The sequence below is a fragment of the Bubalus bubalis genome, chromosome X (genome assembly GCF_019923935.1).
Source record: "Bubalus bubalis isolate 160015118507 breed Murrah chromosome X, NDDB_SH_1, whole genome shotgun sequence".
Classification (NCBI taxonomy): Eukaryota; Metazoa; Chordata; class Mammalia; order Artiodactyla; family Bovidae; genus Bubalus; species Bubalus bubalis.
Window position 1 is genome coordinate 34,162,446 of NC_059181.1, and position 72,089 is coordinate 34,234,534.

Below are 72,089 nucleotides of genomic sequence, written 5' to 3' on the forward strand. Positions count from 1 at the left end.
TTTATGGTTAAAAGTTATTCAAGTTCACCGAAGCACATCTTTTGATTCCACAGTCAATGTTAGCTTTTAAATACTTGTACATAAACCATATAACTACTATTATTCCTGCAAATTGAAGTTACTGCTTTTGGGGGGCAGGGGAAGATTTTTTAATTTATTTTAATCAGGGAGAATAAACCATTCAGGTTATTGAATAATGCTGCCTAAGATACCTTGTAATCTGCAGTGTTGAATAAAAATCAGAGAAAAATCCTTGAACTATGTTAGTGATTTGGGTAAAATGAATTCAGACTTTTAAGTTACTTGGAGAGGGAATTTTCTGGTGGTCCAGTGGTTAGGACTTGGCGCTTTCACGGCTATCACCTGGATTCAATTTCTGGACAGAGAACTAAGATCTCACAAGCCATGTGGCATAGCCAAAATAATAAAAATAATAATAATAAAACTACTTGTAGCATTAGCCCACACCTCTACATTTAACATCTCTTGAAGAAGATATGATCATTTGCAAATGTGCTATTTCTGGAGGAAACACCAAATATTAACAACTATTTGCAGTACTTAGAGACAGCTGATCAGAGGATTCTGACACAAATTATATGACTAGGCATGACATCAGTAATTCAGCATGGCAAGTTGCTGAAAACGTAAAGGAGATACTCTGTTTTTGTCCTGATTAGAATGCCATCATTTATCTGTTCTAGCTAATTTCAACAAGGAAAGGTATGGGGGAATTTAGATGTCTGCAGCTTTCAGAAATTGGTTCATCTGTTTCCAAGCTAAGTGAATTATTTATCAGTGACTCAGCACATCACTGGTGTTTGAAGGCATACTGCACAAATTTAAAAGTAGATTTTATTTATTTCTGCAGCCAGGAAACAAATCTAATTAAAATAAACAGTTTTTGAAAGATTTTTATTTCTGAAAGTTAAAAATAATTTCTTCAGTATAAAAATTCAGTGTCTTAATTTTATGAACCACTTTGTACTTAGACTCCAATGTATTTTCAGTACTCATCTCTTCAGGTGCTAAATGACATGAACTACTATTAAATGCCCATGTGGTGTAGATAAAAATCTCCAAGATATTATTATTATTTTAAATTTTGGGCACACCACGCAGCTTTCAGGATCTTGCCAACCAGGGATTGAACTTAGGCCATGGCAGAGAAAGTGCTGAGGCATAACCACCTAACCACTCAGGACCACCAGGGAACGCCCTTGAAAATAATAGAAAATAGAATGGAAAGCAGTTGAAGCCACACTTTCTCTTTCCTAACAGAACCTCAATTTTGTTTAGGCATCTACTTTATTTCTAGCTCCAGAAGGAGTTCCTATTTGGCAATGGAATAAGAGCAAAGAATTTCTCTTGCTCCATATAGTGGCGCAATGGTAAAAAATCCACCTGCCAATGCAGGAGACACAGGAGAGGCAGATTCAAACCCTGGGTCAGGAAGATCCCCTGGAGAAGGAAATGGGAACCCACTCCAGTATTCTTGCCTGGAAAACGCCATGGACAAAGGGGTCTGGTGGGCTACAGTCCATGGAGTCAGACATGACTGAGAGATTGAGCGCATACACATACACATATAGCCATGTGACCTATGTTGGACTTATCAGAATAAATTTTATTCCATGTTTCATGGAAAAATTACTTTCTTTTATTTTAGTAAACAAGAAAGTAATCACCCTTAGTTGCCATTGGCATTCTCTTGAAAAGAGGTTGTTGTTAAGGATAGCAAACCAGTGAGAGATATTTTACTGAATCATTAAATCACTGATGTTTCAGTACTTGACTCTGTACTACCTCTAGTCTTCCTGGTATGCAAGGAAATGCGTTTCCTTGTTGTTTAGGAAAGTTTAGTTTTTCTTACCTCCCTCCCCCCAAAAAAATTCTTCTAAGCAACTTGGAAGCATCATCTCATTATCTGTACTTAGGCCTTGACTCATAGTAAAATACTTTGTCATTCCACTGAGTTTCAGGCTAAAATAAGATATGCATAGTTCATGCTTATTGTCTACATACAAGCAACAGAAAATAAGTGAATATGTTTTGTTTTATATGCTGTAATCCAACTCTGAAGTAGTTTATCAAACCATCTCCAAGAATATCAGAAAATAGCATTTTTGGTAGCTGAAAGACTCTAAAATCCTCTAAATTATGGAAAACTTCAGGACTTTAAAAAAGCCTCAAATATTAAAATCTCTCACAAGATCCACAGAAGCAAACAACTATGGATTGAATCCAAGAGGATTGGACTGAAGGATAACAATTTTAGAATGTTGAGATTCAAGGAGAAGTAATTCCTATTATATCTACCATGTGGTTTTTGAATGGTCATAGAAAACAATGGCTTTATTGAAGTTTTCTGTGCTGTTAGGAAATTGTGATTAAATTCCATTGTGGAGCATGAGATAGTGATGAAAAAAATAATGGATATTATTTTTCTCAAATGTGAGAAGTAGGAAAAATATGACCTGTGCTTAAAATATCATCAATACAGAGATAATTTTACAATGCGAACTTAACCCTCCAAGTTAGGAAGATGAAAATCAGTCATTGCTAAATAGAAAGGGATTTAGACTACTACAAGATGAACAGAAGAAAAGAAAATGGGAAAGAAACAAAATCCTGAAGGAAAAAAAAGAATCTTTATGATCCATGTAGTAAATATCAAGATTATTAAAACCATTAAAAGGGTTCCAGTACAAGATGGAGACATAGGAGTCTCCTGAACTCCCCTCCTCCCATGGATATTGGACATACTCATCTATAGCTACACACCAAGGAATTCTCTCTGCAAGAGATCTTGAAACTAGCTGAGCAACGCCTGCTGCTGCTGCTGCTGCTGCTAAGTCGCTTCAGTCATGTCCGACCCTATGCGACCCCATAGACGGCAGTCCACCAGGCTCCCCAGTCCCTGGGATTCTTTAGGTAAGAACACTGGAGTGGGTTGCCATTTCCTTCTCACACACTGGTAAATGATAAAATACCCATATCACCCACACTGAAATGTACAGGAAAGGCTGAGACACTCTTGCACAATAAACCCCACCCTCTAGCACAAAGCCACATAATCTGGAAGGAACTTTCAGCTCCCAGCATCTCCCTGGGGAGTGAAGAGTGTGGCTCCCACATCTAGTGCCCCAACTTCTGAGACTCCCAACTGTGCAACAGGCCCCCGAAACATCTAACCCTGAACCTGTAGGGCTTGCACCCACAAGACCCAAGAGACTATAGCCAAAAAGAAACATTTCTTGACAGGCTTTTGTAAACTTGCCATTGCTTTTTCCCAAGGTTCAGCACAGAGGGAGCAGGCAATTAAAAAAAAAAATCAATTTCCCAATCTTTCCCTGAGAGAAACCTATTTGTATACTTTAATAACTGCCCCCTGAGGATCAGGCTTATAATTTAACACACATCTAGAGGCTGACTACAGTCCTCCCTGTTGATCAGGAAGGCCAGAGACATCACCTTTGCCTTCTCACTTGAGTTGATACCCCCTGGAAGGAGTGTGTATACAGATCTGGTGCACCAGCTTTTGTGGCTGCTACTGAAGACTCGGGCCCCTGGGTCACCTATCACTGATACCCATTAGGACTTGCATTCAGGTCTCCCACAGAACTGTAGCAGACAAAAAATTAATGGGTGCAAGAGTACCCCCTCCCTCAGCTGTACACCTGGGCCTGGCACAGAGGGAGTAGGCAGAAAAGGCTGTTTCCCAGTTTCTCCTTGGACTTTATGATAGAGAAATCTGACAAACACTAGTTCAGGCAGGTGTGCAAAATTAACCTCAACAGTGATAAGTCTTTGTTAATAGTATGTACCCTGGATATGAGGTGATGAAAGTTGGAACTTTATCCCTGTGGTCATCCTTTCAAAACCAAATAACCCTAGCCCTGTCATGAGAAAAACACAAGATAAACCCCAATTGAGAAAAATTCGATGAAATACCTGATTTCTCCTCATACTGTCAGGATCATTGAAAACTAGGAAAATATGAGAAATTCTAACAGACACAAGGAGCCTAAGGAGACATGATGACTATATGTAACATGGTTCCCTGAATGTGCTCCCAAAACAGAAAAAGGACATTAACAAAAGTCTGAGGGAATCTGAATAAGCTATGGACGTTAGTTAGTAATAATGTATCAATATTAGATCATTAATTGTAATAAATGTTTTATATTAATGTAAGATTTTTAATAATAAAGGAAACAGTTTGTGGTATATGGAAACTCTGCTATCTTTACAGATTTTTATAGATCTAAACCTATTCTAAAATAAGTTTATTCAAAAATCAGTGAGAATAGTAGAAAAAAGAAAGAAGAAAACAAGACAGAAGAAATAAATGAAAAGAAAATAGGACAGGGGAGAAAGACTGTGTACTGACACCCCCACAAGAATGTCATTTAAGTACTACAAAAAGTGTGCTGTGCCCTTTTAAAAGCATTTCAAACATTTGCATTTAAATAACTTTAGGTATCAAAAGCCAAGATACCTTTTTTTTTTTAGTTCAACCTTGAAATCATGGATTCATTCATTCATTAGCTATTTTCTTCACTTCTTTGGTCACATTTATGTCCCTCTTACACCCAAATTCTTAAAACCCTTAAAAGTCCTATTGAAGAATTCCTTTGCTTTCTTCTGCCTTCCAGTTCTATTTTAAAACTCTCCGTAGCACAATGATCATTCTCCCATTTTTTCTGCATTCTTTGCCTTCACCCATTATCTTCTCTTCAATCCAGAAATAACCAACTCTTTTCCTGCAGTCCAAGTCTATCTTAAGACTTAGTCCTCATCGTGCTTCAAAATGAATTGAATATAATGCTGCTAAGCAATTCCATTTGCGACCCCATGGACTATACAATCCATGGAATTTTCCAGGCCAGAATACTGGAGTGGGTAGCCTTTCCCTTCCCCAGGGGATCTTCCTAACCCAGGAATCGAACCCAGGTCTCCTGCTTTGCAGGTGGATTCTTTACCAGCTGAGCTACCAGGGAAGCCCATGAACACTGGAGTGGGTAGCCTATCCCTTCTCCAGCAGATCTTCAAATCGGGGTCCCCTGCATTGTAAGTGGATTCTTTACCAACTGAGCTTTCATGGAAGCCCAAGACTTAGTCCTCATTGTGCTTCAAAAGGAATTGAACATAATACTACTAAGCAATTCAAAGTAGCAAACTAGTGACAAATGTAACAAAATGGATGAATCTCACCACCAGTATATTGAGCAAAAAAAGCCAAATCCAAATTGGCTGTGTCATTCCATTTACATTAAGTTTTTGAAAAGGCCAGTTTAAGTTATGGTGATTAGAATCAAAGCCGCTGTTCCCTCCAAGAGAGGAGAATTGACTGAAACTGAGAATAAGACAACTTTTTAGGGGGTAATGGAAACATTCTATAACTTGTTTGGGATAAAAGTTATATAACTGTATACACTTATCAAAATTTATTAAGTTACATATTTTAAATATATATAATTTATATAAATTGCATGTTATAAATTTGAGGGAATGAGAACTCAAAAACTAACAAAAGTTATTATAAATTAATGGTTAAGTGATTTTTTAAAAATAGCAGCCCACATTTTAAATTTAGAAATCTGTGATTCTGACTTTTTATTGAAAATCAGAAAACCTAGAAACATTGTACCCACCTTCACACATAAGCCTAGACTCCATGACTCTGGTCTTAATCCCTTTCATTCATTTATGGCTTTTTTGTTGTTGTTAGGTCCTTTGGTCTAAATTCTAGTCCTTACTCCCAATGTGACTATTGTCCTTATATTCAAACAAACTGACAGTCTCCTAAGATTACACATACATACCAATAACATATTCACAGTCACATGGAAATGAGAGACCCCAAAGTTTACCTGACAAAATATGCCATGGACCTAAGCAAAGTCACGTCCTTACCATTGACCCAGAGACACTGGAACTAGATGCCTTTTATAAAGGTACAAAGATGTAATAAAATAATAAAAAATACACATGGCCTGTGCATAATGAAGACACTACTTTATGAATGATTAACTTTTCCTGATCATTTCTGTGTTTAAATTTATAAGGATATCAAACCTAAAGTCTATGTCATTAAAATCTCTGAGTGTATCTCATTCCACAGTGACACTATTCTCCAAAGGGCTTGCAATTAAACACAGAGCATGTAAGTGATTTTATTAATGAGATTTTCTGCTAATTTCAAGTTATTCCATTTTTAAGACTGCCTGAACTTTTATAGGTCACAAAATTTTTTTTTTCAAAGATTCCTTAATGGAAAAATTACTAAAATAGGTTAGATCAAGATAAACTTCACCTTCCATCAGAGACTAAGCATGAAATATTTTCATTCCAAAGGAGGATTTGGGGGGGGGCCCTAGGTTGACCTGATGAATGAGATATGAAAGGCAGATTTCTACCTTTGCTGGGGAATTTTATTTAAGACACCGTATTCCTCTCATTTCTATTTAAGCATACCCAGTGAAAATAGAAACACTACAATTAAGTAATCATCAAGTTTCCCCATAAAACACATTGTGCTTCAGATAATATCAAGAGAACATGATAAACAGTCCTCAGGACATAGTCCCCAGGACTACCAGCAGAATGCTTTGAAATCCACTGTCAACAGTATTTATTAGGCATGACTTAAGAAGATGGAGGAGAAGAAAAGCAGTAATGACTAAAAAGGTCTTTAGGCAAACACCTGTAGATTGCAATTTGAAAAGAAATTTTCTTAGAATCAAAAAGAAGTTTTAAGTAAGTATGTTATTTTCCTCCCTGTAAACATCTCCACTGATCTACTTACTTCTCTGGGTTGCTAGCCAACAGGGTCCCAGTTGCATTGTGCTTTATAGCATCTACAGTGCAGAAGATAATAATTTGCATTGCTAAATTAAGAGAAAATACAAATTAAATTAAGCTAAATTTCTGCTTCTCACACTCATAATAAACAGATGGAGGTATGATTTGAAATACGAGTTTTTATTTTGGTCAAGTATCCTAAGCCCACAGGGAGGTAAAGGTCTAAGAATGATACAATTTTCTTAGACACACTTGGAAGGTTCAGATAAATTTGAACTTTGATGCCTGTTAGGGAAATGAAGCAGGGTGAGTAGGGAAAAAAGAGAATGAACAAAGTAACATTGCAATCAGTTGTGCACTGGTGTTTACAAATGTTGGCCTGGATTTTTAGAGCTTTCAGGAACAGAGTTAAATTATACTAGGCCAGGGCCCTGAATGGTTTTGTGCAGTCAGGCACTTGTCAAGTTCCAGAATGATGCTTCCAAAGCATTCATGGCCTTTCTCACCAAACTAAATCAATGGTGTTTGGACATTAAGTTTGTTTTTTCATAGATATTAAACATCCTAAAATAATCTTATATTTCTCTCTACATGAAATAGTAAAGGGAGAAATAAATTTAAGAATCTGAATTGTCCAGATCATTATCTAACTTTTCCGAATTTGATATAATGCAGTCAAATATGTTTTTCAAACTTTTATCTCTAATGCAATTAAAGATAGTGATTTGAAACCCCTAAATAATGAGCATCTAGTGTACTTTGTGCTTTATATTAATTATCTGATATAATCTTCGCTATGTCTCTATGAAATAATGCTTATTTCTATTATAATTCCCATTTTACATATGAGGAAACTGGGATTTTAATTTGTTCACAGTCTCTATGCAAGTAAATGCATGATTTAGGGTTTAAAATTGGATCTGTTTTACTTCAAAGTATTTTAAAGCCTATGTTGTGACACATTGTTGCTGGGATACTGATTAAATTTTTTAAAAAGTAAAATAATTACAACAGAACAAAGCAGAGTAGAAAATACTAGACAGCAACAGAGGTAGCAATATTCATGAAAGTTTTATTTCAGATGTGTGTATACGTGTGCAGCATGTGTATTAATATGAGCTAAAATTAAAATAAATTTACTTTATCACAGTAAAAATAGTCTGAAAAATAATGAAGTCTATAGTCTTGAATCAAAATAATCTGTGGCAATTATAATATGCAAAAAAAGAAAAACCCTAAAATACAGTGCTATAATTGGAAGATGTGATTGGTAACTTTCTCAGATTTAGAGGCTATGTGGGCTATTTTTCATTTTTTCCTTCACTAGATATATAAGCAGATATCTCTCAGATAGTTCTCCGGATTCTTAATGCAAATCAGAACTTGACCAACAACTGTGTGGCATTTCAGTGTACACACTATCTCATTTGATGACAAGTAATTGTGTGAGTTAAAGTTAGAGTGAAAGTACTCAGTTGTGTCTGACTTTGTGACCCCATGAACTATAGCCCACCAGGCTCCTCTGTCCAAGGGATTCTCCAGGTAAGAATACTGGAGTGGGTTGCCCATGCCCTCTTCCAGGGGATCTTCCCATCCAGGGATCCAACCCAGGTCTCCCACACTGCAGGCAGATTCTTTACCATTTGAGCCACCAGGTCATAAGTTAACAGTGTCAGCTAGGGCTTATACAAATATTAGATACAAGGACCCTGAACTTTTTAATAGATAACCTTTCCCAAAGTCATCCAACTAGTACATGACAGAAATAGGAATCAATTTTGGACTCTGTGGTGTCATGTCCCCTTCCCCTCACACTTCTCTTTAGATGGCATATGGAAGGTGTTAATTATACACACAGCTTTCAGGTTCAGAGCAGAAACAGGATGCTTAAGAAGTGTGAGTCCTTAGGATGTCACTGGTATTGATAAGATGCTATGGCTTTTTATACTACTAATAAACATATGTCCTTCCTGATTTGACAGCACCAACAAAATGAATCAGTGCAATTATTTAATTTCAAAAGTATTAAGTAACAGAGTTCTGCAGTTTTAAAATTATCAGTTTTTTGGAGAGTGAAGAATCCTTTGGTACTCCTGACCTTAGTGTCAACAGGTAGGGAGGATGCAACTGGGTCTACTGTAACTAAGATACTAACAGATAAGGAAACAATTTAGCAGCAAGATATGATAATAAGCCATTTCAATAGCTTATTGCCTTTTATAAATATTCTTTCCTTCTGAGTTGTATGAAATATTATTTGTAATTGGAAGAATAATTTAATTTTGATGTTCATTTAATTGACTCATCTGAATCCATACATAGGGAAATCAATTGTATCGTAACTGGATGGCTACTTACTAATGTAGTCAATAGACTGAGTAGAGGTCATCCCAAAGATAATACATGGAACATCTCTATAAACATCGTGATGCACAGTTTAGTATTAGATATGTAATAGGCACATGTGTAAGATTAATCCAAATGTATATTTACACGTAATAGATCTGTTTAATTGGCTCAAATATAATGATATACAGGTATAAAATATATTTGGAAAAAACACCACAGCCCCTGTGGTTAGGGAAGCAAGATGAGCATGAAATAATGTATTTTGCTGTAACTCACAAATTTTCAAGTGCTTTTGAGATGGCTTTTCTGAGAGTACTGATATAGCATTTAGCTACTACCAGCTTCATTTCTATTTCTAGAAGCTAGTAACCAGGAGATGGAATGCTACGGGGGTTATTGTTGGCAGAAGACCAGGCTTTTCAGATATCAGTACTCATTGGCAGTGCATGAGTTTTATGAGGATAAAGAATTGGGAAATTATGTCTCTGTGTTATATATAAAGTTGTGTTATAGTTAGCATTATTTATCTATTACCAAGCATCTCAAATTGCAGCTATAATATAAAAAACAACTGAATTTAGAGTCAGAAGACTACATTGAAATAAAAAGCTAAAATTTACTAGCTGATTAACTTTGAAAATTAATTAGGCTTCAGTTTCTTCCACTGAAAATTATAGATGATAATTCCCTTTTACAGGATGTTGTAATAGTAATTTGAGGTTGAATCATATAAAATTGCTGATATTTGATCATTTTTATCTACAAAAATGACAGTTGCATTTAGATAAGCCTAATAGTAATAGTTTCACATTTATCGAATCCTCTGTCTTATATGCACTTTGCTATGTTTTACATGTTATAGTAGATTATAATAATGGCTTTGATTTTTTACCCATCTCTGTATTTATGTGCTTTGCAATATACATCTTTAGTGTCTTCTCATCAAGAGTGGGCTGACCTTCCCTATCTCTGGAGCCTGGACCCCACGACTTTACTTATTTTGTTGGTGGAGTATCAGCATGGGTAAGCAGACAAAAGCTTGCGATTAACTTTAGCAACAGGGTCTCCTTCTTGTGCCCGGAGAACATGTCCAGGACAGACTGCTGGAGAATGAGACACATCTAGAACAGAGTCAAGGACACCCAGTCAGTCCAGCCTAGACTATCCTAGGTTAACTGATACAGAGCAATCCCAAGACTTGCTCAGGAGACCAGGTGTGATTAGTATAATCAAACTCTAGCCAAACTCCAGCTATCAACTTACACTTGTATACCACTAAGGATGTATATCAGTGCACATAACTAACAAAGGATGATCTCATCTCATTCACAGAACAAATCCATAGGCACTATTATCATCTCACTGAACAAAAGAAGACACTGTAACCCAGAGAAGAGTCCAGCAAACTGTCCTGGGTCATATTAACAGATATAAATGACAAAAGGGTCTGAAATTAGGGAACCTCAGTCCAGAGACCATATTCTAACCAGTACACAGAATGGCTTTGTTCTTATAAAGATGAAATGAGATTATTTTTTGAAAGTGCTTTGTCAATGTTAAAGCATACCAAAAAATATGTCATTATTATGAAGCTGCAACTCCCTTTCAAAGATGCTATAAAATTCCAGCTAAGTTTTCCTTCGACTCATTAAAAAAAAAAAAATTAAAACCCCAGGCAAGCACTAGATGATTTAAAAATGCACTGTTCTTTGATATGCCAGTTACACAGGGAAAACTGATAAATGGAGAAATTTAACATGCCACCTTCCTCCTGAATCAGTGATAGACCGCTGTTATTTGCTAGGCAACTACCAAGTAAACAGAAAAAATAAAGCCACCATTTTCTTGGCAAGTGTCATTAATAATAGATTAAGTTTACAGTAAATGTAATCTGTAGCATAGATCATACAGACGAAAAAACCTGATGGGGAAATGAAGGCATTAATAAGATAGTTCTTAATTTTATGAAGCGTTATACACATCAGACCACTGAACCAAAATAACCTAGGGAAATAGCAATGAAACAGGGCATTTATTCCTCAGCTTCGAGGAGGCATGCAAGTACAAATGGTGCAAAACAAGAAGCTGATTATGCCTGGAAATTGGAATAAACATAAAAAAGAAAAGTCTGGTGATGCTAATAGGCATTAAGTTCATGAAGTGTGACTTTATTTACATGGACTATTTTCTACGGGCATGAATTTTTAAAATTCCATTGAATTTTTCATTTTTACATATATTGAACCTCCCAAATTATTATTTTCTTCAAAAATAAAATAGAACTAGAATGCTGCACTGGGTGGAATGAATAATGGGGAGAACTGAAGGCAAACAGGACTCTGCATGGAAGTGTGCACTGAAGTGGAGCCAGGCATAACCAGAAGAGGGAATTCTTGATTTGGAAGGTTTTTGTCTGCAGGAGTCCTCTTTTTATAAAACAGAGAGATGACTTTTAAATAAGTAGAAATTTTAAAAATGAACTTAACAGAAGAAAAGAGAAGAAAAAAGAAAACGAAGTTCCAAAGAAATGCATAAAACAGAATAGGAAAACAGTTCTGTTTGGAAAGCATAACCAAGATTTAAATGATTTATACAAAACCTGTTGTTTCATAAATATCTCCCCCAAATCCTAGGTTTGATTTAACTGGCTCTTATTTTAATCATTTGCTTCTCCTTTGATGATTGTCATCTAATTTTCTTGGTCTTTCTTTGAATAAAAAGGAAATTTACAGGGAAAGAGAGAGAATACTCAGAAGAGTTTTATTCTTAACTGTCACTTTCTCTAGTATTCCGCTTTGAAAACAAACTATTCATTCATTCACTTATTCATTCACCAACAAACATCTAGGGAGAAAAATGATAACTCCTTGTTAGGGCAAACACAAGTCCTGCTGAGAGAAAGGCGATTGCACCACCTGATGCACATTTGGATAACACTTATTTTTTCCTGACAACTACACCTTCATATGGAGAAGGAAATGGCAACCCATTCCAGTATTCTTGCCTAGAGAATCCCATGGACAGAGGAGCCTGACGGGCTGCAGTCCATAGGGTCACAAACAGTCAGACACGACTGAGCAACTAAACCACCAAACCACAGCTTCATAAGATCCCACTATCTTTTCCATGTGCAGTTCTGTGATACTTAGTCTTCTTATACTGTACTTGCTCAGAAGATGTAGTTTTGTATAGTCCCCTGCTGAATTTTACCTTATTATCATTGCTTCATTGTTCTAGCCTGTCAATAGTTCTTAACCCTGACAGCATAATCCTATAATGCTATTTGCAAATTTTTATGTATTCTTAAAAATCATTGAAAAAGTTTTCTACAGGCAAGATGACTAAAAACAATCTGAAAAAAAAAAAAAAACTGGCACTGTATTTATTACATGGCACCTGGGCATGCAAATTAATACCACTGCCCTGGAAAACTGCTTGGGAATACTTATTAAGTTGAACATGTGAATTCCCTACAACCCATCAATTGTGTTCTAAGTTATAAGTATACAACAGAATTATGTGCAAAGTTTTATCAAGGGGTATATACAAGAATAATCATACTAAAATATTTGTAATAGTCCAAACTGAAAGCAAACTATATGTCCAGCTTTAGTATAATGGATAAATAGTGGCATCTTCATATAATGGAATGTTATACAGTTATGAGATGAACAAAGAATGACTTATATGCAACAATTTGAACAAATATCAAGAACATAATATTGAGCAAAGTAAGACAGAAACAAAACAAATATTCCATGAATTCACTTTCCTGAGTTCAAAAATCAGACTAAATGAAACTAATGGATAGCAATGAGTAGTTAGATGCTCAAGCTACTTTTTAAAAGGGCACAAGGAAATGATTATCTCTAGGGGGAGGAACTCAGCAAACAATGATGAGTGAAGAGTGAAAGATCTCTGATATGCTGGCAATTTCTGTTTTTTTATCTTGGCTATAATTATATGGTTGTTTGCTCCATGATAAATGACTGAGGTCTATATATTTGTACATTTTTGTGTGCATTTTATTTCATAATAGAAAAAGATTAAACAAACAAACAAGTAATTATAATTAGAATGTCATGTTTGGAAGCATCTCTATAAGATCATCTGGTTCATCTCCATTTCTTTAGCCTAAGCTTCCATTAAGCATCATACTTTTTTAATGAGTGCTTTTTTATGGAGCAAATCTTTCAAATAAATTACTTAAGGTCTTCTCTAATATTTGTCACCATTATTTTGTAAATAAATGATGTGTTAGCCTGGAATTGCTAGGCTGGAAACATATTTCAGAATATATATAGATGAGTCTCCCCAAATTAAAGAAATGGGAAAATAATGACTGATATATGACAATTAAGTCTTCATAAAACTCAAATATTTAAATCATAACTAAGAGCTAATTCTGAAGTGAAAATCTTTTGGTGGTGGTTGTGGTTTAGTCGCTAAGTCGTGTCCAACTCTTGCAACCCCATGGACCCCAAGCCTGCCAGGCTTCTCTGTCCATAGGATTCTCCAGGCAAGAATACTGGAGTGGGTAGCCATTTACTTCACTTACAAACAAGTAATAACAATATTTCATTAATCCTAAAACTTATTTTCTCACATCTATGAAATCAGGATCCATCTTACAATCAACTGCATCCTCAATCTTTGTAAGCCTGAATCAAAGTTAAGGTCTTCCAGAGAGAATTTTCACTTACTTTTGTGAGCCAAATTCAGGCACTACCCATCTGAGACCAGTTTAAATTAAATTCTCTGCTTGAAGCTTTTTGGACCACATGGAATTGTGAATTCAGACCTCAAACTTGCATGAGTACCAACTAGTTGTTCAAATTCTCCACCCAGTGCCAAGTTTGAGATATTAAAGTTTCCCTTGCTGTTCTTTTCTCTGTGGCCACTCTATTGAGTTGCTTAGTTTTAAACTGAAACTAATACAGCTTTTGGTGACCCAGTTTTATTCAAAGAACTCCTGTTACACCATGTCTCCACCCAATCTTGGTGTGTTTTTTCCTTTCTTATTGGTACATGAATTCTTGCAATCCCTGGTATCTTAGATTATACAGGTAGAGATTTGCTTTTTTCTTTTTTCCAAAAGAAAATATTTAGCCTATGAGTGCACAGAAAAACCCAGACTGGTTCTTCTGTGTAACCATTTTAATGTAACCATTAACCATTTTAATTTTGGTCAGAATCTTGCTACATACTCTGTATTGTTAATAAAATATTAGGTTGCAATCAAAATTAGTGAACTTACTTTGAGAACTGTAAATCATATCACCATGTGAGGCAGAATTATTGTTTCTATGTGCACATTTTGTGTTTCCTACTTGAATTATAAGACTCAACCAAGGAAGTCTCAGATTACACGTTTATTAACGTCTCATTGCCTTGCACATTATTGAGCCCATATTAAAGACAGTAAAACTTAGTTTGGAGGGCTGAAAAACAACACGAGGTTTGCAAGAAACAAACACAACTTTCATAAATAGGCTGTGTGTTTGTCTGTGTGTCCATGCCCGTGTGTGTATGTGTCTCTGTGTGTGTCTGTGTGTGTCTGTGTACACCTGAATGCAAAGTAAAAGTTAACATCTGGGCACAGAATCAAAGAAAGCGTGCTTGTTGGTCTTCATTATGAAAATATTTTAACTTTGCCAAGATTAGATATTATGGAAGAGTGCTTGGGAGGGGATTGGGAATCCTATCTACAATACTTGCTCCAACAGATTCAATTCACAGCCTTAGCAGGTAATAAAAGAAGCCTCTGGACCATGTAGGGATTGCCCAGGCATAGCTAGGTGCATTGGTCACTTTATGTATTAATGCCAATCTCAAATAAATCACTTTTCTGGTCTGCTGTGGAAGGAAAGAGGATATTTCTGTCAGTAAGTGAATGGAGGATTACTGACTTGCTGACCTTTCCTGACTGTGATAAAAGATGACTTCGTTCCTTTTAGCAATACTTCAAAAGTGGAAATTGCTCTTTTAAGCGTACAATGTGAGAATGAAGTAGGGAGCCCGCTACTATTCCATAAATAGATCTTGGCAGAGGGCACCCCTTGGGAAAGGGAGAAATTCTCATTAGGGTTATTTTTCTAAGAGCTGTCAATATGCATGTGTTTGCATTTAAAGAATGGAGAAAGGAGGAAGCGAGTCCTGACCGGATGTATTTTTAAGACTCTATTCTTATTTCTGCAGCATTTAAATATAGTGTGTAAAATACAGCACTCCTAAATGCCTCATGCTATGTTTCTTCTGAGGATTCTTATGTCATTTTCCTGATGAAGGAATCAGGAATGCAAAATTATTTTGCCTTGCATTGTTAGATCCAAATAAGAATAGAAAATAAGGCATGCATTTTACCTTAACCCAGGATATGTGACAGTTGCCTGGTATTTCAAAAACAAATGGCTTTTGTTGCTCAGGCCACAGGAAAAAAGAATGTGTTAAAGGATTGGACTTGGAGTTAAATATGTTTAAGGGTCTTTAAAGGCCTAAAAATTTTAACAAGTGGGAAAATGATGATGCAGAATATTTAGTGATATCAAATATTGAAACAACTCAAATGACCCAGAAATCACACCATATCTCTGGAGTGTTCTACTCATTAAGTCTTAAGTGACCTTTCTTTCAATAGTACCAGTTGTCAGAACTAGATTTTGTTTTATGTTCTCTGTGCCTGGACAATATGAAGGTATTGTTCACAAAGAGCGAGGATCCTGTGTTATACCAGTAGATGCTTCTGGTGATGAATCAGTTTTTCTTAAGGGCTCGAGGCCATCTGCTGTCATACAGAATCACAGAAAAATGTGAAAGCTAAAATCCACATCTATCAATAAAACTTTGTTTTGAAATTAAAAAGAAAAAAAAAAAAAAACCTTCTGAAAGTGAATGACTTAGATGACTTAGCCCCAAGATGAAAGCTGTGTAGATGACAGGTAATTTGACTGCCTTCAATACTTTGCTCTAAGAACTAAAAAAAGAAATCATGCTAGCATATTATTTAAACACATAAACATTTTTGGACTCATTGCAAGAAAGAATAACCTTCTTTTTGAAGGTATTTTTCTATGTCATAGTGCACCTGATATTGAAACACATAATATATCAGTGAATTTTCAAGAACAAGTAATTGTTTTTTCTCAAAACACACATACACATTTGCCTTTGGGAGGATACAATAGCAAGAAGCAGGAGGCAGGTTTACTTCCCATCTCATTTAACCCCAAGTTGAGTTGGGAACACAAATGTGGGGGAGATTAAGTCCTTGACCTTAGGCTCAGTTGTCGTTGTTTGTGTATAACTGCTTTTCTCATATGTGAAGCCACTATTTTAGCCAAAGGATGATCCAAGAATAATTGAAACTGTTAGGTTAACTTAAGCAGCCATATAGATCAAGTCTCCAGGAAAGTTGGATGAGTAGACTCTTTTACCAAATACAATTAACAAGTTCACTCCAGCATGCTAGATCCTAAGTGGTCTTGATTCACCTAAGCCAAAGTGGGAAGATCCCCTGAAGGAGGTCATGGCAACCCACTCCAGTATTCTTGCCTGGAGAATCCCATGGACAGAGGAGCCTTGCAGGCTATAGTCCATAGGATCACAAAGAGTCAGACAAGACTGAAATGACTTAGCATGCACGCACGCAAAGCAGAACCAGAGTGGAGGCAATTGAAACCTTGGTTGACAGTGTTGTGAGTGTGAGGTATTACTCTGAAATCCTCAAAGGAATCAATTAAGTATAAAGAAACAGGCAAAGTCAGCAGGACTAACATTTTTGGAAAATACGTGTGAATGGTGTTCTGCAGAGTTGTGCAGCACGACAGTTCTTGTGGACTAAGGTCGATTGCCACTGCATTTGAGATATAAGAGGGAGAAATTACCATGAGTGGCTCTAGAGATTCCAGGACAGTTTTCATGTCATCTAATAATTATTGATCTTTCCCCCTTAGCATATGACTTTGATCCTGGGGAAAATATACACACAGACGGGAGTGTTTACACTAAAATATTTTCACTTCATTACATTTTACTGTGCCGAGACAACTGGGAATAATTTCAATGGGGAAGTTAGAGTGTTAAGGCACCCTGGGGTGGGATGGGAAGTGTGTCAAGAAATCTTCATGTACTTTCCAATTCTTTTTTTGAGATTTAGCACAACCTGAATGCTGAATCCTCTAACAAAGGGTGCTTTGTCTAACAAAAGGTTCTATTGGTCTAACTAAAACTAGTTTAATCAAAGCAGAAAATTATTGAAAGAACACGGGAACATTTCATGGAACACAAGGCAGCTTAACCTTACTAAGAACTAGGGCCACTCACTCTTCTCTGCATCGTATAGGGTCCCTCTTGACTGCTTCTCTGTTCATATCTATTGCATTCCTTTATTCTCTGCAGTTTGTCTTTGCATCCCTGCACATACCCCCAAACTCTGTAGTTTATGCATTTTATTACTAGCTACATGCAGAGAACAATTCCAAATTAATGGGCAAGAGAAACAGAGGGGGCTAGCTTAAGGCAGGAACCATCTCTGATGTATGTAATCACCTCTGACCAGGGGTTCAGGGTCATGTGGTGCAAATATGGCTGCCTGCCAAGCCCTCTAATGTTCTCAGGAAAATCATCATAGGTGGAGCCTAGACTCCAAAGTTAATCAACTATATCAGCCTTTCAGATTTCTACCCTCATAAAACTGCACAGTCTTATACCACACAGTTTTGACTAAATAGCAAAAACCAGAAGATCCAACTGTTAGATCTCCTATTCCTGCGTATATTTTTTCCAATTCTTATGCTCTCTTTGTATATTTTCATAGATTGTAAATAATTCTAAGAATGCTCTTATTTCAAAATAAAAAATATATGTGCAAAACATTCTAAATATAAAAAAAAGCACAAATTTGTGTTTATGCTCGTAAATCGAAACAAGCCTATCTTTAGGAAAACAGCATGTTGCATGTGTGCGTGTGTTTTCGCCATCCAAAGAGCGCAATAGCCAAACAAGCCTAACTGAAATCAAATAGTGCTTTTGACTTGAATGGACATAAGAAGTCTTAATTGACTCAACTTTTAGAACATTTCTGGTTCAAAGATGTTATGCAATCAGAAGCAGCAGGAGGAGGTTGCCCTGTTTAGGATCATACTTGAACTTCCTAAAGCTTAAATACCTGCCCCAATACACACTAACATTTATTGACTTTCTGATACAAATAGGGAAAAAATAATTATACCCATGCCTGAAAAAAATGTGGAAAAGAAACTCAGAATTTTCCGTGTCTTTCAAGTTGGCTAGAAAGATGTGCTAAATACTGAGGTTTGCAAAGAAATATTTTGAGAATGGATTTTCCAAAATTCTGCTTCATTAAGCATTTAAAAATGTAACTGAAAAGTTTATATGAAAAATATAACTGGAAATTTTATATGAAACTTTGTGCCTCTATGAGGATTTCTATATCAAATTTATGCAAATTTGTTCCCATAGTGAATAGCACCCATAACTTGGAGTTGAATGAGAAGCATACTTGTCATTCCTACTGTATAGCACATGGAACTATATTCAAAATCCTGTGATAAGCGATAATGGAAAAGAATATGAAATATATATATATATATGAATCACTGTATCTGAATCACTGTACAGTAGAAATTAACACATTGCAAATCAACTACATGGGCTTCCCAGGGGGTCCAGTGGTAAAGAACCCATCTGTCTATGCAGGAGACACAAGAGATGCGGGTTTGATCCCTAGGTGGGGAAGACACTGGAGTAAGAAATGACAACCCACTCCAGTATTCTTGCATGGAAAATTTCATGGGCAGAGGAGCTTGGTGGCCTAGTCCAACATAGGGTCACAACATCTCATTCTGCTTCTTTCATACACACCATGACTCAAATAATTAACATAGACATAATGGCTGGATAATGTGTAAGAACAATCACCTTAAAGTTAAAAATTGGAAAACTTTTTCTTGATGTCAAGAATTGCCATTATAACCACTGAGTAGTGATATGGCCACAAAGAGGAAGTTACTCTCCAAAAATGGTTTGATCCACAAGTTTTTCAGGGAGAGGGAGCATGATAGCATTATTTCTATCTTCTGTTAAAACACATTATCAAAGTCGAGTGAAGCAGTGTTTCTCTTCCATTTAACCCTTGATAATGTAATCCAGAAAAACATCTATTTCTGCTTTATTGACTATGACAAAGCCTTTGACTGTGTGGATCACAATAAACTGTGGAAAATTCTGAAAGAGATGGGAATACCAGACCACCTGATCTGCCTCTTGAGAAACCTATATGCAGGTCAGGAAGCAACAGAACTGGATATGGAACAACAGTCAAGGCTGTATATTGTCACCCTTCTTATTTAATTTATATGCAGAGTACATCATGAGAAACGCTGGGCTGGAAGAAGCACAAGCTGGAGTCAAGACTGCCGGGAGAAATATCAATAACCTCAGATATGCAGATGACACCACCCTTATGGCAGAAAGTGAGGAGGAACTAAAAAGCCTCTTGATGAAAGAGGACAGTGAAAAAGTGGGCTTAAAGCTCAACATTCAGGAAACTAAGATCATGGCATCTGGTCCGATCACTTCATGGGAAATAGATGGGGCAACAGTGGAAACAGTGTCAGACTTTATTTTGGGGGGCTCCAAAATCACTGCAGATGGTGACTGCAGCCATGAAATTAAAAGATGCTTACTCCTTGGAAGGAAAGTTATGACCAACCTAGATAGCATTTTAAAAAGCAGAGACATTACTTTGCCAACAAAGTTCCGTCTAGTCAAGGCTATGGTTTTTCCAGTGGTCATGTATGGATATGAGTTGGACAGTGAAGAAAGCTGAGTGCCGAAGAATTGATGCTTTTGAATTGTGGTGTTGGAGAAGACTCTTGAGAGTCCCTTGGACTGCAAGGAGATCCAACCAGTCCATTCTAAAGGAGATCAGTCCTGGGTGTTCATTGGAAGGACTGATGCTAAAGCTGAAACTCAAATACTTTGGCCACCTCATACAAAGAGTTGACTCATTGGAAGACTGATGCTGGGAGGGATTGGGGGCAGGAGGAGAACGGGATGACAGAGGATGAGATGGCTAGATGGCATCACCGACTCGATAGACATGAGTTTGAGTGAACTCTGGGAGTTGGTGATGGATAGGGAGGCCTGGTGTGCTGCGATTCACGGGGTCACAAAGAGTCAGACACGACTGATCGACTGAACTGAACTGAATATAATTCCCCATTCATAATAATTTTAAGAGAAATGTCTTCTCTTCAGGTTTAAAACAATTTCTTTGAACTCTTCATTGTGAACTATATTTTTACCAAAAAATGAAATAGGTTACATGATATTGTTTTACCTTTATGATGATAAATTCAAAGCAACCAAGGGGCAGTCTTGAGTACCATCATCACACATATGTAAAGTGTTTTAACTCTATGCCTGTCTCTCTTTTGTAGTATAAGAAATGCCTTCAGGTCACCCACAGAACATCCTCACTCAAGCCAAAATCGGTATATAAACTTTATATACTTATATAAAGTATATACATATAAGCTATATAGATAGATAGATGGTGATTGCAGCCATGAAATTAAAAGACGCTTACTCCTTGGAAGGAAAGGTATGACCAACCTAGACAGCATATTAAAAAGCAGAGACATTACTTTGCCAACAAAGGTCCTTGACTAGACAGTCAAGGCTATGGTTTTTCCATTGGTCATGTATGGATGTGAGAGTTGGACTATAAAGAAAGCACGATACTCGATGCTTGGGGCTGGTGCACTGGGATGACCCAGAGGGATGGTGTGGGGAGGGAGGAGGGAGGAGGGCTCAGGATGGGGAGCACATGTATACCTGTGGTGGATTCGTTTTGATGCTTGGCAAAACTAATACAGTGTTTCAGGTTTTAAAAAAAAAAAAAAAGTAAAAAAAAAAAAGAAAGCTGAGCACTGAAGAATTGATGCTTTTGAACTGGGGTGTTGGAGAAGACTCTTGAGAGTCCCTTGGACTGCAAGAAGATCCAACCAGTCCATCCTAAAGGAGATCAGTCCTGAGTGTTCATTGGAAGGACTGATGCTGAAGCTGAAACTCCAACACTTTGGCCACCTGATGCAAAGAGCTGACTCATTTGAAAAGACCCTGATGCTGGGAAAGATTGAGGGAAGGAGGAGAAGGGGACGACAGAGGATGAGATGGTTGGATGGCATCACCAACTTGATGGACATGAGTTTGGGTAAACTACGGGAGTTGGTGATGGACAGGGAGGCCTGGCATGCTGCGATTCATGGGGTCCTATAGAGTCGGACACGAACTCTGAAGCAACTGAACTGAACTGAACTGAACCTATATATATATAGTATATAGATATACTATGCATATATAGTGTAGGTACTATTTTCTTCATTGATCCATGTCACATGCAGAAACTCAACTGTTCACGGTTTTTGCTGGTTTGATGACATTTTCCAGTACTTGTTCCAAGCTTCTTTTATAATCACTATTTCTATGAAGTCATTCAACTTGAAAATAATTGCTTGCCAAAACTGAGTTTCTCTGGTGAACCACTCAACACAGTTTTAGTTTTACAAAGAACACCATTCTTTGTGTGCTGTTAATCTTGGCTTTGAAACACCACATATTATCCTTCCCACTTGAACAGTTCAGCTCCTGTTCTCTTGGTTACACTTTAGAACCATTAGACTTACGGCTGGAATATCAATGTGAGTCACCTAGCTGGTGACTCTTTGAAAACAGATTTTCCAAGTATGGCTATATGGATCCTCTGCTCATAGCAACATCTAGTAGTTGTTAAAAATGTGAGGACTTCCTGAACAGTCTGCAAACCTGCATTTAATCAGAAAAATTGCTGGCATTTATTACATGGAGTTTTGTTACTTAGTCTGATTTTAACTTTGACATTAAGTATCTATGACATTGTGTCCCCAATACGTGACACAGAAGTCATTCAAGTTATTCAAATAAATTAGTGCTTCCTGTGAAAATACTATGAGCTTAATTTTCAGTTTTATTTGCTCATTTAATCTTATCTCATTTAAGACTGCACTTCTAAAAAGCTATGAACAGAAGGTCATAACATGAAAATTTGATCAATAAATTAAAAATCCAGGTATTCAGTGGATTATTCTACAGAATACCAAATAATTTCACAATCAGTTCATTTTCTAACCAAAATGACTTAAAAACCTACCAAAAATGGAACATTTTGTTGACAAAGCATGGGCCTGACAATAAAACAAACCACAAATTGACTATATGGCCATTATGGCAAAGCAAATTAAAACTGTTTTCCTATTTCATGTTCACAGTGAAATCTCTGAAGGCAGTGAATTTTCCCTTGTCAAATCCTACTGAAGTTATGTCTCCATGCCTTCCAAATTCATAGAAACTGGGTCATGGATAATTACAAGGCTAGACATGTTTGTAAAGGTGTTTTGTACATGAGAATTCTGTATGAAAATGAAAGTACTTTATACTGAAAATATAATACATCAAATGAATGATGCTACTCCATCAAAGTAGAATAAGGTCATTGAAAAGGAAAATTTCTACAATGGTAGAAAATTTGTGAAAGTGTTAGAATTTATTTGGATTGGCCAAACAGTTCATTTAGGTTTTTTGTAACATCTTACAGAAAAACTTGAACAAACTTTTTGGCCAACCCATTATAACTTAAACATGCATACTTTTGAACATCTGATATTAAGTATCTCATAGATCTACTAATGATTTATAATTTTTCAGCAGAAAAATATACTGTGAACCTGTCAAGATTTGAGGGTTCATATGAGCCATAAAAGGATATATGTCTTCATGACAAAAATCTGTATTTTAATTTAAACTGATTTTATTAACACAGAAAGTTTGCTCAATTATATATGGTTCTATTTCTATCTTCCAGGAAGTTTTCTGGCAATCATACAAGTAAATTTTTGGCTCTAATATAAGTTCCTTTCCAAGTATACTCACAATTTATTTAGCACAAAGGGTGACAGGAAATTTGGACTTACAATTTATGAACTTCTTCACATACACATACACACATTGAAAATTTTAAGTGTCTAATTAAAAAACAGAAATAATACAGGAAAGTCTTCTTTAATGTACACTGCAACTATTGAAAACTGAACAAAAACCAAAATAGAGGATCAAATCCTTCACTACTCTAATTGTGCGATAAGAGTAGGAAAAAGGATAACCTATACTCTATCTCCTGTCTGTGCCTTTTAAAATGAAAGTTTTAAAAAAGACATTTAATATCCTTTATTTTATTGCTCACATAACTCAGCTGCAGAGGACAGAAAGGATTTGGGAAGATAATTTGAAACAAAAAAAGTTTAAAAAAATTTTTACACAAAATGAATATGTCATATCAAGCTATGTTTTCTAAATAACATATATTTTACAAAAGAGAAAATGAAGACATATAATTTAGAAACCTGTTAAAAAGAGTCCACACAGTAGAAAAGACACAAAGTCAAACGACATCAGGGAAGCCACTTTTATTTTTATTTTTTCCACATAGATAATTTCATGTCAGCTACAAAAATCATGAAATGAAGAACTAATCGTGAAACTGCAAACTCAAAAACCACTGGATTGATAAACAGGATCTCCCCAATGGACTGTTAAAAAAATAACCAGAATACCATGAATTCATATTTAAGTAGTAAACATGTCATATATTTTAAAATAATAAATATAGAACAGCAGTAGAGAAACTAATAGCATAAACAGCATGGAGTATATTTTATTTTTAAGACAGATGAAATTTCTAGGCACAGTTTTAGGCATTAAAGAGGACACAGAGGCATAGGTTAGTGTGTGCTGCTCTGTACAAAAATACAGTCTGAATAAATTACATTGCTAGCCATACAATTAGACGTCACTTACCAGTCAGCTCATTGCATGTTTAATAATATACAGTTACATGCTAATCCATATATATCATTTATATTTCAAACACATAGGTCTCTCTATATTTGTCTTTAAAATTTACATGTTGAACTTACAAAAAGCTAAATTGCTGTGCAAGAAATCCAAATAACTAGCCCTGCTGAGTACTTTATGCTATATGTAGGTGTGTGTGTGTCTCTCTCTCTCCCTGACAAACAACGGGATTAGAGTTAATAGTTTGGCTAGTAAGAAAACAATAAACAAACCTAAAGCTGCAAAGACATAATATTATTGTGGGTGAAAAATTCACTTGTGTTTATTCTGATAGACAAAACAGTATTTCAAATGAGCCATGATAACTTTCATGTTGTACTGAACTTGTTAGTAATGAAACACTTTCAACTATTAGTGATGGTAGAAATATAGCAAAGGACTCTTCACTGGAAAGGGGAAAAAAGTAATATAAGAAATCTACTTTTCATTAAACTGCAAATATGTGTGCCTTGGCTATACCATATTCTGTCACTTCCAGCTTTTTCAAATTGACAGAGAATGAAGACTTGATCAAGACTCGAGATGTGGTACTGGTCTAACAGCACGCTGCTCCTCTACTAGGACTAAGAAAAGTGCCTCATTGCTGTCAGCACCAAAGTACTGTTCTTCCATTACTCGGGAATAAAGATTCTCTCACAACAGAGAGTGTTTAGTAGCCGAAATCCCTATCCAATAAATATCGTATTTCCCATGCTGCTCTGCTAATATGCAATTAACTACAAGACAGTCTGGCCCAGATTTTACTATTTCTCAAGAAAATTGCTTCAAAAGATTCTATAATAGTAATATCTTTCTGGAAAATGTCCACTCATAGTTTCTTACGATTCTATACAGGATTATTTACTTTTATAAAGGTTTCTCTTTAGAATGCACTTAATTAGTTTTGTCTGTCATTGCTAAAATAAGCCCGGTTCTTCAAATTTACTTCATGATTCCATAGAAAAGTCACAAGATAAGAGGTTTTAAGCATTTGAATAATAAAATAGTGGATTTTTTCCTGTTGTTTTTGGCAACAGTTCTTAAGACAAGCTGAAAGCAGAACTCTGCTTTGGGAGGTAAAGCAAATTATTAAACACTACTGATGTAGTCCTGTTCTTAATGGATTTTGCAATACAACAGAATATAGGTATTTTTTAAATGGTTTCTCCAATGCTTCTTTCTGCAAGAGGGCCAAATAGTGTCCTTGTTAACAAAAATAATTATTTATAACTTTTATATTAGAACTGTATATTTGCTATAAAAATATGTTTATAATTAAACTATCCAAATTTGTATATTAAACAGGATTAACACAAGTTTGCAGTGTAAGATTCGCTGCAAACTTATTCCCTATTATTTCCTTCCATTTGAACAATCAATAAATGATTCCCTTACCACAAATCCATCTTAATTGTGTGCACAAATCAGTTAGCCCATTAGTTAACTTCAGAGGACCAGGTGATAACCAGATGAAAACCAGATGAATTCTACTCCTCTACTGACAATTATATAAATCTATCACTATTCCTTTTTTAATGAAGACATTTAAAATACTTGGGGAAAAAGAAGCCTTCTATTTTAATGACTTTTAAACAAAATGATCATCCTAATTGTTACACTCTTTTGAACTACAGTGCTTACAAAAGAATCATTAATTTTCAGATTAACACCATTTCAATTTTCTTCTTATACAATTCTATTTAACACTTTCCAATGAGAACATAGAACAAAAGCTTTTATATGCACTTTTGTACAGTAAATAAGTGTGAATACCGATCTAAGCCTCTTAACAACGTGTACAAGGTTAGTGTTCAAATCACTTCACAGAGCAAATATTAATTTTATGTGCAATAGGCAAATGCAGGTGTAGGGTTAGGGAACAACTTATTACCATTTATACTAACGGCTCACCTTCTATAAAAATACTTAAGCTTGTTACATATGCACAATTGTTTGCTGTAATGTTTGGTAAGTGATTTAAAGGGTACTTAGGACAAAAGCAATCATGCATATTTCTTTCGAGTTGCCCCAGGGAAAATAGAGATTCTCAATTTTTCCTCATTCTAGATATGGCTGAGGCACAATTTCTAACCACATAATGAAATGCACATGTCTCCAAATTTTGACTCCCTTCCCATAGAGATGCTCATTGCCAAAGCATAACCTCCCATTAAAACATAGGTGGAATATGTATCATTAACCCAGTTACATTCAGAACCCCCATTAGATGCTGAAGGGAAGTTTACTTTTCAAGAGTTCACTCAAGCAAATAACCAATGTAGTCACTGGATGGGATAAGCAGGCAATAAGGACTCTAACAGTGGAATCCTTGTCAGCGCAAAGGAACTTCTAAATGTTGTTTATGCCAGCTGTTCCCCTGCAGGCAATAGGAGATTCAGGCATTTCTCATTCCAACTAGTTTCTCACAATAGTTGCTGTCATATAGACCCTTCGCTTGTCAAGAAAAGTGACATGAATATATTGGAAGTTTGCAGCATTTGCCTATGTCTAATCAGCTCTCTTAATTTGTGCAGGTCCCTAAAATGGATGTAAAAGCTGGTTATGATGTTGACAGCCAAAAGGCAAAAGATATTAAATCAACTGAGCAAATTGTTTGATGCTCCGCAAGTGTTTTAGAAAATGATGAATTAGAAAAAATGCAGACGTAATCCTTTTGTTGGATGGTTGATTTTTTTTTTTTAATTTGAGACTACTGGTTCTAGTAATAGTCTTCGTAGTTCTTAGGGTTCAGGCAATAAAGAATGGCACCCCCAAATGAAAATATAGTTGCACCCCAGGCCAGGCCATAACCCCAGTTGAACTCATGGTAAATTTTCAAGCTCACAGTTTCAATGAACTTGATTGGGTAAAGAACCAGGCTGCAAACCTGTAAAACAACTGAAAGAAGAAAAACAAATCAAAATTAGGAAAATGTTATTTACAGGAAATAAAATGATATACAAATATACATATGTATGAGAATTACACTTTAATCAAATAAAAAAGTCAAAAAATTGGAAGCATTGCTTATTCTAGATGGTATACTTTAAAATACTGACAACTTTTTCTGTTTAACACTATTTCACAGTACAGTAAGGATTACTCTATTAATAAATAGCAAATTACTATAATAGTATTTGATGAAATAGTATAATATACTAATTTATATGAACATGCAAAGTAGTGATTCTCAGTTTACAAACACATATAATTATCACTCTTATGGCAAGTAGTACTAGTTTAGGTAAACTGTTTTACTATATAAAACTTGTAAATAGCTTCCCAAGAATAGTGACCCCCAAATACCAGCTAAAAACCTTTATAATTTATTTATACTCTTGAGAAATTAGGGAATCTGAATTCATTTGTACTGATTAAACTGGTATACTTGTGATTCAAGATGTACTTTTGTTGTTGTCACTTCTCAGTATCATCTAACTCAGCCTAATATTCAAGAAAATCCTACCTTGATGTCCTTACTTATATTACTATTTTTATTCTTTTCTTCTCATCTAGTTTATACCTCTCATCTCTTAAAATGGGTTCAAAAGTCATCTTTGTCAAGAAGGCACACCGACTCATACCCTATTAGATATAACAGATGACATTTATATATTTATACCTCACTTATTTTCAAAAAAGAATAAAGTCTCTGAAGGCACGGAACATAATCAGACTAGAAAACCTAAGCTAATGATGTCTATCACAATGGGACACAAAACTTAGCTCTTACTTCTTCGTTAAATCTTAGTTCTGAGTCAGGGCTAACGGAAATGTGATGAGTCATACTTAGTAAAATATTTATATGAGAGATGCTGGATTACATAAGAGATGATATCTTCCATTCAAAATCATAACCTTCTAGTTTATGTAACATTACAACTGCTACATAATTTCTCTTTTATTTCAATCAATTTAATAAGAATTTACAAGATGCATCTGCCTTATAGATGCATCTCTACTATATGATGGCTCCCACTCTAAAGAAAGAGAGAACCTTCTCCCTGGAAACTCTGAGATACAGTAGTATGTGACATGGGTTGGCAAACTACCAAATCTGGTCTGCTATTTATTTTTGAAAAAAGTTGTACTGGAACACAGGCTCATTCATTTATGTACTGTCCATACTACCATGGCAGAGTTGAATGGATGGAACAGAAACCATGTGGCCCACAAAGCCAGAAATATTTACTATCTGGCCCTTTATAAAAAAGCTTGCCCATCCCTAATATATAACATAAATTCTGGGTTAAAATGATTCTTCCTTAACTCATCTTAAAAATACCATAAATTCCAAAATGCAACAACAAAAATGTGAATAATGTGTAGGAGGCAAGAATAAACTTTGAAAAAGTAAAAAATGATTCAGTTTACATTTTTTTAAAAAAGAGCAGCAGGATGGATAGCATGTCTAATTAAACTGGAATTTTGTGCTTTAAAATCTACTCTCATCTATTCTCAGTACCTGTAAAATATCATTATTACCAATATGATTAATGTTCCTAGAAAGTCTACATAACAGTCATCTGTCTCTGGCATAAAACTGATGAAATACAGAAGACTCATGAGGGCATGATTCCTCAAAGTCATTACTTTCGATAAGGCTCAGACTTGGAGTGACGTGACCTTTCTGAAACCAGATACAAGAATTCCAAACATTTTTGCTATGTAGCTCAACACTCCTCTGGGCCAGCACTGGCCTACCATACTTCCACATACTACTGAGCTGTTTGCCATTTAGTCAGTAAGTTATGTCCGACTCTTTTGCAACCCCATGGACTGGAGCCCGCCAGGCTCTTCTGTCCATAGGATTTTCCAGGCAAGAACACTGGAGCAGGTTGCCATTTCCTTCCTTCTTGTGTTCTTGCTTTCTTGTATTATCACATCTCTTAGCAACACCTGCCATATTTTGTACTTCTTTACTAATAATGGACTGCCTAACCATGAGGGTAGCAACTTGTGTTACCAATGCCTTAAACTGCATCACTTTAGAAACATTTGTTAAATGAGTAAATGAATTTTACTCATTTACTAAATGAGTAAATATACTAAATTTACTACATATTTGTAAATTTGTTGAATTTGAGTAAATGAATTTTACTCATTTGTTGAATGAGTAAATGAATTCTACTCATTTACTAAATGAGTAAATACACTAAATTTACTACAAATTTAATATTTAATTCGACCCTGACCCAGGGATTGAACCCGTGTCTCCTGCTTGGCAGGCAGATTCTTTACCACTGAACCACCTGGGAAGTCCTTACTTCTGCGAGTGGATAGATAAATAGGCCCATATAAAAGGAGAATCTCTCAACATTCACAATAGAAATCACACTTTGTTTATAGTTTTAAAATCTCAGAAAAAGTTTTAAGTCATTGTTAGAACAACTAACAGCCTATTATATAATCTACACTTCTATTTCCAGCCAGTAAGTGCTAAATGTGTATTAATTTAAAAACATTCAGCTAGGTCTCTGCCTTTGTGAGGGAAAAGGTGCTTGCATGTTTTAAATGTCTTAAAATTAACAAGAAGTCAATTAGTATCAACTGTGAAATACAGAAAAAATATTTCAAAATTACTATGTTAAAAAGAAAAAAAAGCATTTTTCTGTTTGGTTTCTATACTCTGGTCACTAATCAAATCATGACTGATCCTGCCAGGATATGACTGAAATATGAATGTGAATTAGGAATAGTAAAATCCATTTACTCATTCAACAAATACTTGAATGTTTCTAAAGTGATGCAGTTTAAGGCACTGGTAACACAAGTTGCTACCCTCATGGATAGGCAGTCCATTGTTAGTAAAGAAATACAAAATATGGCAGGTATTGCTAAGAGACGTGATGATACAAGCAAGCAAGAACACAACACAGAGAGCTGCAGGCTGCCCTTTTAGATGAGACTTCAAGAAGGCCTCTCTGGTGAGGAGTCATTAGAATACAGACCTGAATGAAGTGAGGGGTGCAGGTCAATACAGTAGGAGGTGAGTGATCCTGGGTAGAGGGCACAGGCAGGTAACAAATGAAGGAGCACATTATGTATAGCGGAATATCAGTAAGGATGCTGCAGATACAGTACAGCAGTACAGAGGGCAAGGAAGGGAACAGCATGAGATGGGATGCAAAAGACAGCAGGAGGCCATTCAGGAGTGGTCTTGTGAACCATGGTCAGGGGTCTGGATTTTGTTCTAAATGTGATGAGCAGCTCTAAGAGGAGTGTGAGCAGAGAAGTAACAACTGATCCGAATTATATTTTAAAAGGATTATATTGCTTCTTTGTCAGTCAGTCAGTCCCTGGAGTGAGGTGTTTACCTAGCCTGCTTTTAATACCCATTTCAATGTGTTTTATTTAGCAAATATTTGGCCTCCATGGTATAATACAAAGATATAGTTTCCCTCTAGTGGGAAAAAAAAAATACAACTCCATTAGGCTTCACTGGCCTCCTCCACTCTTCTGAGCAGCTTTCTTAGAGACAGAATTTTATTGTGTTGTTTGCCAGATGAAAATGACCCTAAAATGCTTTATGCTTCTTAATTATTTTTACTCTCTTTGGAATCACTGAGAAAAATGTGTGTAATGCAAAACTGAGAAAAAATATAAGCCTGCATTTGTAAATGATTTTCTTCATTTAATACAATATACAGATGCAGGTTAAAATGTCTCCTTGACTTTTGGTGAGCTGCAAAGGAAAAAAACAAACAAATCTAGAGTCCAGAACTGAAGAAAATGCCACCATACTCTACCACCAACCAATGAAACATAACAGATGCTGGTCATGGTATTTTCTATGCTCTATCTCAGAGGCATAAAGTAAAGTTGTGTAGCATTTTAGAATTTGAAGGGAATTTGAGGTTCATTTTATCCCCTCACCCTACTTTTTGGAAAAGAAGCAACAAAACTACCAGCCATGAAATTGTGCAGACAGAAAAAAGACAAGAACTCAGAGGTTCTTATGTTATTTCTAGTTTTCTTTAAGGGGATATTTTTCAATGTTTTCTATACTGAAATATTCAAAACACTCAATATTGAAATAGTCAATGTTCTCTAACATGGGGATATTTCAATATTTCAACAAATATTTATTGGACGCCCACTGTATTCTAGGTGAAAGGGATAAGACAGATAAGACATGGCCCATGTCCTTTGATATTTCATACCCTATCATGGATACAGACACACAGATACAAACAAATGCGTTCAACAGTAGTAGTAGAGGCATGTTCACTTAGAATCCATTCATCACGTTTATTGAGCTCTAATGATACTCCAAGTACCACTTCTGCCTGGAGAAAGAAGGGAGCTTCAGAGACGAAGCACTATTTGAACTTGCTCTTGAAGAGAAAGATGAAAAGACCTCTAGGAAGAAAAGACAGCTTGCCATAAAACTTAGATATAAGAGGGTGTGCCTATAGAAAATTCACATGGATAGAATGAAGGGTACAGTCACATGGAGGTGTTTGATTTAGACTATAAAAGGCTTAGTGTGTCATAAAAAATAATAAGACTGGTTTTTATAGGGAGACATCTCAGAGGTTATTTGAACTATAGATGCTGTTGGTACCCTATCCATATACTCTCCTTCTCATCATTCCGCTACATGTCAGCCTGACTTCCAACTGTCAGCACCTACACTTCTTTGCCCGACTTTTCCTCTGGCCACTAAAGCTACTTTGTCTGACTGTGAGGCAGATACAGTGTTCTGGGAAATTAACACTACTGTTGCCCCATCATCATCATCAACACCCCTTACCAATGACTATCAAAATTGGTTTACAAATACTCCAATTCCCTAGTCTTTCCAGTGAGGTAACTCTGAAGAGCATGTTCTGCGCTGGTTTCCAGAATTTTCCCGGGAAGATGAAGCTCCAGGTGCTTACATCGACAACTGGTTTGATAATGTACTGTTTATTGGCTGCCTTCTCTTCCCTGTCTCATTTTTCATATCTGCTCTTTTACCTCCCAGATTAAGTACTTGCACTTGACTCATGCCTTAGATTCTGCCTCTGGGGAAACAAAAAGAGCAAATGATAAGACCAGATTTGTATTTCAGAATTATACCTCATGTGTTTGTGTGCAAGACAGACTAAATGGGGAGGAAACTGGAGAAGAACAGGCCCCTATGAGGTGAGTCTGGGCATGGATACCTGTGCAAAGTGATGATTAGGTAATGTCAGTGGGAAAGGTCAGGGAAAGGAAGACTATAAAAGAAAAACTGAGTAACTGGATTCTAGGAAAGGGAAAGGAAAGACTCACATGAACAGTTTTAAGTAAACAGAAAAATAAAACAAATTAGGGGGAGATTCAAATTTGGGAACTGAGATGTTCCACTTGAGGAAGAGATATTCTCTCAACTAAGGCAGTAATGGTGGTGTATTAAAAAAGAGCTACAGATTTAGAAGATAATTTAAACGCAGAATTGATTGGACTATCCAGCCAAGTCTTCTATCAAATTTGCATACAGGAAACAATCATTTGAAAAATAAAAAGCATTTACACAGGAAAGGTTAACAAGAAGCTATCAATTTCCTTCCCTTTTAATTTAATCTGTTACTACTTCAAGGTAAGCAGTACATATGAAATGAATTATTGATGGTGATACTGTAAATTGTTCTAACCAAAGGGTAGTTTGATATGGATAAAGATCTGCGAATGAAAGAACTCCTTTTTAGTGTGAAATATAAGCTGGACACTGATTTGTCTGTCAAAATCTAGACTTGAGATACCTCCAGCCATCTCACTGCTCCTGATAGGACAGCGTGAAGGGCTGCAAAACACAAGCCTTTAGTCAGAGATGGAAAGCAGGTGCAGGATCCACCCCCCAAAAAATATCCCCATCCTGCATGAACAATCATCTACAGGAGGCTTTCTGCATCAAAAAAAGAAAGGAAACATCCTTAACAATACAATTAGTGGGGATCCTGTTATTTAAAATCTGGATAATGAACGACTCACAATTTCTGCAACTTGTCTTAAAGGCCATGGTAGGGGTGGGGGGTGCGAGGAAGGAAGCACAACTCCCAGTAGGGCAGGGCCTAGAAAGATTCATAAAACCAGACAACAAAAAAGCGGCCAGAAAAAGGCAACCCTTCTAATTGCACTAAGTTTTTAGTGAGAACTAGATGTCAGGTATCAGAATCTCATCAGCATTATCTGTCACTATCAATTACACAAAAAATAAACATGTTCTAAGTCAACTGTACTGGACATGTGCACAGTTTTCAGGATGTACCAGGGTTCAGCCATGCTGTACTGATTAGTCTGTGATCTTTATAACACTTTGAGTTGCTGCTGTCCTTCAGGTATTGTTCCCAAGAAGATGAAGTGACTTGAGTTATAAGATGGACTCCAACCACAGTACACAGTTGACAGATGAATTGAAAAATTCAAGGCTGATTCAGCTCTTGTTTTTCTACGTGTTACACATACCCCAAAACAGATGACTTGTGAAACTTCACTTGGGCTCTCAAATCAGAGTGATACCCTGAATTGAAACCCTGGCTCTGTGACTTACTAGTTGGACAACTCCAGAGAATTACTTAACCCTTCTAATCCTGCTTCTTCACTGATAATATAGAGAAAATAAATACCTAATCTTAAGACTGTTATAGCAGAGATAGGAATGTGCCATGGGTCTAGCAGGTAGGTGCCCAATTAATTATTATCATTATCAACAGTATTATTATAAATAATATATTATTCTGAACTCTAAATTTGTAGGACCAAAAAGTGGAAGAGTTGTAGAACACAGATGATTTAGATGGGCTGCAGCAATGACTAGCTCTTAGCTCTTCTAGCCATTATTCAAGCACGTACAAGCCTACCCTAAACCAAGGACCTCAGAGAAAAAGAGAAGATGAAAACCTTTACAATTTGTTTCCCTGTGTTTATAAGACTTAATCACCAGCTTTTAGTAAAAGCCTTTAAGAGTATATTATCTAAGGCCAGGATAGTGTAGTTGCATACTATAGGCACCCACCATATATTTGTTAAATAAATGAATGAAAAATGAATATATGAAATATAATTTCCAAACTATTACTTTTCTGAGCTGTCTTGGTCTTAAATCTGTGGTCACAGGAAACTTGCTGCTTCATAAATTCCCAAGAGAGCAATGGATTAAGAAAAACTGATTTACAGTTAGCTAGTTGTTTTCATGCCTGTCTTTTCCTATCAGATTATAAGTCACACACCTCAATCATTTTTCCATCATTCATTCAACTATTTACTGAGTGCCCTGGAGTACCAGGCACTGCATATGGTACTGAATTCATGATACAGTTCTGTGTAGAGATGTTTCCAAGTGGTAGTGCTATGTCTGTTTTGACTTTATGTACATGTCTTAGCAGAAGCAAAAAAAAAAAAAAAGAATTACTTCTTTGTTGAGGTAAATATCATTCCCTATGTGTGTGAATACCAAGATAAGGCTTAATATTATTTGCAGAAGAAAACGTTGTGAGAAAAGCAGAGAAACACAACCCATTTTCAAGTAGACCACAATGAGTAAAAAGGGAAAATAGCCCCAAATACACGTTTACAAAGAATCACTAAACTGGTGAGACAAGCCAACCACTAGAGTTAAGTATGTTTCATAAGAAGCAAGTAAGATAAACAACTGTGATTTTAGCTAGCATTGTTTCAAATAGGCAGATTTTCCAACTTTGTTCATCTTAACACCCAAATCATAAGTGCATTATTATGTGTAATAAATATCTTTTCCAGAAATCACCTACAGGCAACTCTCATAGCTTTTGTAGATGGGAGAGAGAAACCTTTCCATGACATGTTTCAAACAAACAGTAAGTTTTACCTTGCTTATATGCAAAGTGAACACTAAACTAATGGTATTTCAAAGAAAGCTTCTATAAGCACAGTCTCAAAAGAGAATGAGTAAAATTAAATTTCAGCACATGTACATTTTCAAAATGTAGCAGTATAATGATCATTTTAGGTCTCAGCAGGTAGAATAACATATGAATACTGCTGTAGGAGTTTGTCTTACTATTTTATAATTTACTAATATTTGTGGCAGCGAGAGCTAAAGCAAAAACTTTTTGACCAAATCCATTACTTTTAACTTATATTCATTTACATTGTTTTCTGCTACAACCAGTACTTTCACATTTTCATGAATTTTGCTGTAAGTTGAAAAAAAAATATAGAACTTCTGAGGAAAAAACTGGAACTTCTAGTTATTTCTGTAAGAATGTTTATAATAGGTACGTTAAACAACAGACTTCTTTAGTTTCTGCATATGCCATTATGGGGTAAGTTAAAGGCTAAATGGGATGGTAACTAAGTAGCACAATAATACTGGATATTTACAAGATAATGCCTACCATGCCTCTAAAATCTTCATAAATCAGAAACATATGAGTATTCTAAAAATTGTTCAAAACATAATTCATTTTAAAGAATCATATCATTTCAGAACAATTTATCAAATAATTCTATTATGATCGATTCTCTAATCACTATGTTAATAAATCCTAGCTGCAAAGATAAACTTATACTACAATTAAAATATCTACTTTGTTTCGTTCTAATAATAGGAAAAGAGTCTTGGTAAATCCATGAACTGAGACATAAAGTGGAGAAGAGTGGTAGAATCTTTAGGAGAATCTTCATGGTGTTCACAATAGAGAACTTTATTACACATGAGATCAACAAAATAATGATATTGTGGTATCTGCCTAAGAATTCAAAATATTTTTTGTAATAGTGTTTTCTACTGTATTAGACAGTATCTGCCATGCTATTTAGCCAGTTTTATAGGTGTCACAATACAATGAACAGTCCGTAACAGGCACCAAATAAACAGTGAATGAATGAATGAGGGATTCAGTAGTGAATGAACCACCAGTTTAAGGTTCAGTAGCCTCCTAGCCTCAGGTCCACCAGTAACTACTATGTGATTTTGAGCAAGTCACTTAAGAGATTTTAACTAGATCTATTTCTACATTCTTTCAGTCCTGTGGAGGTTTGTTTTTTATGACCTTTGCATTTTGACAAGTCCTTATGGGTATAAGAAGATGAACACAAACAGCAGGGGGCAGCAGAACACTTCTGATTTTATACTTTTTGATCCAATGACCCTTCAAATCCTGAGAAATTTCAGCTATCCCCATCTTTAAACAGCTTTTAAAAATCCATCTAACAGGCTAGATGGTTCTGTCAGTGTCTTCATTATTGAGAGTCACAGAGGCTTATTTTGCAGTCTTCAAATAAGACATGACTGACAGGGTAAATTGAAGGTACCACAAGAATATTTCAGCTGGAGTCATTTTTAAGAATATTTAAGAAGATTCTTATAAATGAAAATTAAACCCATATCAAATAATGTGCTGGGCTTTTAGCCTTATAAGCCCCTTTTCTAAACAGCCCCTGACTTTTAGTAAAACTTTGATTTTACCTGGGTTGATCCAAGCTGTGCTTCATGGAAAGAAGGTTGCTAAATGAATATGCCATTGACCTCACACAACTGAATTGCCTGATGGTTCATGTTATACATCATGATTTTTCAGAGTAACTGTGTTTATTTCAGAACAGATGTGTACCTTTAAGGGGACACATATTAGATTTCTCTTTTGTAGCTTTATGTCAGGAAAAAAAAGATAACACTGCCTTAAGATCATCAATGGGGGCAGTAAAAGGAAGAAAAAAATATATGTGAAGAAAGACTATTGGTAAATACACCTGCTGTAACTCCTAAAGCAAAAGCCCTAGCAAGAGACACTATTTATTCACGTTTTAGTTAGAATTTTAGAAATTGCCACCGTGTTATGTGAAATGCTTTAATACACTGAAAACCGATAATAAGCTTTAGCCAATTTACCCTAAAATATAACAAATGCCTCTGAACCTGTAGGTAAATATAGCAACCACATATTGCTTCTTCATGAGAGGGGAGGATGGTGGAAAGGTTCATGAAACTTTAATACTGGTTTGAAAGTAATGAATATATTTACCTGCTGCAAAAAGCATGACAGCAACAGGTCTATAGAAGCGCCTTCGAGATCCCACGCAGATGGAAATCAAACCCACCAGGAATGCGATGAGAATGATGGCGGCACCACCCAAGAGTAAAGCCAGAGTAGCAATCTGCCAGTCTGCAAAGAAAAAAAGAAAAGCGTTGCTTTTTTAAAGCAGTCAACTATGCTCAGCAGCAGTCACCTTGCAACAGCTAAATAGATGTGATTTTACTGCATACTAAACATCCTTTGGGATTTGAAATGTTTTGCAACAAAAATTACTATAAATGTCCTTATTCAAAAGTCTCCTATGTTAAGCTAAGCAGTTTTTAGACCATGGGTTTGCCATGCTTTTCTTCCAAGGATTCTATTAAGCATTCAGACTAAATTTGATGCCCCTTCCACAACCTATTTTCATTATTATTAAATTTTCTATTGAGCTATAACGTGCACAAATCATTAAGTACAGAAAGTAGGGAACTTAATGAATTGTATGTACACACTCATGTAAACACATCCAGATTAAGATATAAAACATTTCTACCACCCAGAAGGTTCTTTTGTGCCCCTCCACAGTCAATAATCACCCTCCCACTTGGGCGACAAACCAACATTATTTGTGTATTCAATTTGATTGTTCTTAAACTTTATGTAAATGCTATCAACACTTTTATGTCTGGCTTTTAACTCTGTGATATTTATTTTGTGTCTGGCTTTTATGTCTCTGATTCTCATCGATGTTGTTGCAGCGGTTGTAGTACTTTTTTTCTTTTGCTGTTCTTTTAGAAATCCTTTCTTTGCACTGAATCCCCACCTCTCAACTTTTTATTTGCCTTTCTTTCCCCCCTCATGAAAACAACTCTCCCAGCAAATTAGCATCAGGAAGATTTGTTGTTTGTTTTTTCCTCCTCTCTTTCCTTTCATTCTAATCTTACTGTTATATTTACCACCATAGGGATGGTTTCTGAAAGTAAGTATTCCCAAGGTGCCAGAATGGACTCTAAACAGTTCCCTGGCTCCTTTCTTCATTCACACATATTAACAGTAAGCATATACTGACCACTTACTACATGCAGGCCTCTGTACAGATTTAAGAGTCTACCAGGCCCTGAATGAAACATAAACCTCGCTGAAATGTATTTGTCACTTCTTACAAAATAGAGATTTAGAATGAGTATGACAGGAAACTGGCCCATTTTCCATTTTACAAGGGTAGAATGTTCGCTAAGAAGTAGAATGAATATATAAAAGCACCACTCAGCTTAGGAAGCATCATAGAAAATGATACAGTGAACATTCTTCTGTGGGATTTGTTTGGAAGTTCCTCTTCTGACCCTCACCTTAATGTATGTGCAAGAAAGAAAAATAGACTTTAATCCATGGTTAAATTGCAATACAGTCTATCTAAAGTCAAGAACTCATGATATTTTGATGCTGCACTTTGAAATTATCCCTCCAGAAAGCTTACAAAGTGCGCCCTTTGCCACTGCAGGATAAGGGGCAAGTAGAGAAACCTACAATCCCCTAAGATTTACTTCTTTTATTTACACTTACATAACCCTTCCTCAAGCATCCTCTTCCATATCCTCTCCTCCTAGTAAATTCTGGATATATAGCTGGCAGTGAGCTAGAACTTGCACAGCATTCAAGAAACAAACAAACAAGGGGAAAACAGAACAAATCCACACTCCTTAAAATATAAAGATGAATCACCAGAGAGTGCAGAGCATTTTTTATGCCATCTATTTGTAACAAAGCAATATAACTTCCAACAAAAGCATATCTGGCTTTCAATTAAAGTTTAAAAGGATAGCCATACTATGGGGTTTTTTTGGTTGTTGTTGCTATTGTTCCATAAAAGTATCATGTAGCTTTGAATTAAAAAAAAAAAAAAACAATAATAATAGTTCTTACATTTGGAAGTCTCTAAATTTCTTTGAAAAAGTTTATTCATGGCACTATTTTATTGTACTTTAACATAAGAGAATTCCTTCTGAAAAGTTGAAAGTTGAAATTTCTGAATAATAAATCAAATTTTCATGATTATCCAAGAGTTTGAGGTACAAAGAAAATAATAACATCAATCTACCCAGACATCAATCAAATCCCTGGAGACTTTAAGAGCCAATTTTCTTGCAGGAATATTATTTTCATAAAAAGATTATTGCTTTTAGTAACTTTCTCCAATTTATTTTAAATAAATAAGAATTTTTAAAGTATTAATTTTGTTTAAATCAAGATACAACTAAATATTCACTCACTTAAAAAATATCTTAAAAATATAAGCACAACAGATTGTCTTTTTCTGATAAGCTCTTTCAAATAGCCCCAAAGGCATAAATTGCCATACATTTGACTATTTCTAATTTTCAATCCAAAATAAAACAGGAATTTTGATCACTTTTCTCTGCTTTAAATATCCTCAAATAGTTAAAATATGTTATTTATTTGCATTTTGTAAAAAACAAGACTAAGGAAAAAAAACTGGCAAACTTTCCCCTATAAAGGGCCAGATATTAAATATTTTTGGCTTTGCAGGTCATGGCCTCTGTTATAACTACTCAACTCTACCACGCTGTGTGAAAGCAGCCCAAGACAGTATGTAAATAAATGAGCATGGTTGTGCCAAGAAAACTGTATCTACAAAAACAAGTGGGAGGCTGGTTCTGACCCTCAGACTATAGTTTACTGACCTCTGGTCTATGCCTGTGCATCATTTTAAAATGCTAAACTTTCTTCTAGGCCGCTCAGACATAATAATTTCAAAATGAAGTCAATCTGATAAACAGACTAGTACAGGAGTACAAAGTGGTGCTTATCCAGTATAGCAACAGATAACTGCAAAAAAAAATCCTAATCTCACATAATGTTCAATTTCCTTAACACAGTAATACTTTATTTCATATGGAAGGCCAATAAAGTACAATAGAAGCTACGAGAAGAATAAGAAGTATTAAAAGGGACTAGAACCTAATTAGGAAGAGAACCTCTTACAGCATAGGAAATAGTTTTAAAAAGCAAATGAATACAACCAGTTTTGATTTTCTTCTATATGTCCTATATTCACTTCGAGTATTGAGGCTGTAGCTAATGAGAAAGTCACTTCAGACATAGTGAAAAAAGAGCACCAATCCAGCATCTCCACTGCTGTGATATTGCTACCCTTCCCTTTGGGCCACAACTGTAGTTATCGGCTCAAGCAGAAAAGTCATTTTTATTTTCCGAGAGAGACTAGACTAGAATTGGGCCACATATGTCTGCCACTGTCCTGGCCAGAAGCTGAGGCTGAGACTAAAGTATTGAGGTTGTATCCCTGGTGGACAGTGCCAAGTTTGGGGATTGTTGTCATTATAACCATTCGGAATGAATCACTCAGGCAGGTTGCCCAGGACCAAAGCTTTAACTCACTGACCAGCTGAGTATCAATCAATAGGTTGAAAAAGTGGTTTGATATGGCTACCATAGTGAAGAAGGCTCAGGGCAGTTTTCAAGGTTTAGCACTAGTGTCGCTTTCAGTAAATAGCAACAGAATCCATTGTCCAAATATTAGGACCTGCCTCAGAGATAAAGTCAGGGACTATGTAGATTGGTCTGATACCACTTTCCTCTTTCTTAACTGAACAAAACTAGGAAATGGGGAATAAAACAAATCAAAAATACTTTTACAGATAACTACTAATGGCCATTAATTAATAGGCTGGGATTCCTGTTTACAAAGATATATATTTACTTACCTAGCAAATGTAGATTTAATAAGGATATATACATATAAAATGTTTTGTTATATACTATAGGACTTGGGCAATTTTACATTAATAGCATAATAAATGACCAAAAATCTCTATGCGAATTGCTTTTTCCATTAGAAGGTTTGCATGCCACAAATACTTACTAGCCCACATTCAGTATCTACAAAACAAATTAAAATATCATAAAATTCTCAATTTTCAGCTCCATTTCTTCAAAAAAATCATCTATTTTAAGTTCTCATAATTGGTTCATTTCTGTATCAATCTTAGTTCCCCAATTTTATAGCCCCCACAGTATTTAATCAGATGAAGTGTTAAGAGTCCTTAGAGATTTATTACTCTGCATTAGTTTTCTACATTTCTATAAATGATAAACTGATACTGTAGTGGAGCAGTGAACATAAACCAGCTCTGCAGAACATCAGCGGCCACAGTGCTGTTTCACAAACTGCAGTGCTCTGTACAATTAAAACTGGTCATTGTTCAATGTCAGGCCAGCTGATTTGAAACCTGAGTCTGGTTTCTAAGACCTGAGCAAATAAGTGATAATCGGTTTTGAGGAAATAATGTACAGGCCTTGGTCCATAAACTGGTTAGGTCTCAAACAGGCTGGAAGCGATGTTTTGGAAATGGAAATACAACCCGAAATGAGGCTGCCATTTCAGGTTGTACTTCCACCTAAGAGTATTTTGGCAAAACTGACACAGTGACACACTGGAGGCACTGGCCCTGCACCTACAAAAGTCAAGGCTTAGGATAAGTATGCACTTCCCTATGAGAGCTTTCTCTAAGAGAAAAAAAAAAAGGAAAAGGAAAAAATAATAAATAAATAAATATATATATATATATATATAAAATACACACACAATTTTATAATTTCCCTTGTAGTAAAAGAATAAAAATTGGGCAGTCCTTATATCATAACATCAAGTCCAACATTAATATGCAACTCAGGAATTAAATTCAAATCCTCTTTCAAGGTATTTTTATTAGCTGGTGCCAGAGCCTCCAATGTCTATAAATGCTTTAGTATTCTGCAGAATTGTGCTGACTTACTTAACAGTCTAATACATGAGACTGGCCTGAAACTGCTACTGCATTATGAAAATTCTATGGGCCACATTACAGCTGCCAAATTGGAGACTTCACATTCCCTTGGGGAATTCATGGTCAAAATTTACTTCCGATTTTCGGGAAACGCAAAATCTAAATGATGATACCTTTTCCACACTTTTTTGAGCCAAGGTCAGTGTACCACACCAGTGCCTAAAGCTTTCCTCCACCTGTCTTATTTCAAAACCTTTACCTCATCAAACACTGGTTAATTTATTTAATTCTGTAGGTATTATTTATATGCTAAGATGAGTTCTACATATGTAAATCCCTGAGCACACAACTGTCACTTCTTTAGCAAATTAGATATAATTAAAAAGTAATGAAGGAACAGATTTTTACCCTTATAAATTCAGCTCCCACAGCTGGACTGGGTAGTACTTCCCCAAGTGTATTCTAATGTTTTAATGCACGATTCTCACTATTCCTATAATTCTCAGCACAAAGTAAAATATTGATTTTAATAACTTTTATAGTTACATTCAAATTTGCCAGACAGGCACTTATATATTTACCTTTGAATTCTGCAGAAGAATATTAACCAAAATGGTATCTATAATTGCAATAAAAATCATTCCATCTTCAACCTAGAAGAGTATTCTCTCCTATGATCTTGACACTGCCTCACAAGTTATCCAAAAGTTCTCCCTAAAGTTTAGTCTGCATTTGGCAGATGAAATGGAAAACCAGAACCATTACTGAGGGACTTTAAACTTTGTTTTCTTGGCTAAGTCGCATCCTGACCTAAATCCGTCAGCATTGCATTAATTTTCCACTGTTCCATGAGATACAAAGGCAGCCAAAAGAAGAGTCTGGATTCTAACTTCAAAAATTAAAAGGACCATCTCTTTTCTCAAACAACTAATATCAAAACTAACATTCTTCATGTGCAAACAAATATTTATGGCCAATAACTATGTGTCTTTCATAAAATGACAGAGTTTAGACATTGTGCAGCGGGTTGCAGAAAGTTAAGTGGAACGTCAGAAAGAAGCACCTACTTTAAAACTCATGTTAATCAAGTTGGCAACAATATGATTTAAGTCTTACTCTTTAGGCCCATCTTTGGATTAAAAAAAATGGGTCAAAAGTAAAGTACCAACCTGATTTTAAACACATAAATGACCCCAAGTAACCATCAAAATACATAATACAACAATTCTAATGACCAAAGTACAGGTCAATTTTACTAACATTTTGGTGGTAATTCTGGTGGTCTAAGAGTGCCAAACAGGCTATCACTTTTCAATCTGTGACAGGTACGTTCAAGACTTTTGAGTTGTTTTGTGTTGATGCTTGATGAACACACATTCTTTTTTCTTTATAAAGGGGCACTTCAGCTCAGCTGCTTCACAGAATTTGGCAGAAATATGATTTATCTTCTAAACACTGTATCATATGGTGTTTTTTTCCCCCAAATAAAACCATTGTATACAGTGCTTAGCAAAAGCCCTACTATTAGAGTATGTTTCAGTATTTAGACAAAAAAGAAAGACACCATTACTGCTAATGAGTGCTGTTTCTTACCAAGTATTATATCAGAAAGCTTACATCTGCATTTGATGGTAACTAATATTAATGGGTACTAGTATTTCTCAATGGAGAGGGCACTGGCGACCCACTCCAGTACTCTTGCCTGGAAAACCCCATGGACAGAGGAGCCTGGTAGGCTGCAGTCCATGGGGTCCCGAAGAGTCAGACACGACTAAGCGACTTCACTTTCACTTTTCACTTTCATGCATTGGAGAAGGAAATGGCAACCCACTCCAGTGTTCTTGCCTGGAGAATCCCAGGGATGGCGGAGCCTGGTGGGCTGCCGTCTATGGGGTCACACAGAATCCGACACGACTGAAGTGACTTAGCAGCAGCAGCAGCAGTATTTCTCAACAGTAATTACTAATCATAGTACATAAACTTGTGATGTATTTGTTACATCAAAGATTGTTCCTTCTCCATTCTTTGGAAAAAACCTAAGAAAGTTACAATTTGAATAACTTCATTATTTGGAAAAACAACAAGAAGAAAATCCATGCCAAGACTAAGAGTGGGTGACCTGCCTCTAAGCAACTAAAAAGCTTTTGTGATGGGTTTAGTGTAGCTAATAATAATCAAAGAGCAGATGGATGACAGCCAGCCAGTCACCCACGATCAGTATTAAGACACCCCTAGGAAATATGGAGGGACAAGTTTGGCAAGCTAGTGCTCCCACCAGTTCCCTGTCAACAAGCTTCTTTAGATGAGGGCCCTTCTTTGTCCCCCTGCAAAAGGTGAATTTATATTTATTTTCTCCTTCATACTACTTCGTACATTTATACTATTTCATCAACTTGTTTAAAAGAAGCTGTTTGTTTCATTAATCACCTTGCTCTCACCACCAGAAAGACTGGTTGACTTTGTACCAGGACAAAGCCCACTCCCTGCTAGGAAATCAATGAATATGTTTCAACGAAGTTAACTCCTTGGATACATTAGAGGAGATAGGAAAGACCCTCCCTGGACATTTCTCTCTTTAAGTCACCTCTTAGTGCTAGGAATAGACTCCAGGTTGCGTTCACAAAGTACTATGCATGACAATGAACATTTGGTTTAAGGACCTTAAAACATGACAGAAAAATCCTTCGATGGAAATTTGAGTTCTTTCGTGGGTGTGCTTTTTCATGCATAGAGACTATGTGACTTGGGGTCCTAACTTCTATTTTGTATCATCGTTTTGCCTAACACATACATTTTATAAAGATAGAATCAATATATGTGACATTATCTTGAAAAAATGGCTCATTAAACTATCATTTAAAATCTCACAACAAAAAAAAAAAAATAAAAAAAAATAAAATCTCACAACAGTTAATAAGCTGTTAGAGACAAAATAATCTAGATATATTTTTTCCTGGTTTTCTGGGAACCATGGATGCTTCATTTTTGTTGGGGTTATTGTTTTATTAATGAGAGTCTTTGGTGCCAAAAGCAACACTACAATAGAACAGAAAATTGATGGTCTACTAATGTCTCAAAAATCCCAAACAAATATAGCAGCTAAAAAGGGTAAAGAAGGTGTCCTTGTCTAATTTTCAAGGGAGATGATCCAATACTTTGAAAAGACTGGTAAGATTTAACTGTCCATGACCTTTGACATGTGAGGATGAAATTCTGCTTAAGGAAAAATCTGTCACTTGATAAATAAGTGTATCTTTAAAAAAAATAAAACCAGAATGCAGTAATAAGTTGATCTAGTAAAATTTATTTGCATATAGTCAATTTAAGAAACCTGCATGGCTGGCTTCAAAAGGCTTTTTTGGAAGTGGTTTTCAACTTAAAATTAAGCAGTTGTTTTAAAGTAGACGATTGTGGAGAAATTTAAAGAAAAATAATTTTTTGTTGATTTTTAAGGACTAGCCACAGCAACTGTAAAATTTGATGATAAACAAATAAACATGATGATAATAAACATATATGAGTCTATTTGAAAACTCTTTAAATTCCATAGGAAAATGAAATCTTGGATGATAAATAATCCTGTAAAAAGTAGATACCTATTTCACAGTACTCCTTAACTTCTTCATCCAAAACTCCATATATGATGTGCTGTGTGTGCTAAGTCGCTTCAGTTGCGTTCGACCCTTTGTGACCCCATGGTCTGTAGCCCCCCAGGTTCCGCTGTCCATGGGATTCTCCAGGCAAGAATACTGGAATGGGTTGTCATTTCCACCTCCAGCGGATCTTCCTGATCCAGGGATCAAACCCACATCTCTTATGTATCCTACGTAGGCAGAAGGGTTCTTTACCGCTGGCGCCACCTGGGAAGCCCTTCCATACATGATGGTAGTCAACAAACCTTCACACACCTAGAGATAACTATCCGCAATATCATTGGAAATTTTGAAAACCCATCCTGCAAAAATACTACGGCTAAGTACAATCTCTCTGAGTCTTTAATATTTTGTCTCACCTCATATTTTTTATCTATGCAATAAATTCAATTGGGCAAGATTATTTAAAAATATCTTTTCTAGTCCAAATGTGCTATGATTCTGTGATTCAACATATGGGCAATTATCAAAAGTATCATGTTATTAAAATAATAAAAAAAACAAGCAAACAAAAAACCTCTGCAACTCTCATACCTTTCTAGCACTATAAAATTTAACTACTGTCTGGAATTTTTAACTTTTTAACATTGTAATGTTCATGTACAAACCATTTCATCAGACTCATACAAAACTTTCTAAAATGGCAAAAATTTTATCATGCAACATAAAGTATCAAATTAAGAAGCCAGATGGGGGCTCAGTGGTAAAGAATCAACTTGCCAATGCAGGAGACACGAGTTTGATCCCTGGGTCGGGACGATCCACTGGAGAAGGGAATGGCAACCCACTCCAGTTTTCTTGCCTGTAGAATTCAGTGGACAGAGGAGCTCGGTGGGCTACAGTCCTTGGGGTCACAAAGAGTCGGACATAACTGAGCATGCACACATGCATTCTCAATCAGTTTGATCCTTTTGAGACTATAAACCAAAAATGACTTAAGGTGTTTATATATAGACAGAGAAAAGCATTGTCTGTTTGTAGGCAATTTAGGTTCTTGAGTTCATTTCCTTCCAAATCCAGAGTAATCCCATACAAGTGACTAATCATTAAAGCCATGTGTTGGTTGAGGGCAGCTTTCACCCCAGCCAAACATTATTTATATAATTGATTCAAAGTTCTCAAAGAAAGGAGCTATGTAGTTGTCTTTGTTCTTCAGAGGCAATAAAGAAAGAAGGCAGATTTGTAGTTAAACTCTAGTGTCAGACTAGCAAACGTGGCCCAACAGCATTTCCTATCCTACTTGCTTTTCTACAATGTGACCTTGCCACTGCTCCATCAAGAAATAGAACCCAGTTCTCTTCCCCTGGAATCTGGGCTGTACATATGGCTCCTCTGATTTCCCAGGCTGGTTCTGAAAGAAGACTGGTTCTTTTCCAAACCTTGTTCTCAGGAAAACTACTCATCCTGTAAGAAGTCAACTATCCCTAGACCACCATGCTAGACAGGCCAGTCCCAGCTGAGTCCAGCCTCCCAGCCATTCCCACCAATGTGTCAAAGCTCGTGAAGCCATTTAGAAGAGGATCCTGCAGTTCTGCATGTTCTAGTTTCCAGCCATTCAAATCACCCTGGGCCCCAGCTCCAGACATCCAAGAGCAGAGACAAGCCATCCTCATCACACCCTATCTTAATTCCTGACCCACCAAAGTCATGGACATTATAAAATAAATGTTATTTGACACCACTAACTTTGGAGGTGGTTTGTTTTCCAGTTTTAATAACTGGAACACTCTTGGAAAAAACCTTTCTCTACCACTGATTGAGAACTTGGTAAATGTACAAAAATGCCTAGCCTTCTTGCCTGGAAAATTCAATGGACGGAGCAGCCTGGTTGGACACGACTGAGCCACTTCACTTTCACTTTCTCAATACTATATGGGGTAGCATTACCTACATTTCAAATTTATTCAATACTGGGAATAAGTGAGATGTCTGGCCTGGAATAGTACTGAATAAAAGGCAGATAGTAGGTAATAATTTTGTGATTAGGATCAACCAAGAGCACTGATAAATGCTGAGTAGTACCTTTCAAAATTTAAATTTGAGATGAACAACATACTTAATCATTCGGTGTGAAAAAAAAAAAAAGCTTACCACCTAAGGAAGAAAAATTCCTCAATTAATGAAAAAGAATATATCATTTTGGGTTTGCTTCTCTGAATATACAAAAAGGAAGAAATGCAACCCTAATGAGCAGGTATGTATGTATGTTTAATCTTCATGGCAAACCATGTGAAGATGTTAAGTAAGTTTTATGAGGTCATATGATTGGAAGTGGCCAAGTTCAGGGCAGTTTGAATCCAAAGCCTCCCTCGTGTATTCTTCACAACACTACTCTGCCCTCTTACAGGATTATGCTATAATTTAGGATAGTTCATACAAACATTGCTGTGATATTCAGGTTATATAATCCAGGGACTTATTTGGGAACAGTAGTCCATAGGGTCTCGAAGAGTCGGACATGACCTAGCAACTGAACACCACCACCACCAAGCCCACTTAGGGAAATGGTGGAGTACTAGATATATTAGTGAAAAGGATTGTTGTTGTGGCTGTTGTTTAGTCACTAAGTTGTGTCCGACTCTTTGTGACCCCATGGACTATAATACGCCAGGGTTCCCTGGCTTACTCACTATTAAACTTGAAAGTGATTCTTCAAATTTATTCCTGACAGCAGGCAAAATCTATTGCTTGAAATATGCTTTTGTTTGTTTTGGTTTGGTTTTGAAAAGTTTTATGAAAGGCCAGGCTTCTCACATATTCATCAAATCCCTTAGCTAACAAAGATTGATCTAAATGGCCCCCTGGAGATTACAATCATTCTATGATTGTGAGCAAAAGAGGAATTATATCTGCCCACAAATTAAAATGTCCTTTGTAAAAGTCAATCTGGGGAACTTCAGAATCTTAGGAGACCTTAAAAGAAAATCACCATGAGGATCTTGAAATGTTATACTTCGTTTTCTCTGGATTATTAAACAAGAAAGTTTCAATGCTAAGTGCTGCTCTTTGAATAATTTTCCATCAGTCTACACTGTATAGGTTAAATAAATTCTTTTGTTCTAGTTCTGTTCTTTTTTAGGAAGCCAGAATAGAGCATAACTGTCATGACCTCCCCAGCTTGCTGAGCTATTTGTAAACATGCATCAATATCAACTCATTTCAAGCAACAAGCTGAACCTTCCCTGAAGTAAATAATATTGTGAAGTTTTCCAAGGAAATTCAGTTTCCCAATTCAAGTATGGATTCAAAATATGCATAATGATACACATCTGAACTCAGAACCACTGTACCTCAAGTTTTCTAAGATTTGCAGGTGTTTAGACAGGTTTTCTTATAATGCCTTTTAAAGTGGATTTTTATATCAGTTTATTAAAAATGAGCTACATACAAAGCACTCTTAAAAGAACCCCTGTCAACTGAAAATAATAATACTCACCTGTTATTAGCATCAGAGCACTGCCATTTCAAAACTGCCAGTGACTCATGTTACAAATATAGCTATTTTTAGGACAGTGCATGGATGATGTTAACAATATTGTATGAAAAAGGCACTAACTATCTGATCAAGTATTTTGTGGACAGAAAGATAGATAATTGCCACTTGTTATATTCCAAAATTACTCTCAGTAAATTGTGTTCATTTGGCCATCTGCACATACTTGCATTTTGCTTAGTCAATAAGTAACACAGACATCAAAAAAGCAATCTGATTTATATGAAATAGCTATGTATTTATAAATTTTATAGAAGAAACATAAAATCACCCAAAGAGGTTATACAGCATGTTTGAAGTTAAGTTTAGGGTATCAGCATTCTGTATACACTGAGTAATCCTATTTGTACTAAGGATTTCTCTTGTAATTGCTATGGCTGTGAAACTCTATAAAAATTATATTCTAAAAAAAAAAGTTATCTAAATTAAATGTGACTAAACAAATGTCTAAAACATTACTATCATTTAAAAGAAATATTTAAGATGTATTAAAACACTGCCAAAATCAGAAGTGGGGAAAACCATCCTTAGAAATTCTGTGGCCGACAGCCATGTGAGGACTACCTATTCTAAACTTCCTAACAAACATACTTTATCTTTTTTCTTTTTTCTTTTCGTGTTTTCAATGTGAATGCCAGTCTATTAGCCATTTTCTCATTGGTCTTTTTGGGAAATTTATAGCTTAAAGATGAATGCCTGGGCAGTCCCCCATAAACAGAATTGGGACACCAGAGAAAAGCATTCCGGTTGACCGACACCAACTGGTTCATACTAGAAGTGCTGACGCAACCTTCAATACACCAGGACAAAAAAGGCATGGTTCTGCTTTTGCTTAAAACCATAAAACAGGTTATAAGCAGTAAACGACGCATATTTGGTACCAAAATTAAAAACGCACCTGTAAAAATAATGGCTGAGAGGAAAGTTTCTGTAAAAACTGGGCCTAAGTAGGGCACCCTGTCATCAGTAGAAACATGCCTGAAATTTCCCTTCTGTATTTACAAGCTTGCCTCTTCACGGCAGTTTTAATTCTAATTAAGACAAAGGTTTTTAATTAAGCCCTGAAGATGCTGGTAAAGGGCCTTCAGTAAAACTGTCCTTGGTGGTTCCTCCTGAGGTAATTCATTTCGAGAGACAATGAAGTGGATCTCTTAAAATCTTCAGAGAAGACATTGCCCTCCCTGCTTTCTGCTATTCAACACAGCAAACAGACTGAGAAAAGCTGCCTGCCCTTTGGAACGGGCAAGAAAAGAACTGCTCGTTTCACTTCAAGCTTCCCCCCTTGTTTCAGAATACTGGTGAACAGAAGCTTCAAGTCCACCAAACACTGTAAGAAAACAGACTTTGTAAAGTGGCGAGATGGAACAATTTTCCATATTGTGTTTCCTTTCCTCCTGCACCCTTCCCACCCACCACCATGGGGAGGAAAAACGAACTGCTACTACATAAAGCAAGTCAAGAACTTGTTTCAGATAGCCTCCAACCAAACCATCTCCACCACCCCCGTTCGCTTCTGAGGTGTACTTTTTTCCTAGGATAAAAACTATTTTCAGGAACGAAAAAAGAAATAAATGCTGGAGTATGAGTTTCTGCAAGAGGATAGAATAACGGGCTCAGAGGGGAAAAAAATCAGAAACTGTACCAGTCTCTGATTTTTACCTTGCAGAGTCCTATGATCACTATATTTGCATTAAGCTTGTGTCTCCCTATTTCCATGCTTAGAGAAGAAAAAAGCAGAGATAAATGGGTATGGAGGCAATTAAGGAAATTAGCAAACACTGCAGACGCTCAACAAACTCAGCTGTCTTCTCCCCATTCCCCACATTCCTGGTCGAGAGAAAAGGATATGGGCCTGAAAAGAAAATGAGAGTTGAAGCTCGTTTCTCTAACCTATCTGAAAAGTCTTTATGCAATAAGGGGGCTATTATTTCAGGAGACAGTGAGAAAGGGGCAAAAGATTCACGTTGCTAAGGAGACGTGCTGAAGCTGGCATTCCTACATAAATTTCCATTTCTACTGGAGTAGAGAAAGAAAAGATATTCTCTCCAAAGTTTATTTGGATCCCCTGGTTACTGAAGAAAGGCATTTTACCGATTTATTTTATCTTTAGTTGTAAACAACTAACCCTGAAAGAATTAAAAGACCTAAATGTTGACCTCCCGCTGCCAACCAGTCCCCTCCACAGTGAATTAAGCAACAAAGACAAAATCCTTCAATGGAAATTTTGAGGTAATATCAAAGAAAAAAGCCTTTTGTAAGTAAACACAATCAAATTTATGGAAGAAACTAAAGCAAGTGAACTAATTTCCCTTATAACAAGAAAAGAAAGACAAAAGTAAATCTGATTTTTGTGGCTTTTTTTTCCTATTTTAACTTGCCTAGAACTTGACACGTTTTCAGTAAAGCTTTATAAACAGTCCCAGAGAAGACATGAAAGTGTCACGAAGAAATTTAATGAGTTTCTCAGGGGTGCACGTGTAGGTGTGTAAAATAACAGCCAGGTCCTCTTTTATTCCCCTTTCTCTACACTGACACCAGCAGCTGAAGAATCAAGATTAGCAAGGAATAGCGGTTTGCAGGAAGAAATCCGAATTTTGGCAGATTTCTGCTAAGGGCGTAACTGGAGTGCAGGGGAAGGCAACCGGGGCTCAAGGAGAGAGTAAAGCAGTAAAGCCGCCCCCCTCCCCTGGGGACTACCTTCTCCATCCTCCACCCCATCCCTTTGCAGCTTCCAGTACTGCCTGAATAAGCTACAACTTTCCAGGCATCTTGTGAGTACCTCATGCAGAAGGGAAAGATCTGGAGGACAGAGAAGGCATTTGGAGTGGGAAAGAAGGAAGAGCAACTCTTAACCAAGGACCGTGTCACCAAAAAAGGAAAGGAAATTAAAGCCTGTCCCTCTCCCAACTTTCCACATCCCTCAAAAATTTAAGGAACTAAAATCCAAACCGAAACTCATCGGGGACAAGCCAGATCAAGAGGAGGACAACAGACAGAAACGCGGGCACCAAGAGGTAAACTCAGGCAAATTTCTCCTAGAGAGAGCAAAGTGGGGAAGGCAGAGAGCCCACAGCATCCCGGTGGAGTTGGGGCAATTTTACTTTTTTTTTTTTTAACGGGGGTGTGGAAGGCGTTGCATTTTCAACACAACCACACGGTTCTCGCCTGAAATGATAACAATTACCCAGAATAGCATACGTGTTACTCCAGAGCCGGAGGAATGGCCACGGAGGAGAGGGCGTGGGGCATCGCACTAGGTTCGGCGACCCGGACTGGGGAGAGGGGAGGGGTGGGGATCGGAGAGGTGGCTGGAGCCCGAGAATCCGCGAAGGGCCAGCATGAAGGGGACGGACTAGGGTCGGGGGACACAGAATAGGGGGTGGGAGGTAGAGGAGGTAGCCGTCCAGGCAGCGGGGCGCGGGGCGGTCCGGGGCGGGAGACAGGGGTCGCGGCGCGCCGGGCCCTCACCGCTGCTGAGCGTGGACTCGCAGTGCCAGATGTCCAAGCTGGCGGGTTTCCGGCAGGACTCCCACAGGGACAGGTAGTACTGGTGGTCGGCCGTGACCCAGGCCGGGCTCAGCACGGCCCCCAGATCCAGACACAGAGCCAGGAAGATGCACACCAGCCCGACCAGCTTCAGCGGGGTCAACACCGACACGCGCACCTCCTCCATGCCGCTGCCCGCCGAAGCCATGCCCCGGGCGCCGCAGCCGGCCCGCCCCGCGGGAGACGAGGACGCCTGGCGGGTCCGGAGAGCCGGGATCCTGACCTCCCACGGAGGGAAGCAGCCGAGCCGCCGCGCGCGCGGGGACTCGCTCCCTCGGAGCTCCGCGCGCTTCTCGCCGCGCCGCGAAGGTGGGTCTGTGGGACGGGCGGCCGGGGACCGGGTCGTAGACAGCCGCAGCGATGCCGATCCCGCCGCGGACCCTCGCAGCCGGCCCCGCGCCGCGTTCTGCCCGCGCCCGCTCCGCCCCGGCGCTGCCCGGCTCGCTCGCTCCGCCCCGGCCCCTCCCCGGCTGCGGGAGGCGGCGCCGAGCGGGGAGGGGCAGCGGTCAGCACCCAGACGGCGTCAGGCTTCAGCTCCGGCTCCCGGCTCCCCGCGCGAGAGGCTCGCGTCCGCCCCGCCCGTGCCCGGTGCGAGCAGAGCTGAACCCCTCTTTCTCGGCCCCGCGTGCGCGGTGCGCGCTCAGCGAGTCCTCTGTCCTCCTGTGCTGCGATCCCAGAGCCCAGTGCGATCCCTCCGCCCCCGAACCGCTGTGCCGGGCGATTCCTCGAAGCAGCGGGGCCCCGGCCCCGCCCCTGGCCGCGCTTGCTCCGGGGTCGCCTGGTTTCCCGCCCCCGCCCCCTCCCGTCACGTGGGTTTCCTTTTCTTAGGGAGCTGGGGTGGGTCCTTTTCTAGAAGGCGTCAGCTGTAGATTCCTAGGTTTCCTGGGATGTGGCCACTGGAGCCAAGGGAGGGTCTCTCAGGGATGTAACACGCCCCCTCCCGCCCCGCCAATTTCTCATCCCGGGGATTTGGAACATGGAGAAAAGTGACAAAAGTACTCTCTTTTCAAACTCAGGATGAACCTAGTCTTGGAGCAAGTCATCTCCCCCACCACCCCCCCAGTTTTCCCTATTTCCTAACTTTCCCCGCCAGCTTACCGGCGCTTCTATTCTCTGAGCTCGCCTATTTTCTCGCCCCCTAGGAAGGGCGCTCGCTCAGGGAACGAACGCAGGAGCTAAAATGGGAAGGAGAGCTTCCACAAAATGTGATGTAAACTTTACTTGCTTACCGGCTTCTGTGTTCTTCGCGGTTTGTCTAAAACCTTTATTCATTGGGCTTTACATTATGCCAAGTTGGATCTGAGTCTGTAAATGGCATTAACCTTTTCCTGTGTCCAGAAGACCTGGCCCGGGGCCTGGCATAGGAAAAGTAGGATATCTTTAAGTAATCAATCTATCCGCGTTTACTGTGTGCTTGAGGCTAAGGAGTCAATCCGGTTTGACTGGATTTTTAAGGAGACGCCCCCTCACCCGCCTCCCCACCTGAGGAATAGACTCACCTTGAATTTGCAATTCTGTAATTGATTGGTTCAGCTTGTAATGGTAGGTTATCTGTCTCTTGTATTTCTTTAACTACTTTCCCTTTTTCCTATAAAAGAAACAATTTATTGAATAGTTCTTAGGGGGTAGGGATGGTCCCAGATCTTTCGCTATATGGGAAAGTTGGGGAGAAACCCAAAAATACTGGTTAAGAAAGGAAGACTGGATATACAGAGTGAGGTAAGTCAGAGAAACACCAGTACAGTATATTAACGCATATATATGGAATTTAGAAAGACGAAGACAGCACAAGGGACACAGATGTAAAGAACAGACTTTTGATCTATGTGGGAGAAGGCAAGGGTGGGATAATTTGAGAGAATGGCATTGAAACATGTATATTACCGTATGTAAAATAGATGAGCAGTGCAAGTTCCATGCTTCAAGCAAGGCACTCAAAGCCAGTGCTCTGGGACAACCCAGAGGGATGGGGTGGGGAGGGAGGTGAGGAGGAGTTCAGGATGGAGGGACACATGTACACCCGTGGCTGATTCATGTCGATGTATGGCAAAAACAACCACAATACTGTAAAGTAATTAGCCTCCAATTAAAATCAATAACTTTTTTTAAAAAAATAGGAAGAATGGAAAAAATGCTTTCTCTCTTTTAATGAAACATCATCCTTTCCCACTGCAGGAGTTACTTTTTTATGGGCAACTGGGTTTTTGTTGTTTGCTGTTTTTATTTTATTTATTTATTTATTGGCCACACTGGGAGGCATATGGTATCTTAGTTCCCTGACCAGGAGTTGAACCCATGTACCCTGTATTGGAAACTCGGGAGTCTTAACCGCTGGATCACCAGGGAAACCAGGGAAGCCCTGACAGTTTCTTTTCTTCTTATCACATTCTTCCATAGAGCTGACTACATTTTGACTGAAGCAACAATTTGAATGTAAGAAACAGTTGCTGCTGCTGCTAAGTCACTTCAGTCATGTCCGACTCGGTGCGACCCCATAGCCGGCAGCCCACCAGGCTCCCCCATCAAATGGCTTAAGAATAAGAACCAATCCAATGTGAAATAAAAACCCATGGTTTTCTTACATTTGGAAATTAGAGAACTTGCAACTTCCCCCTACCTCTCTGTCATGATATTTACTGCCCTTAACCAAGAATGCTAGAGCACTCTGAGCCCCTTAACTTCTAACTTCCAACAGGCTTTTTGGCCTACTATCTTTCCAAGGAGATATAATCTTACATACTTAACCTTGAAAATAGTTCCTAATGGAACACTGAAAAATGAAAAAACAATGACGATTAATAGGGATGACCAGGCCTGGGATATCTTTCTATTCAGTTCAGTTCAGTCACTCAGTTGTGTCTGACACTTTTCAACTCTATGAACCTCAGTACACCAGGCCTCCCTGTCCATCACCAACTGCTGGAGTCCACCCAAACCCATGTCCATCTAGTCGGTGATGCCATCCAACCATCTCATCCTCTGTTTTCCCCTTCTCCTCCTGCCCTCAATCTTTCCAGCATCAGGGTCTTTTCAAATGAGTCAGCTCTCCGCATCAGGTAGCCAAAGTATTGGAGTTTCAGCTTCAACATCAGTCCCTCCAATGAACACCGAGGACTGATTTCCTTTAGGATGAACTGGTTGGATCTCCTTGCAGTCTAAGAGACTCTCAAGAGTTTTCTCCCAACACCACAGTTCAAAAGCATCAATTCTTCGGCACTCAGCTTTCTTCACAGTCCAACTCTCACATCCATACATGACTACGGGAAAAACCATAGCCTAGACTAGACAGACCTTTGTTGGCCAAGTCATGTCTCTGCTTTTTAATATGCTGTCTAGGTTTGTCATAACTTTCCTTCCAAGGAGCAAGTGTCTTTTAATTTCATGGCTACAACCACCATCTGTAGTGATTTTGGAGCCCAGAAAAATAAAGTCAGCCACTGTTTCCACTGTTTTTCCTTCTATTTGCCATGAAGTGATGGGACCGGATGCCATGATCTTAGTTTTCTGAATGTTGAGCTTTAAGCCAACTTTTTCACTCTCCTCTTTCACTTTCATCAAGAGGCTCGTTAGTTCCTCTTCACTTTCTGCCATAAGGGTGGTGTCATCTGCATATCTGAGGTTATTGATATTTCTCCCAGAAATCTTGACTCTAGCTTGTGCTTCCTCCAGCCCAGCGTTTCTCATGATGTACCCTGCATATAAGTTAAATAAGCAGGGTGACAATATACAGCCTTAATGTAGTCCTTTTCCTATTTGGAACCAGTCTGTTGTTTGTTCACAGGTTTAAAGTGTACATTTGAAAATAATATTTTTAAAAAGAAAATAATATTAAATGACCCAATCAAAAAATGGGCCAAAGAACTAAATAGACATTTCTCCAAAGAAGACATCCAGATGGCTAACAAACACATGAAAAGATGCTCAACATCACTCATTATCAGAGAAATGCAAATCAAAACCACTATGAGGTACCATTTCACACCAGTCAGAATGGCTGCGATCCAAAAGTCTACAAGTAATAAATGCTGGAGAGGGTGTGGAGAAAAGGGAACCCTCTTACACTGTTGGTGGGAATGCAAACTAGTACAGCCACTATGGAGAACAGTGTGGAGATTCCTTAAAAAACTGGAAATAGACCTGCCTTATGATCCAGCAATCCCACTGCTAGGCATACACACTGAGGAAACCAGAAGGGAAAGAGACACGAGTACCCCAATGTTCATCGCAGCACTGTTTATAATAGCCAGGACATGGAAGCAACCTAGATGTCCATCAGCAGATGAATGGATAAGAAAGCTGTGGTACATATACACAATGGAGTATTATTCAGCCATTAAAAAGAATACATTTGAATCAGTTCTAATGAGGTGGATGAAACTGGAGCCTATTATACAGAGTGAAGTAAGCCAGAAAGAAAAACCCCAATACAGTATACTAATGCATATATATGGAATTTAGAAAGATGGTAACAATAACCCTGTGTACGAGACAGCAAAAGAGACACTGATGTATAGAACAGTCTTATGGACTCTGTGGGAGAGGGAGAGGGTGGGAAGATTTGGGAGAATGGCATTGAAACATGTAAAATATCATGTATGAAATGAATTGCCAGTCCAGGTTCGATGCATGATACTGGATGCTTGGGGCTGGTGCACTGGGACGACCCAGAGGGATGGAATGGGGAGGGAGGAGGGAGGAGGGTTCAGGATGGGGAACACATGTATACCTGTGGCGGATTCATTTTGATATTTGGCAAAACTAATACAGTTATGTAAAGTTTAAAAATAAAATAAAATTTAAAAAATAAAAAATAAAAAAAAAAATATTTCTTGACTATGCTGTCAAAGTTACCTTTTTTCCTCCAAGTTCTATCACTTTCCCTTTGTAGATTCCATTCCCAGTCAGCCAATATTTTTCTTTATCTTTGTTCCATCTAATTTGGGCTTTCTTCTTTCTCTACCCTCCTCAGCCCCCTAAACCCCATGCTCCTTTTGCTTCGTTTTTCTTTCTGGCTTGGTCTCAACTGCTTACTTGAGTGACTCCATCCTTCATTATACCACCTATGAAATTGTCTTTGTACTCTCTCAAAAGTTAAAAAAAGTGAAGGCATTTTAAACAACAAATAACCAAATTCTCCTAGAATACCCCATTCCTCTTTTAATTATGTTGAATTTAGAGTATAATACAGCTCAACAATCCTAAATCTTCATTTTCATAATACAAAAAGCTCTCAAGACAGAAGGTTTTTTTTTTTTTTTCCTTTTCATAAGTTTGTAGCAAATTCATTTGGTTAAAAAAAAAAAATACAAACTGATGTGAGACTGTTTATGGTTTTGGTTTATTCCACTTAGTGTGAATAAATATGGAGCCGCAAACCCTGTTGGGTATTGTCTAATTTAGAGCATATGAGCCACAGTATCATTCAATGATATGAAAAAGGCTGATTTTCTCAACACAGCTGGCCCCAAAAGTTTTATATTATTTGGGATGGTGGACCTGCATTTACTCTAAAAATGGAAATAGTGAAGCAGGGATTCTATCAATTAGTAAACACTGAATAAAAACCTACCAAAAAAAGATATCTGGCTGGAAGTGAGATGGGAGGTGACAACCAAAGACTGTGTGTGTGTGTGTGTGTGTGTGTGTGTGTGTGTGTGTGTGGAGTAGAAACAAAAATTGAAAAAGACCCATACTGAGAAATGAAATAGGACTACATTGAACTGTGAAGAAAGAGTCCCTTGCTTAGGCAAATTTTCAAGAGAACTGTTAGAAGTGATAACTTTGTTGGCCCTTCATTATGATGCTACACAGATGCCAGAGACCCCCTCTTTCACCTGAATCTAGCTTGGGCATCATGTCACCATGGTCACCCCTATACCTGGGCCCTAGAGGGGCAAAAGCTAAGGGCCCAAATTCTATTCCACAGTCTAGGAGTTCCATGAAAACTGGAGTCAGAACTCTGACATGTAACTTTGCCTGAGTTATGTAGCCACGGAAAGGCAGGAAGGAGTCATTCCCAGACTCTAAAGTAAAGGAAGAGATCAGACTCAGGTTTGAAACAGTCAAGTCAGAAAAACAGGCAGCAATGTGTGAATGTTTTAACTTCAAGCTACTTCATATTTCATAATAGTACCTATGACCATAATAATTTACTTGCCCACAAAGAAAGCCATTAAAAAGAATACATTTGAATCAGTTCTAATGAGGTGGATGAAACTGGAGCCTATTATACAGAGTGAAGTAAGCTAGAAAGAAAAACACCAATACAGTATACTAACGCATATATATGGAATTTAGAAAGATGGTAACAATAACCCTGTGTACGAGACAGCAAAAGAGACACTGATGTATAGAACAGTCTTATGGACTCTGTGGGAGAGGGAGAGGGTGGGAAGATTTGGGAGAATGGCATTGAAACATGTAAAATATCATGTATGAAATGAATTGCCAGTCCAGGTTCGATGCATGATACTGGATGCTTGGGGCTGGTGCACTGGGACGACCCAGAGGGATGGAATGGGGAGGGAGGAGGGAGGAGGGTTCAGGATGGGGAACACATGTATACCTGTGGCGGATTCATTTTGATATTTGGCAAAACTAATACAGTTATGTAAAGTTTAAAAATAAAATAAAATTTAAAAAAAAAAAGAAAGAGAAAGACAAAAAGAAAAAAAAAAGGAAATAAATCATGAAAAGGAAAACACAAGAAGCCCCTGGAAATAAAGAATGATTAGTTTTAAAGCAAATACTGATATGTTTATTGTAATGAAGGAAGTGTGTCAGATGCCTGGAAAGTAAAAATACAGGGAAAATTAGAATATTCCCAGTGGGATTAATGTTAAATGTCTCTTCCATCTTTTTCAAACTTCCGTTTTCTTAAAATCACTTATGGCACAAATCCTACTGCATATTTATATTTTAGTTTTATTCACTCAGAGCTTTGTGGAGAAATGACCAAATATAAGCTCTTTGAGTACTTCATGCATACTGTGTGAAGTTGCTTCGATTGTGTCCCACTCTTTGTGATCCTATGGACTGTAGCCCACCAGACTCCTTTGTCCATGAGGATTTCCCAGGTGAGAATACTAGAGTGGGTTGCCATTTTCTACTCCAGGGGATCTTCCCGACCCAGAGATCGAACCTGCATCTCTTACGTCTCCTGCACTGGCAGGCAGGTTCTTTACCGCTAGCACCACTTGGGGACTGCATTAAAAAAAAAATATTTTTATTGGTGTATATGACTGCATTTTTAAACTTCTGGTTTCTTTGTTTCTACAACTATAAATGGAACCTTTTGGTTACCCTGAAGCAAATGGATGCCTACCCACATATTCTCATCCTGGTGGCATTTCAGTTACCCTTGGCCATCATCATCAGGATACATCATTTCTACATCTCCTGGTGTGCCCCACACTTGAGGACTAAATTGAAATTGGAACCATGGAAGCCTCAGAAATATTGGAGTCGAATGAGCAGGTTTAGATTAGGCTTTGTGAAGGTTGAAGGGGATTAGTGTTGAATCATTGACTTGGGTGTTGGCTTAAACACAAATCAAGGAAGTTAGAGTAGAGATGGAATCATCATCATTAGGAATCGCCCTGGGAAATTGTTCACATTTTCCATTGCTCTCTTTGGAGCTCATAAGCTAAGCATTCTTGGTGACTTAAGATTTTAGTCTAAAGCCATCTTTGTGCAGGTCTTCCCTGGTGGTCCAGTGGGTTTGATCCCTGCTCAGGGAACTAAGATCCCACATGCTACAAGGTGTGGCCAAAAAATTAAGGGAAAAAAAAGTCATTTTTTTGCACTTCTTGCTGAGTTTTCATAGAGATCTTTTACTCTTGAACATTTAAATGAAGATACCCATGACTTGATGAAAAAATTTTAAGAAGTGCCTGCTTAGATCCTCCCCTCCCAAATTAGACTGCAACAGTGTCAGTTTCTCATCTCAAAAATAGTTTCATAATACATGATGATTAGCACTGTTGTATCCTCTCCTGTGTGTTTATTTTGTGTAACATAGGTTGTCTCAAAAGTGTAACTGGAAACACTTCCAAATGCTCTCCTGATAGGTACTATATAAGAAAGTTCTCTTTCATTAGAAAGTGTGGATCCCATCTCTCTTTCATGGCCTGAAGTACTCACACTCACGATGGAAAAAAATGAACCCCAATTCATACATCTTAAGTATAGTGATGGCTCAAAGTTAATTGAAGGAAAGGCTGAAATTAAAAAAGGATTAAGTAGAAAGGGTACCTGGAGCAATTTATATTCATACTTCCAAGCAGAAGAATTCAGCTAAGCTATTTCTCTCTGAAATTTCCAAAAGGTGGTCTTAAATGTCAGCAATGCTAAGGGATTGAGGCTAGTGGAAAAAAAAGATCCTCTTAGGAATTGTATTTCAGTGTAACTCTCACCTCTAGATTTCACCTTTTAAATTTTGCCTGTAAAGTTAGTGAGTAGTACTGCATGCATGATTCATCAGTAGTCTGTCAAAATTCAAAATGTCAGTTCATTCAGGGCCAAACAGATATTGGTAGAAATATCAGAACAATATGAAGATCAGATTTTTGTCATTCCCTGAATCACTTTTTTAAACTTTTCCTTAACCTATCTGTTTCACATTTTCCTGTCTTTCCTTTCAAGCTTTCTGGTCTTCAGTAAACAAGAATAGGTGTTGGTTTGATTCAGCCAGACCAAGGTTAAGATAATCACTCTGGAACCTACTGAGTATATGGATTTGGGCATGCCATTAACCTCAGATCCTTCCTTTATAAAATAGGGTTATACCTACATCATTGAGTTGTGAGGATTAATGAGGAAATTTATATAATATGTAATGTCTAGCATACGGTAAGCACTAATCATAATTATTATATTAGCATAATCCAGATGTCAGCTTAAAGCCTTCTGATCCCTAGGAGATTTAGGTAAACTTTGTTTGACTATAATTTCATGATCCTTCAAAATCCAAAATCCTTTTCTAAATCCTTACTGCTTCTGTTCTTCTCTGTATCTGGTTCTGCATCTAGTCAAATGCTGTGTTCTACCCCTAACCAATCTAGATGCAAATACCAGCCCTCACCAAATTCCAGGAAAAATATATCCAATAGCACTATATAGTTTTGAATTTATGAAAGTTTTCTGACTGCTTGAGACATCATGAGGAAAGGGTGCTACATTGTAAAAAGGAAAGCCTCCACGTCTTGCTTACCTCATCAGAACCTGCATCTATCCTCTCTTCTCTGTCCCATCCCTTTCTCCTCTCTCCATCTGCTCATTCAGTGGGTTCCATCCCTACAGCCCTAAATCCTTACTCTTCAAAGTGTGGTCCATGGGCACCAGCAGTACTGGAGTCACCTGAGCGTGCCGGAAATGCAGGTCCTGACCTCACCCCCCCCCCACCCCCACAAAGCAACTGAGTCAGAATTTGTAGTTTAATGAAATCCATAGTGATTAGTGTACAAATTAAAGTTTGGGAAGCACCTGGTCTACATCTACTCAGGTCTCTCAGAGCTCAACCTCTATTGCAAGTAGCTGTGTAAAAGCAGCTACTAACAGGAGTATTTTTAAGAGCACCTTTTCTTGTTTACTCTTCAATGCATTATGTGGTGACCAAGAGAATGGAGTTTCATTCATGTGCACTTCACGGCGGGCTCTAATTGTCACTAATTTTTGATCCTATTGGCAATGATTAGTCAGTGTTGTGTACGTTAAGGGTCATCAGTGCGTTTCTGAGTCAGTAGTTGTTCGTCAGCTTTTTGGTTGTTGTTTTTCACCCTCCTCTGAGAGCGGTCATTCTCAGTGCGATTCCAGGAGTTGGACATGTTAATTAACTGATGAATACAAATGATGACGCTTCTTCAATTGCACATTAAAAACCAACTTTTAAGACTGAAGTACACTAAGAATGACCCCTGGCTTCTTGTGAATTCACTCTGAGATATTTATTGCAACTTCACATTACATAAATAAGCTGCTGCTGCTAAGTCGCTTCAGTTGTGTCTAACTCTGTGCAACCCCATAGACGGCAGCCCACAGGCTCCTCCATCCCTGGAATTCTCCAGGCAAGAACACTGGAGTGGGTTGCCATTTCCTTCTCCACATAAATAAGCTACTGCTGCTGCTGCTGCTAAGTCGCTTCAGTCGTGTCCGACTCTGTGCTACCCCATAGACGGCAGCCCACCAGGCTCCGCTGTCCCTTGGATTCTCTAGGCAAGAACACTGGAGTGGGTTGCCATTTCCTTCTCCAATGCATGAAAGTGAAAAGTGAAAGTGAAGTCGCTCAGTCGTGTCTGACTCTTCGGGACCCCATGGACTGCAGCCTACCAGGCTCCTCCATCCATGGGATTTTCCAGGCAAGAGTACTGCAGTGGGGTGCCATCGCCTTCTCCGAAATAAGCTACTAGGGATCAAGAAGTAAAAGGCAAAAGTTCAGTTATCCAAGTCATCTGAAAGAGCTTCATGAAACAAAGTAGAAAAGAGTGGCTAATCCCCACTGATAAAGACCATCAAATACAGAGAGTCATAGACCTGGAAATGATATCTGTAAGTAATGGAAGAGGATGAAGCTGCATTGTTGTAGTTTCAAACTCAGGCCACTTTGACATTTGCTCTCCAAACTCTTTTTAAATTCCTTCTTTAGCCAACTGAGTTATTAGATCTGGGAAACTCACACATACTGCTCTTCATTGAAGAAATGACAAACAAAAAGCGGTGCACCAGTTAACAGTGTTGAGAACATAAGCTGGCTGTGGAGTCGAAAGTAAGCTAAAGACAGCATTTGGGAAAGTTTATCCAGGGGACATGTAGAGATGTATAGAGTGAATGGACACAGGATTTTTCAGTATGATGAAGAGAAAACAAAAGTGAAAGGCAAAATTTCCTTTAAAAACTATATAAAGCTCAATTATATATGAATAGTTAACAGGTCAGGAGAAAAAATAGAAGATAAATAAAAATTATTGATTATTAGAGTTGACAAAACTAAACGTTGGGCTAGTAATGCTTGTAGGAACCAATTTTTCATAGTTGGCGTAAAACTGATGTAACTGACGCCACCATTCTATGTATTGACGTCATCACCCTACTGTGAACTAAGCTGTGATTTCTGATAACCCTTCACTATTTCTTGACAAGATATCACCAATTTTGATAAAACAAGACAGATAAAGCAGATTCCTAAACACATTCAGAGAAGTACATTTTTTATAATATATTCTAGTCAGTATCTTTTGCAATTTTTCTCAACATGTTTTGAGTCATTTTACCAATTCACTGTCACTTTCACTTCAATCTCTGGACACTTGTTTGTGTCCATACATTTTAATACTTTGTGTGTGTCCAGGAGGGAGAGCACATATTTTGTGTGTGTTGTGTGTTCTTTGCGTCTTTTAGTCTTTTTAAATGTATTTTTTTCATTGACTAAATTAGAGTGTGCTGCTGTTTCTCATGCCTTTCCTGGAGTCCATTTCTTTCTTAGAAACAGGTTTTCTTTTAGGAGGAAACCCAGATCTACTTTTCATTCCTTGCTCAAGTTTCTGAATGTAGGGTCAAATAATATAAGAAAAAATAAATACATTAATACATTAAAGTTGTTCTTTGGAGTTGGCAAAACTAAAATAGAAATTATTTTGAAGGGTGTGGTTTTAATTTTTGATAGACTTGAGCAAAATCCCTTCTGTTACTCCATGCATTTTAATTCTATTCTCATATTCTTTAAAATTCATGGTGTTTTCCCAATAGTTTTTGGTGTTTACTCCCTTTCCCTAATCCAGTGAGAAAAACAGACCCAGAAAGAGAGAGGTTAAAGCAACCAAAAGGCGTTTCTTAAGCATGTATACATGAGTTACCTTTTCCCATTTTAAAAATCTTTCCCTCTTTTTATTTCTTTTTCTGCTGTTGTCATAGTCTCTCACATGATCCACATTCTGCTTTTTTTAAAAAATAAGCAAGCAGTGAATCAAACTGGCTTCCCAGGTGGTGCTAGTGGTAAAGAACTCACCTGCCAATGCAGGAGACATAAGAGACGCAAGTTTGATCCCTGGGTCAGGAGGATCCCCTGGAAGAGCGCACAGCAACCCACTCCAGTATTTTGGCCTGGATCTAGGTACATGACCACACCCTTGTGGTTATCTGGGTCATTGAGACCTTTTTGTACAGTTCTTCTGTGTAGACTTGCCATCTATTCTTAATCTCTTCTGCTTCTGTTAGGTCCTTAGCGTTTCTAACCTTTATTGTGCCCTTCCTTGCATGAAATGGTCCCTTAATATCTCCAATTTTCTTGAAGAGATCTCTCATCTTTCTCATCCTATTGTTTTCCTCTATTTCTTTGCATTGTTCACTTAAGAAGGCTTTCTTATCTCTCCTTGCTATTCTCTGGAACTTTACATTCAGTTGGGTTTATCTTTCCCTTTCTCCCTTGCCTTTCACTTCTCTTCTTTTCTCAGCTATTTGTAAGGCCTCCTCAGACAACCATTTTGCCTTCTTGCATTTCCTTTTCTTTGAGATGGTTTTGGCCGCCACCTGTTGTACAGTGTTATGAACCTCTGTCCATAGTTCTTCAGACACTCTGTCTTACAGATATAATGCCTTGTATTTATTCATTATCTCTACAATATAATCATAAGGGATTTTATTTAGGTCATACCTGAGTGGCCTAGTGGTTTTCCCTACTTTCCTCAATTTAGGTCTGAATTTTGCAATATGGAGCTCATGATCTGAACCACAGCTCCAGGTCTGGTTTTTGCTGACTGTTTAGAGCTTCTCCATCTTCAAAGAATGTAATCAGTCTGATTTTTGCATTGACCATCTGGTGATGTCCATGTGTAGAGTTGTCTCTTGGGTTGTTGGAAGAGGGTATTTGCTATGACCACTGCGTTCTCTTGGCAGAACTCTGTTAGCATTTGCCCTACTTCATTTTGTACTCCAAGACCAAATTTGCCCATTACTCCAGGTATCTCTTGATTTCTTACTTTTGTACTCCAATCCCCTATGATGAAAAGGACATCTTTTTTTGGGGTTAGTACTAGAAGATCTTGTACATCTTCGTAGAACCATTTGACTTCAGCTTCTTCGGTATTAGTGGTTGAAGCATAGACTTGGATTACTGTGATGCTGATGTTGTTGGAAACAAATCGAGATCATTCTGTCATTTCTGAAGTTGCAACCAGGTGCTGCATTTTGGACCCTTTTGTTGACTCTGAGGGCTACTCCATTTCTTTTAAGGGATTCTTGCCCACAGTAGTAGATACAATGGTCATCTGAATTAAATTTACCCATTCCTGTCCATTTTAGTTCACTAATTCCTAAGATGTCAGTGTTCACTCTTGCCACCTCCTGCTTGACTGCATCCAAAAAAGACACAAAGAACACACAACACACACAAAATATGTGCTCTCCCTCCTGGACACACACAAAGTATTAAAATGTATGGACACAAACAAGTGTCCAGAGATTGAAGTGAAAGTGACAGTGAATTGGTAAAATGACTCAAAACATGTTGAGAAAAATTGCAAAAGATACTGACTAGAATATATTATAAAAAATGTACTTCTCTGAATGTGTTTAGGAATCTGCTTTATCTGTCTTGTTTTATCAAAATTGGTGATATCTTGTCAAGAAATAGTGAAGGGTTATCAGAAATCACAGCTTAGTTCACAGTAGGGTGATGACGTCAATACATAGAATGGTGGCGTCAGTTACATCAGTTTTACGCCAACTATGAAAAATTGGTTCCTACAAGCATTACTAGCCCAACGTTTAGTTTTGTCAACTCTAATAATCAATAATTTTTATTTATCTTCTATTTTTTCTCCTGACCTGTTAACTATTCATATATAATTGAGCTTTATATAGTTTTTAAAGGAAATTTTGCCTTTCACTTTTGTTTTCTCTTCATCATACTGAAAAATCCTGTGTCCATTCACTCTATACATCTCTACATGTCCCCTGGATAAACTTTCCCAAATGCTGTCTTTAGCTTACTTTCGACTCCACAGCCAGCTTATGTTCTCAACACTGTTAACTGGTGCACCGCTTTTTGTTTGTCATTTCTTCAATGAAGAGCAGTATGTGTGAGTTTCCCAGATCTAATAACTCAGTTGGCTAAAGAAGGAATTTAAAAAGAGTTTGGAGAGCAAATGTCAAAGTGGCCTGAGTTTGAAACTACAACAATGCAGCTTCATCCTCTTCCATTACTTACAGATATCATTTCCAGGTCTATGACTCTCTGTATTTGATGGTCTTTATCAGTAGGGATTAGCCACTCTGCTGTTCTTTGCGTCTTTTAGTCTTTTTAAATGTATTTTTTTCATTGACTAAATTAGAGTGTGCTGCTGTTTCTCATGCCTTTCCTGGAGTCCATTTCTTTCTTAGAAACAGGTTTTCTTTTAGGAGGAAACCCAGATCTACTTTTCATTCCTTGCTCAAGTTTCTGAATGTAGGTTCAAATAATATAAGAAGTTTGAGTTACTTACCTAAGGCCTTGCAGTTAAGTAGTAAAGCTGAAATTTTTTTCTTATATCATCTGAAATTGATAGAACATCAAGATCACTTCATTATCCCCAACTAATTTTTTTTTTAGAAGGAGGCCTAAAGCTACATTATACTGAAGGAACAAAAGTTGACAAACACTACTAATTGTCTTTGGTTCTATTCCTGCTAGTAGATTTCAGCTCAGGACTGACACCCCCGCTCCCCTACACACCACCAATCATTCACCCTTTTTCTTCCTCTGGCATGTCTAGTCACCTTTTTCTCCAATTTGAGATTTAGTTTTTCAGACTAAGTAGTATTTATAAAAAACACACACCAAGCTCAGTTTGTGCAAAGCATGATCTGAATACCAATACAAGTCAAAAATGTGTAAGATTACTGTGTTAACCAGGGATGAATGATGTCATCTTAAGTGAAATATAATATATAGGGTCACAGTGACTCCTAGTTAATATATCTTTTGTACTTTATATGTCACTTTTGGGAGGCCACACCACGGGCAGCTGTGGGATCTTAGTTCCCCGACCAGGGATGGAACCCGAGCCTTTGGCAGTGAAAATGCCAAGTCCTAACCACTGAACCACCAGGGAATTACCTATATGTCATTTTAATGTATCATGATCTCATGTAAGAAACCGATTTCTATTCAACTAACTAGCTAATCAAATTAACTAACGTTCTCTACTGTCTGGGGCTTCCCAGGTGGCGCTAGTGGTAAAGAACTTGCCTGCCAATGCAGGAGACATAAAAGACATGGGTTTGATCCCTGGGTCGGGAAGATCCCCTGGAGGAGGGCATGGCAGTCCGCTCCAGTATTCTTGCCTAGATAATGCCATGGACAGAGAAGCCTGGCTGGCTACAGTCCACAGGGTTGCAAAATAATCTGACACTATTTGGTGATTGAGCACACAGGCACACATTCCACTGTCTTGATAAAGCAGGCCAACTGATGCCCAGGGCATGCTCAAGACTCAGAGCTACTAAGTTACTCTATTATAGCCCCACTCATTGTAGAGATGAGTGTTTACCAATAATTATTTGTTGGTTATGATACCTGTTTATGGTGCTGGCCCACATTTTGGTAATTGTCAAATTAACTATGGGAGAAGCAATGGTAAAAAACTGAAAATAATTAAACAATATTCTAGCTGCAATTCAACTCCAGGATAACTCCTAAGTGTCTAAGCTCTCTTTGTCCTTAAAGTAAAACCAAAAATATAACCCAGATAATCACATATTTTTGAAAGGTGTTATTAGATTTCTAATGAGTCTTATTCAAAGGAAATGTCTTGGATCTATACCACAAGATTGGTAAATAGGTGCTCCTTTATGAGAAGATCCCATTTTATTTGGAAGAACAAGGGCTGAGAATGTGAGTGTGACCTTAAAAATACATGCACATGTGCACACACATACATACACACAAAATGATAAAGTTGGAACCCTAGACCAGGATACTTCTTTGTCCCACAAAGGGTCCAAATCACCAAAGCCGTCACCTCAGTAGAGGACTAAGAACCATCAGACGTCAGAAAACCCAAGTCCAACTGTGACTCCATTCGACAGCACCATAGTATTAGAACCAGACTCTAGCTCTTTGTGTGGGTTGGTTCTGGGAAAAGAACTGACCATGTAAATTCTCCTTTTCTTGATTAATGCAAGTTAAAGCCCCAAAAAGGGAAAAATTGGACACAATGCTAGTAAAAAGATGTGAGGTTTTAAGCAATCACTATGAAAAATAAGAGATATAAACTTGTTTATTTTCCAAATGCACTGAAAAAGGTCGTAAACTTTAAACCTCATTTTAGGAGATATTGTTAGATTGAGTATTAAATGATTTAGTTATCTTTTCAAGACAAGAAATCCATTATTTAATATTTGTTTTTTTGCAAACGTAAAAAATTAAGATTCCAGACTTCTTAGTGGTCCAGTGGTCAGGAATCCACCTTCCAATGTGGGAGACACAGATTTGGTCGGGGAAGATCCCACTTGCAATGGAGCAACTGAGCCCATGCTCTAGATCCCATGCTGCAACTACCGAGCCCATGAGCTGCAAATACTGAAGTCTGCATACCCTAGAGCCCACGCTCTGCCACAAAGAAAGCCACCACAATGAGAAACCTGAATGCCACAATGAAGAGTAACGTCAGTTCAGTTCAGTCGCTCAGTCGTGTCCGACTCTTTGCAACCCCATGAACCACAGCACGCTAGGCCTCCCTGTCCATCACCAACTCCCGGAGTCCACCCAAACCCATGTCCATCGCGTCGGTGATGCCATCCAGCCATCTCATCCTCTGTCGTCCCCTTCTCCTGCTGCCCTCAATCTTTCCCAGCATCAGGGTCTTTTCAAATGAGTCAGCTCTTCACATCAGGTAGCCAAAGTATTGGAGCTTCAGCTTCAGCATCAGTCCTTCCAATGAACATCAGGACTGATCTCTTTTAGGATGGACTGGTTGGATCTCTTTGCAGTCCAAAGGACTCTCAAGAGTCTTCTCCAACACCACAGTTCAAAAGCATCAATTCCTCAGTGCTCAGCTTTCTTCAGTCCAACTCTCACATCCATACATGACCACTGGAAAAACCATAGCCTTGACTAGATGGACCTTTGTTGGCCAAGTCATGTCTCTGCTTTTTAATATGCTGTCTAGGTTGGTCATAACTTTCCTTCCAAGGAGTAAGCATCTTTTAATTTCATGGCTGCAATCAAAATCTGCAGTGATTTTGGAGCCCAGAAAAATAAAGTCAGCCACTGTTTCCACTGTTTCCCCATCTATCTACCATGAAGTTATGGGACCAGATGCCGTGATCTTTGTTTTCTGAATGTTGAGCTTTAAGCCAACTTTTTCACTCTCCACTTTCACTTTCATCAAGAGGCTCTTTAGTTCTTCTTCACTTTCTGCCGTAAGGGTGGTGTCATCTGCATATCTGAGGTTATTGGTATTTCTCCCAGCAATCTTGATTCCAGCTTGTGCTTCTTCCAGCCCAGCGTTTCTCATGATGTACTCTGCATATAAGTTAAATAAGCAGGGTGACAGTATACAGCCTTGACATACTCCTTTTCCTATTTGGAACCAGTTTGTTGTTCCATGTCCAGTTCTAACTGTTGCTTCCTGACCTGCATTCAGATTTCTCAAGAGACAAGTCAGGTGGTCTGGTATGCCCATGTCTTTCAGAATTTTCCACAGTTTATTGTGATCCACACAGTCAAAGGCTTTGGCATAGTCAATAAAGCAGAAATAGATGTTTTTCGGGCACTCTCTTGCTTTTTCCATGATCCAGCGGATGTTGGCAATTTGATCTCTGGTTCCTCTGCCTTTTCTACAACCAGCTGAAAATCTGGAAGTTCATGGTTCACATATTGCTGAAGCCTGGCTTGGAGAATTTTGAGCGTTACTTTACTAGCGTGTGAGATGAGTGCAATTGTGTGGTAGTTTGACCATTCTTTGGCATTGCCTTTCTTTGGGATTGGAATGAAAACTGACCTTTTCCAGTCCTGTGGCCACAGCTGAGTTTTCCAAATTTGCTGGCATATTGAGTGCAGCACTTTCATAGCATCGTCTTTCAGGATTTGAAATAGCTCAACTGGAATTCCATCACCTCCACTAGCTTTGTTCGTAGTGATGCTTTCTAAGGCCCACTTAAATTCATATTCCAGGATGTCTGGCTCTAGGTGAATGATCATACCATCGTGATTACATGAGCCATGGCAGCTGCGATGGTGCAGAAGCGCAGCGGCTGCGATGGGCACGAGCGTGGCCGAGAGGAGCTACCCTGCATCGGAGGTAAGGAGCAGTCGTGAAGAGAGACCCCATGTCCAAGGTAAGAGAAACCCAGGTAAGATGGTAGGCACTGAGAGAGGGGATCAGGGGGCAGACAGACTGAAACTACAGTCATAGACAACTAGCCAATCTGATCACATGGACCACAGCCTTGTCTAACTCAGTGAAACTAAGCCATGCTGTATGGGGCCACCCAAGACAGACGGTTAAGGTGGAGAGGTCTGACAGAATGTGGTCCACTGGAGAAGGGAATGGCAAACCACTTCAGTATTCTTGCCTTGAGAACCCCATGAACAGAGTAACCTCAGCTCACTCTAATTTCACTTAAGAGGTACATATCCTAGAAAAATTCTTTATAGTTGTAATATTAACTTTATTGTTCTGATACTGCAGTTGGACCAATATTTACACTCAGTTCCATCCAGGTTACTTGTTTTCTGCATCACAAAAATGATGAGGATATGCAGTTAAAAAGCTAAGCTAAGGAACATTCCATTGTACATATGTACCACATCTTTATCCATTCCTCTATTGATGGACACTGGGGTTGCTTCCATGTGTTGACTATTATAAACAGTGCTGCAATGAATACTGGGGTCCATGAATCCTTTCAGACCATGTTTTTCTCCAGATATATACCCAGGAGTGAGATTGCAGAATCATATGGTAGCTCTATTTTTATTTTTTTAAAGAAGCCCCCATACTGTTCTCCTTAGTGGCTGTACCAATTTACATTCCCACAAACAGTGTAGAAGGGTTTCCTTTAAAAAGAAAGAAATAATGCCATTTTCAGCAACATGGATGGACCTAGAGATTGTCATACTGAGTGAAGTAAGTCAGAGAGTGACAAATATCATTATGATACCCCTTATATACTTATATGCAGAATCTAAAAAGTAATGATACACATGAACTTAGTTATAAAACATTAACAGACTCACAGACTTTGAGAACATGAACTTATGGTTACCAGAGGAGGAAGGTTAGGGGGAAGGGATAGTTAGGGAGTGTGGGATTGACATGTCGCTAATTGCTATTGCTAAGTCACTTCAGTCGTGTCCGACTCTGTGTGACCCCATAGACAGCAGCCCACCAGGCTCCCCCATCCCTGGGATTCTCCAGGCAAGAACACTGGAGTGGGTTGCCATTTCCTTCTCCAATGCATGAAAGTGAAAAGTGAAAGTGAAGTCGCTCAGTCGTGTCCGACCCTCAGCAACCCCATGGACTGCAGCCTTCCAGGCTCCTCC

At 37.9% G+C, this 72,089-nt stretch overlaps 1 protein-coding gene across 1 annotated transcript; it reads right to left on the bottom strand.

The window, feature by feature from the left end:
- Positions 1 to 23,666: 23,666 nt before the first annotated feature.
- TMEM47 (transmembrane protein 47) lies at positions 23,667 to 52,859 on the bottom strand. Its single transcript, XM_006066999.4, has 3 exons — positions 52,493 to 52,859; positions 37,080 to 37,220; positions 23,667 to 27,006 (listed from the first exon to the last, which is right to left on the bottom strand). The coding sequence occupies exons 1-3, from the start codon at positions 52,716 to 52,718 to the stop codon at positions 26,828 to 26,830; spliced, it is 546 nt and encodes a 181-aa protein (XP_006067061.1). The 5' UTR covers positions 52,719 to 52,859; the 3' UTR covers positions 23,667 to 26,827.
- Positions 52,860 to 72,089: the final 19,230 nt, after the last annotated feature.

Bases quoted from the DNA above. Each gene is read 5' to 3' on its own strand.
- TMEM47 (XM_006066999.4), bottom strand. From the start codon at position 52,718: ATGGCTTCGGCGGGCAGCGGCATGGAGGAGGTGCGCGTGTCGGTGTTG. The intron at 37,221-52,492 runs GTGAGGGCCCGG...TTTTCTTTGCAG, and splicing joins CGAGTCCACGCTCAGCAGCG to ACTGGCAGATTGCTACTCTG. The intron at 27,007-37,079 runs GTAAATATATTC...TTCTTCTTTCAG, and splicing joins TGTCATGCTTTTTGCAGCAG to TTGTTTTACAGGTTTGCAGC.